Source organism: Rissa tridactyla, chromosome Z, assembly GCF_028500815.1.
Source record: "Rissa tridactyla isolate bRisTri1 chromosome Z, bRisTri1.patW.cur.20221130, whole genome shotgun sequence".
Classification (NCBI taxonomy): Eukaryota; Metazoa; Chordata; class Aves; order Charadriiformes; family Laridae; genus Rissa; species Rissa tridactyla.
In genome coordinates this window covers 22,589,368-22,661,456 of record NC_071497.1, presented here as the reverse complement: position 1 = coordinate 22,661,456, position 72,089 = coordinate 22,589,368, and the positions used below count along the sequence as shown (strand labels likewise).

At 40.6% G+C, this 72,089-nt stretch overlaps 2 protein-coding genes across 4 annotated transcripts in view; one reads left to right on the top strand and one right to left on the bottom strand.

Annotated features, from left to right (window-relative positions):
- ALDH7A1 (aldehyde dehydrogenase 7 family member A1) overlaps positions 1–8,320 on the top strand; it is a 16,100-nt gene extending 7,780 nt beyond the window's left edge. The window contains exons 8-18 of the mRNA XM_054186302.1: positions 24–101; positions 983–1,080; positions 2,104–2,145; positions 3,479–3,573; positions 4,415–4,499; positions 4,790–4,896; positions 5,639–5,755; positions 6,191–6,288; positions 6,444–6,517; positions 6,926–7,001; positions 7,807–8,320. Coding sequence (XP_054042277.1) covers positions 24–101; positions 983–1,080; positions 2,104–2,145; positions 3,479–3,573; positions 4,415–4,499; positions 4,790–4,896; positions 5,639–5,755; positions 6,191–6,288; positions 6,444–6,517; positions 6,926–7,001; positions 7,807–7,861 — 925 coding nt within the window. The 3' untranslated portion in view covers positions 7,862–8,320. The remainder of the gene's footprint in view (positions 1–23; positions 102–982; positions 1,081–2,103; positions 2,146–3,478; positions 3,574–4,414; positions 4,500–4,789; positions 4,897–5,638; positions 5,756–6,190; positions 6,289–6,443; positions 6,518–6,925; positions 7,002–7,806) is intronic.
- A 16,635-nt stretch (positions 8,321–24,955) lies between these two features.
- Positions 24,956–67,871, bottom strand: GRAMD2B (GRAM domain containing 2B). Of its 3 annotated transcripts, none has more exons than XM_054185190.1 (14): positions 67,713–67,871; positions 44,684–44,806; positions 42,551–42,638; positions 42,173–42,239; positions 40,244–40,347; positions 36,269–36,364; positions 35,153–35,224; positions 34,951–35,031; positions 34,203–34,317; positions 32,374–32,496; positions 32,101–32,188; positions 31,556–31,657; positions 29,689–29,782; positions 24,956–26,240 (listed from the first exon to the last, which is right to left on the bottom strand). In XM_054185190.1, exons 1-14 carry the CDS (start codon positions 67,835–67,837, stop codon positions 26,199–26,201), a joined length of 1,320 nt encoding a protein of 439 aa, XP_054041165.1. In that variant the 5' UTR covers positions 67,838–67,871; the 3' UTR covers positions 24,956–26,198. The 3 variants fall into 3 exon arrangements, with proteins under 3 accessions (XP_054041165.1, XP_054041166.1, XP_054041167.1); XM_054185191.1 differs by having other exon boundaries at positions 34,203–34,314; positions 67,713–67,870; XM_054185192.1 differs by lacking the exon at positions 67,713–67,871 and adding an exon at positions 58,180–58,350.
- Positions 67,872–72,089: the final 4,218 nt, after the last annotated feature.

The window sequence follows — 72,089 nt, the reverse complement described above, 5'->3', positions numbered from 1 at the left end:
AATTTTTACATCTTTGATTCTAGGATAATTGCCAAAGTCTTGGAGGATAACAAAGTGCCTGGAGCAATCTGTTCTCTGGTTTGTGGTGGAGCAGACATTGGGTAGGTAACATTTCTTGTGTTTTGTGAAGATGTATAGAGGATAAAGAATATTCTTTGAGGTGGTACTTGTAAAGTTATTCTGATCTTCAGGAGTTCCCAATACAGGCATGTACCTGTTGCCATCATTTTTATCAACCAATCTGAAACTCTGGCCCTGCTGTAAGCTTAATACCTATTTCTACTTGCTGTTGTGAGATCAGCTACTAACAAATAACTTATCAGATATTTAATGAAGAAGCTTGACTAAGTTTATATTCTACTTCTGCATATGCTTACACCCAAAGAATGCAGCTAATATTAAATTCCACTCATCATGTTCTTAAGAATTTTCAATTTCTAGCCCATTGGCCTTTTGGACCACTTGTGGAGGAGAATACTTCCCCATTTTCCATGCTTACATAGAAATCTGCACTTGCTCATACATGTGTACTATAGATGCTTGGAAAATGTGGAGATCAAATTGTTTTGTTTGATTATTACAACGTGGAAATTCCCAGTACAAATGTATATTCAGATGTATCTTTTGAGCATTTCAAGAGAAGACAAAACAGAAGGCAGGCATAAAGAAAAGTGATAGGTATGCATATTTTCTAAGGGAACATAATAATTGGAGCTGATCTCACTACATACTTAAGATTAAATTTCAAAATTGGTATAGTTGATGCTCTTATGGTCTGAAAAGGGGGAGGCAAACAGCCTGGTTCCTCATTTCTGGCTAAGAAGAAGCTTTCCTGCTCAGTCACTTACCAGATGTTTTCAAAGAAGTGGCTCTGACTTTCAAAGATCTCCCTGTTTGAAGTTGATTTGTGTGAAAAGTGCAAGCAGCTTTTCCAGCTGTCTACTCTTCCGTTGAACATGGTGGTATGTCTCCCGTTGTGCAGGACAGCAATGGCAAGAGATGAGAGAATGGACCTGTTGTCCTTCACTGGCAGCACAAAAGTGGGCAAGCAGGTAGCGCTTATGGTTCAGGAGAGATTTGGTGAGTGTGTGGGGTCTCCTCCACTTCATTCCTTTCCATGGTTGTGAAAGGCAGGGGAGCTCTGTAGGATTGTAAAATAACAGCTTGTTTCACTTACCTCTTGTGCTAGCTTTTTTTTTTTTTTTTTCAACTTAGTTGAAATAGGATGTTGAAACTGCTCAGAGCTAGATACTGCATTTTTCAGTTAGTTCTGCTGCTACACAGCAATTTTTTTTAGGGTATCCACAAATCCATGTCCCTAGAGTTAATTCAGGGAGCTGGGGGAGGGCCGTCCATTAGTATAATTGTGTGGAGATTGTCGAGATGAACAGCCAGGGGCTATGGTCTCTTGGCAATGTATTCCATGGAGAAATGCCCCTTTGTGTTTTACTCCTTATAAATAAAGAAAAAAGTTACAATTTTTGAGGTGCTGTTTTTGTTGCAAATACTGAAAAGTGTACAGGCATGAGTCCATGCACAGCTGCTGGGTTTTAACTCTTCAGTTTTAAACAGAAAACCTTTTGAACAGGTCATTTAATACATTTGAAGTTCATAGGAGCATAAAAAAGAAAAAATCAGAACAGATTGCAAATGTTCACCCAGAAGTAGATAGCAATTTATTTTTTTCTCTCAGATTTGAGATAAAACAGTTGCCAGAGAAATAAATAAGCCTGGTTAAATTTTTTGTGTGCATTTTGATCTCTGTAGCACCTCCTTCTCTTCTTAGTCTGCATCATACTATTTATGCTGCAACTTTTTCTGTTTTCATCTTTTCCTTTCCAGTGCTAGTTTTGCCTATTTTTTTTCAACTTCCTTCTGCTGTAACTGCTCTCCAGGTATCTTCACAATATGTGGTAGATGTCGTATTCAGTGTAATTTTCTGCTTTGACTGGAGTGATTAGCTGACTGTGATGCCTAAAACTTTTTGTATATCCAGAAGAATATGTTTAATGAAACTTAGCTTTAGTTAGAGGTAACCTCACTGAATGAGGTGCAGTGAATTCGTGTGCGTGTAACATAACTTGTTTTGTGTGTTTTCATTAGGTCGAAGTCTGCTGGAACTGGGAGGAAACAATGCCATTATTGGTAATATGCACTGTAGAAATTTAATCTCATAGATAATATTTGGAAGTTGGTATACAAGTGTTTGTTGCAAATTGTCTGTTTTTTTCTTTTTTTTCCATGGTGGGGGTTTAAAAAGTACGTAGTGAATGTTGATTTTTTTTTCTGTCTTCAGTATTGTGGAAAGGTTAGTGTTTTAAGGTTAAAAAATGAAAGTTCAAGTTCTTACATGTATTCACCATTGAAGTGAAGAAGGGAATGAGAGAAGCAGTAAGCTTCGGTAGTGTGATGTGAAAAATGCTAAATGAATTTGATTTTAGGATAGTTCTAATCTCGTGAACACCACATTTTTAGCATTTTAGAATAAAAGTACCTATATATAAAGTCTAAGACACTTATGATACTTGAAAGCAAAGCATGCAGGTATGTATTTCAGCAGTGCATTTTACAGGTTTAAGTAGCTTCAGGTATGACCTAGTTCCCAGGTAGACATAAATACTGTGAAGCTGAGCAATATGGCAGAAAGAAAATATAAGCTAGATAAATACCTAAATTGCCGTCCCATTGTGTTATAGCCTTCTGTTGCACCTTTCTTATGTTATGAACAAATGTAATTGGCTATCTAGAATATTAAGCTCTTCTGAAAGTCACATTTGAGCAGGTCATTCTTTTTTCCTGGGCTACTTTGCAACCAGTAGCATAAACTTTCTTTATACTTAAAAAATGGTTTCTTTTTTCATATGAAAGTCCTGCTTTTTCTGGAGTTGGCTTTGGGTGATAGCATAAACATTTTTTGGTTAAACTTTGTCCCAGATTTAATAATAATTTTGGATACTTAGAGAATTCTGTGGGACTGGTTAAGCTGAGTGATATTTTGGGGATCCTTCAAGGCTTATACAGACTAGCATTGATTTAAACATCCCAGTATCTTCGAGCCAGATGAATTTGTTCAGCTTATTTATATTTTATGTTATTGAGTACCTGTGTGTTTTCGCTATGTTTTTGCATGCCATCTGGATACACTTTACTATTGTTTCTTTATGCTGCTAGATGTCTCAGTGAGACAAGGAGAAGGTGACAAAATGTCAAGAAATTGCATGTAGTTTCTTGAATTGAAATGAAGCTGAAGTTCTTTGCAAGCTGTATTGCAAAAGGCTCTCTTCAGTTGTTCAGACCTACATGTATGTCCAATTGTGTGTGTCTAATTCCAGGTGTAAAAGTAATAGGAGTTTTGAGGTGTTTCTGTGTATCTTAGTGCACTATGCTAGTGCGACTGTTCCTAGTGCTTCTTAACCAACTTGTCTTGCAAACTGCCTGTTTACTTCAGTAACATGCTGATGTTTTAATTTTTATTAAGTATTTGAAGATGCAGATCTGAACCTAGTCATCCCATCTGCTCTATTTGCTGCTGTGGGAACAGCGGGTCAGAGGTGCACGACTGCCAGGAGACTGGTGAGTAAATGTGTGTTGTTTGCTTTGGGTAGCTCTGAATTTAAACTTACTCCAAATTAGCTCAGAAAATGCCTGACAATTCCAAATATTATGCAAATAATCTTTGAAACACATTTTTCTTTGTCAAAAATCAGTATGATGGGAAAATAAGACGATAGTTTGTCATTTCACTGTAATTTCAGTTCTAAGGAGTTTCTTTGTATGTGTTTCTGAATGTACCTGCTGCTAAAACTCAGGAAAATAAAACATTAACCATAGTTTTATTTTTCTCTGTTTTCATTGCCAGACCTTCTTTGCTTGTGCCTACTGCAAATTGTGATGCAGGGTTTAGATTTCAGCAAAGCAAGGCGGTGTGTGTTGCTTTTTAACCAATCATTTTCAACAAGTTTAAAGGTGTTATAATGTCAGCCTGTGTCTGTGTAGTCTATTCAGAGTTGGGTTGATTGGGTAAATATTTGTCAAAGTTGATGCGGGTTAACTTTGGGTGTTTAGGAAGGGTGTATAGCAATGAAAATCACTTGGGTATTTGTCCTAAAACACTTAACTGAAGAGTTTACAGAACACACCGATACCATTGATCTGAGATGGGGTAAAATTAAAACAGGCTTTTGTTTCTTTGCTTCTTTTAAGTCTTCATGGTGAAGATTTTAAATCTTGATTTCATGGTGTTGGTGCTGTTTTGAGGCCTTGCCTCATGTGTTTATTTTTAACTATGGGATTTGCTGAATATGGGCAATGCTATCTTCACACTTTATTCATCCCCCTTCGAAGTGCAGTAGTACTTCAGGTATGGGTACATAGGCTGAGCTCTCATACAACCTTCTTACCACATTTTATTTAGTTCCTCCATGAAAGCATCCACGATGAGGTGGTGACAAAGCTTGCTAAGGCCTATGCCCAGGTCCGCATCGGTGATCCGTGGGATTGTAAGTAGCTATTTCCAACTCATGGGTTTAGGAGACAAGTTTCTGTTTGTTTCTTTCTGTTTAAATTCCAAAAAGATTATAGATCAAACCTATCTAGCTGTAGCAGTTTACCAGGGAATGACAGCTGGTGACAGCTGGTTTCGTTTAGAATACAAAGGGGGGATGAAGAACCCAGCTAATACTGCTCATCTTGGACAGATTAAATAATTACTCCCAAAATGTCATTATAAGAATATTTGCAAACACATACAGTTTTGCTGAAAGTATGTCTTTGGATCTTTTATTTTCAGCTGACACTCTGTATGGGCCTCTTCATACCAAAGAAGCAGTGAAAATGTTCCTTGATGCAGTAGAACAAGCAAAACAACAGGGTGGCTCTGTGGTCTATGGTGGAAAGGTAACTTACTTTTATTCTCCCTGCTACATTTAGTGCTCTAGCAAAAAAAATACAGTAATGTGGTGGCGTAGGCCAAGATTGTACCTCAGTTTGTTCTGTCAGCCATTACAGTATGTTAAGTTAGTCAGTCTGAGAATGTTTGAATTGCAACCCAAGATGGGTCTACTTGGAAGCTACCTTCTCTAAGAAACGGCTAAGAGCTTTTGGCTGTTCCTTGTACTACTCTCTAGTTGCAAGTGATGGTGAAAATACAAGCAGCCATGTAAATGGTGAATATCAAACACATAACAAAGAAAAATTGCTGCTCTTTCCCTGGATTCACACTATCAAACATCATAAAGATTCAAGAGAGCCACTTGGACATCTTCATCATATGGGATGTTTAATTCTTATGACGTTCTGGGAATTCTTGTCTTTCACTGGCACTTTCTTTATTCCTGATACCTTTAAAGTTGTAATCAGTTTACTAATCAGCTTACAGGTACAAGAAAGGAAGTGGGTTTTGTTAGCTGCTAAACTTTGAGATTTCGTTACCTGTTAGAAGACTAAGTTATGCTTCTGTATTTTAAATACTTAAATAAATGAAATTTAAGTTACCTACTCAGATGACCTGACCTTCTGTTTCTGGTTGCTGGGCACAACTATAGTAATCAGACTATGAAGGGTTCCCTTCCTACACTAGTACTAAGCATGATACAGGTTTGAAATTACTCAGTTGTTTCTTCTTTTATGTGTTCTGAAGGTTATAAATCGCCCTGGAAACTATGTTGAACCAACCATTGTGACTGGCCTTCCTCATAATGCACCCATTGTCCACACTGAGACATTTGCCCCCATACTGTATGTGCTGAAATTTAAGGTAAAATAACAGTGGGGAATTAGTCAGGTGTCAAGGATGATAACAAAAGAGTCAGGAGAGAGATTTGAGATGTATGTCATGTTCATGTAATAGTCCCGGCACTTCAAGAAGTGGTAACTGTTGTTCTGCACTGTGGGATATCCAATGTAATAGCTTACCGCACTGCGTAGCTACATTTATGCATTTTCTGTGAAGAGCACTGGAGTTAAGATGAGAGTCTGTACAGGAATAGATTTTTATTGTTCACATCAACCTGCTCAAAAGCAGGTTGTGTGTTTTGTGCAGTGGTGGAAGGTATCCTATTCCTAACTTGGTGCAGATGTATTTGACAAGTGGCATTCGTTTAGATTCACATTATGGCTGTGGTACGTTGTTTTTTTTTCTCACAGTGCTTCTTTGTAACTGCTTTGCTTTGAATGTTCATGCTCCTTTTAGGAGGAAGAGGAGGTTTTTGCATGGAATAATGAAGTAAAACAAGGTCTTTCCAGCAGTATCTTTACCAAGGATTTGGGAAGGATTTTCCGCTGGCTTGGGTATGATTTAAATTGTTTTTGTACCTTCCTGAAGCATAGGTTCATGTCTTTTGTAAACCTATGCACAATGCTAGTTGAGCATTTTATAGCCCTCATATTAGGGAAGGAGCCTTTCCTGATCCTGAGTAGCAATTGCGTCTTATCTTTGTTTGTAGGCCAAAGGGATCTGACTGTGGCATTGTGAATGTCAACATCCCAACCAGTGGGGCTGAGATTGGAGGTGCTTTTGGTATGTTACTTATGCTTTTCTCTTTATCCTTTAAATGATTAAATCCTCTAGCATCGTATATTATTGATATTATGACTTGATATTATTCCTCAGGCTTCATTTCTTTTAAAGCACATTTTTGTACTCTTGTCTCAACAAAACAAAATAGTTTTAAAACAAAGTCCTCTGGTGCCAGCATGATGAAACTTTAAACTCCAGGCAGATGGTTTTTGGATCAAGCATGAGGAGAGAGCTAGCTGTGTGAGATGTATGTGGTGGTGTTCTAGTAATTTATTTCAGATACAGAACAAGGGCAAAGCAACAGTTTTTCCTATGAATTTTCATAACATGTCTCTTGTCCTGGAGTTAGTCCAGATTCCTGTGCTCAAAAAAAATTTCAAGTTTTCATTTATAAACTTTTTCCTACAGGTGGTGAAAAGCACACTGGTGGGGGAAGAGAATCTGGAAGTGATTCATGGAAACTTTATATGAGACGGTCTACTTGGTGAGACAGACTTTTTAAATTCCAAATAAATGTAAATTACAGATAAACTTGTAAAAGTTCAAAACGTATAAATCCTTGACTACAGGAGGTTATCTTTGCTAAATGTGAGATAACCATGTATGAGTGTAACTGCCTTTTCTTCATGCAAGAATTTACATCTGTGTTACTAGTAGAAGATGATTTGAAGGGTCTAGATAAAGACCTTTCTTTACTCGCTGTTCCTCAAAAGGAAAGAAAAAAATCTGGTTTTCCCCTCTTGCCTGATTTTAAACTTGTCTAAAAATTAAATTACTGAAACTTGTCAGGAAAAACATGAAGTGGCAACCACAGTGAGGGGTTTTGCCACCTCTATTGCCAGTGGTGGGTGATTTAGCTACACGTTGGGTATCCATCCATAAATCTCCTGACAGTCTGTAGTGGTTGACCATTCCCACTTTCTGCTGGCTTCCCTTAGACTTTACATGTGCTAACTTTGGTTTCCATGCAAAGGCTTATGAACACGAGAAACCCCACCTTGATTTTTCTGCATGGGCATTCTCCTAGTAAGAGATTAAATAGAGAATAGTACTTTACCTTCTCTTTGATCTATCAAGGAAGAGATAACGGTGAATGTGGCCTTTCCCCATACATAGTTATTATATTGAAAACTGGAGTAAAGGCAGTTCATAACTATGAATAGGCAAACTGCTTACAGAAGTCTTTTATATACATGTGACAGAAATCAGAAGTGTTGTATATAGGAAGTGGACCGCATAATCTGTCTCAGAGATCAAGTCCGATCTCTAAATACTTGTTTCTCTTCCAGCACAATCAATTACAGCAAGGATTTACCTTTGGCTCAAGGAATCAAGTTTCAGTAACAGCCTTATGAACGGCCGTGCCATGAACTCTCCTAGCATTTCAGAATGAAGCACCTTCTAAGCCTCATGGGGAAGAAAATTAATTAGCTGAAATTTATCTGCAGCAAGGATACTAATTCTGTCAAAAAATCAGCTACTCTAACATTGCTTCACTTTCAATGTATGAAATTACTGCTTCAGTCTTCAAATGAGAAGTATGTGGTCTTTGACAAGAAGGGAGGATGTCGGAAACTAACAAACTCGGATTCAGGCAGCCTGGACAATCTTCTGTTGCCTTATCACTATATTTCAGTATCAACACTGTCCGTATCTCCTGCCTCCTCACCATTTGCTGATATTACCAGCTAATGGTCTATGCTTCAAACTACACGCTGAATTTCCTACAGATACCTGGTGCTGGGGAGGGGGGACAGTACAGGGCTATTTTTCAATGCATAAATAAAGGTACATTTTGTGAGATATCTTGGCTTTCTAGGGTGTTTTGTTCATTGTTTTGGAGCAGGAACATTCAGTTGACTGTCCATTTTCACACATTGGGATTCTAGCTGGGAGAACTATCACTGGGCTAAACCAGCTCCTTTAGTTTTTCTGCCTCTCCTTCAGAAACGAGACTTTCACCCCAATCGTTGGAAGACAAGAGGTAAGACCAAGGGATACTGCAGTCTCTTGAAACCTCCTTTAAACACTAAAAGGAGTCACAGCTAATTCAGGTTGTCACAGCCCTTGTGACACCCTACAACCAAGCCAGCTGAAGAACTGGAGATGCAGCCAGGAGGGAATTTCCCTCTCCCAGAGGGAATTTGCTGGGGAAAGGCAAATTGTTTACGTGTGTCTCACCTTAGGTGTGAGTTTCTCATGGCTGCTGAAGACTACAGCCGTCAGCACCTCATTTAGGAGCCTTGCTCAGAATCCAGTATGAGAAAAGGCACTAAGCTGATTTTACCTTTCTACAGAGCAATTCCTGAGGTTTTCAAAGCACCACTTTTCGGAAGAGATTTCTTCTCAATCTCATGTGCCAAATTTCCATGATCTCTGAATGTGGCACAGCTGTTCATTTTGGGCTCAGATTCTGGGACTCTGATTTGTCTTTTAATTTATTTTGATGCTAAGATGTTACAATAGCAGTATCATCCAAATTGTGTTAAACGTCCAACATACCACAATGCTAGCTGGTCTTCTTTCACCTTAGTATCTAGTTTTAAAATAGTGTTTTGAATTTTAGGTCTGTATTATAGAAGGTATTTTTGAGTGTCACTTTCTGTAGAGGGAACAGTAGGCAGCCAAAGCTTTTTCCTACTGAAATTCAAAGTTTTTTTCCTACTGAGTCTCTTACAGTGAGGTGAACTTTCTCCTGTAGTTCTTTGTGCTTGGACATTTAATTAGGAAACAGATGTAATGAAATAATGTTGTGTATTTGCACACAGAAAGAACTGAAATCCTCTAAGCAGATAAATCATTAACAGATAGAAGGCAAAGAAACCATCCAATTTCCAATTGTAATTATTTTGTGAATAGCACAAGTTCTCGAAGCTGTATTCTTTAACATTCTTCTGTGGCACTGACTGTTACTATGAAACTCTCAACAATGAAAAATAAGTTCAAGAGCTTCTCTCTTGTCTCTTCTTGCTGCTTATTAATAGTTTTTGGAGTAGCCTCATTATGTCACATCTGTTGTTCAAAAAAATAAAGACCTTTTTACTCTTCTTGGATAAAATAATTTCACAAGTTTAATTTACAGAGTTTAATTTACAGAGTTTAATTTACAGGAATAAGGTTAACTCTGCCATCTGGCTTTAGATACGTGAGCTCAGGCCACAGAAGGGAACAAAAATAGGATGATGAGTCTGATGTTTGACTGGTCTCCAAAGCGTTATCTGAAAATGAGTATGAATGGAAAAAATGTAGGAATGTAATCGAGAGGGTGATGGCACAGCAAACATGCTAAACTTTTATTAAAAAAGGCTAACTTGTTGTTTTGATACATAACAAGCTTTTCAACACAAACTTTTGAGTAGTCTTGCAGAGGACTCAGCTTGAAATACTTGTGTAACTACCTCTGCGTATTATGAGTAAGGGCATTAGATCCGCTTTATGTAGACAAATACAGGCGCTCTCTGTAAGTCGATTATAAATTCATCCTGACTTTTGCTGAGTATGTGAATTACTGCTCCAAAGATCATGTTATCTGCATTGTCACTGGAATGCTAGTACGGCATTACAGGAGGTAATCATAATGCTTCATCAGCTTTCCAGGCAGCTTTGAATTCCTTAGACAATTTTTGCAATTTTCTTCTCTCCACCCTTCTATTTATTTAGTTACCTGTTGTTGAAGAATCCTACCTGAACTGACTAACTGAATGGCTTCCAGGGAAGTGTCTCTGGGAAGAGTGCGTTTTAAAGACCACTGCGGATTGTAATAGGTTTTGGCAAGGATTTAAGGGCCTATAAGCAGTTAAGATTATGGTGAAGCATTAAACTAAGGAGGTTTAGAGATGCTGTAAACACCCTGTTTCTCAATTTCTGCTTTAATTTGGAAAGTCCGCTTAGGAGATTGTAAACTGCATTAGCTGCCATTGGGTTATCTCGCCCAAGGAAAGCAATTTGAGAATTCATAAAATGTGTCTTGGAGCTACTGGTATGTGCAATGTAACGCAACTTGCAGTTTTAATACAAATTCTATCAGCGGCTTCCACTGTTGCATAAACTTAATTACCACTGAGTGTGTAACACCAGTGAATAACAAGTGTTAAATGACACGTGATCAATAATTCATTTGTTAGCACAGTATTGCTTACCGTGAAATGACCTTGTTGGGAACAGTCTTGCAAGTAACTTCCTTTCTTTTTGCCATATTATTAACTGAAGAAAAATGCAAATTCCACTAATTGCACTGATAAACAAAGACAGCGATAGCTTTTTTCAATAAACAGAGAAAAATCAAACCTTCAGGCTGCAAGCTGCAGGCTGCTACTGTTCCATTTTATTGCACCCTATTCCAGTTTCTAATAGCAGAGTTGGTATGGGAATTGTTTTCAGGAACCAGGAATACTACTCGCCAGTAACAGGTCTCAACTTGGGTTTTTGCAAATAGCTGCCCTGCAGCGCTGCATTTGAAACATCTGGGGAAGTGCTCACTGTTATCTTTCACTTCCAACAGACCAACCCATTGGTATTATATTGTGCTGTTTTCTTGTGGCATTTCTGTCATTGAGCGCTATGCGGTGTTTCTGGATGGGGCCTCAAATCCGTGAGGCTGCCAGAACTCTTTAACTCATGGCAGCTGCCTATGTTTCTGTGTGAGATGATATTATATGTATCGCTGCTGCGTTCAAGACTCATAGCTAGCCTGTACTAATCCATTCAAGTCTCTGCATTAATCTCAACATTAATCTCAAAAATAATGTGTAAATTACAGAAGAGCTCTTTGCCCTGGGTTGTCTTCTGAATCATTTGCCACGTTGGTGCTGCACCAATGTGTTGGGCATATATTGCACAAGCGTATACTCTCGTTTCCCTCAGGGGAAGAGGCTTATATATCAGTGAAGTGTCTTAATCACATAGAATTAAGTTCTTGAGTAGAAACAATGGATTGGCAAGGACTTTTTTAATGTCGTGTGTTTGGTATTCTGAAATGTGTATTCCTTGATCACGCTGTCATTTGCTACATGCCTAGTGTTTGAAAACTAATGGATTAATTGCATTCAGTTGTTCGCAAACTTCTCCTGCCCTTGGAGTGCCTCTTGCAGCGCAAAGCATCTCCTCTAACCTTGCATCTTGAATGTGGTTACCTGCAGGTACCTGCTGCAAGGGGACACGCTTGTTCACAGCCTCTCTCCTGCTAAATTATGGGCTTTGATTTTCTACACAGCTCGTTGCTTTCCTGCAGGTAACAGGGAAGCGCTGCTGCATTTTGGGCCAGGGACTTGCACGGTAAGGCGTAGCAGAGCTTTTTTTTTTTCTTTAAATCATCCTGTTCCTCCCGGTGTCGCTGTTGGTCAGGCTGGAGCCTGCGAAGCGGCCATCCCTCCTGCACAGAGCAGCCTCCGCGCTCGCCAGCCCGCTGTGTAAAACACAAACCTCTTCCTCTGAGTATCTTTTATATTCCGGCACATCTGGGAAAGCTATTTCTGAGCTGGTAATTGAATACACCTCTGTTGATTAGCAAATTGTTATATAAAACATTAACTCCAAAAGCCAAAGGATGAAAATAACAGTGTTTCAGCCGAGTACTCATCTCCAGGGAAGAACAAATTGTTTAATTCAAACTTTACCCAGTATGTTACTGTTCTCCGGTCTTATGGCTCTGTTTTCCTGCAACCTGATTTCAAGGTGGGGTTAAAGGTAACAAACAGCGCAAGCTACATCTCTGAACTGTAAAGGAAGGCACATCCTTTCATTACATTGAAGTCCAGAAAGCTGGAAGTTAGTGGTAATTGTGTTTCACGCTTCCCTGGCACTGTCCTTACAGGTGTCCCAAACCTCCTTAGATGCGGTAGTGAAGGCGGCATCACCGTTCACTTGTTCAGGGGAGTGTTACAGAGGTAATGAAATGACAGCAGGCAAGTTTAAAAACGGGAGACTGAGGAACAACAGAGGATAAGTACCATCTCTCTTGCTCCTAAGGCTTTTATTTAATCACCAAACTATTACTAAGCACTTGTCGTCCCCTGTAGGTTTTAAGGGGCTACTAACTCATTGGCCTGTGACATAGACTGACCTATAATGACATAAACCTCTCAGTACAATGTGGCAGCCACATTTGAGAAGTATCTAGAAAGTGCAGCACATACCTCTTCTTTGAGTTGTATTTCTTTTAACTACATTTTTTAACCACAGTTGCTGGTATTTTTATAACACATTTATCACCTGAGGTATGCAGGATACTCATACAACGCCAGAATATAAACCTGCTTCTAGCTTATGTGGACTGCATTCACTTACAACTGTATGTACTTACGATTATGTGTTTGAGAAATGAGGGATATCTGTTTGTCTATAAAGAGTAAAGAGATTCCTTCTCCTCTCAATTTGACCCACATGGCACTTGATTTATGGTCTTGGTTTAAGGCAGAACAAATAGCAGACTGTGGTTATGGTGACGTTCCGTGATACAGTACAAGGTGAACTATCTTCCTAAGCTCTGCTATGGTATTAAACATTTGGAGGTTGAAAAAACAATGTGTGGCTCTTAGCTGAAGGAGAGGGTATGTAGGATCATGGAGCGACAGCGAAGGAGACAGAAACTTACAGCAATAAGAAAAATGTCTGGGATGGAGCACAAGGTAGGAAATCTAAAAACGGCGAATCAAGCATTGCTGTTCTAAAGCAGGCTTAACCAACACTGGCTGCTGGGACCCTGTCTTGCCCACTAATTTCCTTTCCATACTTTCTGGTTAGCTGTGTTACTGATTTGTGGTTTTTTTTCCCATGCCGATTTGATGCTGACGTGACTCCCTGCAAAGTCAGACAAGTGCCACAGCTGTGCAAGGGAAGCTGTAGGAAGGCAGCAGCTTGTCACTGGCTGCAGAAAAAGGAAGGGCCTTCAAAGTGAGGATGAGGAATACAAAACCACTGGCAAAGGAGGTGGTGAGGCCAGGGTGAAAGACACAGGCAGTGTTGCAGAGCAGAGAGAAGACCCAGTACCAGGCTTTTAGGTGCTGGGTATTACACTGGGAATGCTGGGAAAGATAAGACAGGACTATTGCAAATGGTACAAAATAGGATAGATTGAAAGAGCATGTTTTTGGGTATTGTATAAAGGAACAAAACAATAAGAGAATTACTGGATGAGGAGAACAGGGAAAGGAGCCAGACGTAGTTTAAGCTAACACATAAGGCTGCAATTAGGGCAGATAAATCACAGACAGGCATATTCAGTATGGAACTATATCGTCCTCAGCCTCCAAATCTGTTAGGAGTTCATTGATTGGAGCATGAATCTGGCAGTAGGACAGGCTGCAAAAACTGCCTATTGTGATTAAGGAAAAAAAAAAAACCTCAACAACACAAAGGAAAGCATCTGAGAAGAAACATTCTTGTTTTGATGGTTATGTTTCTTTTAATCTTTACCGTAACAATTGTCCCAATGTCATTCAGCATGTTTTGTGTAAAAAAAACAACAACCCAAAAACAAACAAAAAGAAAAACAACCCACCAGTCTCTTTGTTCTGTGTTTTTTAAAACCAGCTCCGATGTGTTAATCCATGCGTTTCAGATCTCTGTGTTTGTTAGATTTATGCCAGCAAAAATTTGTCCAAGTACTCTAGCTCGCATGCTGATCGTATCATGGACTCTTCTGGCTGGTCACTGCTGCCTTCTTTCTGAACAATAAATACTGACAGATCACCGAAAAGCTAGACCTTGCTGGTACTTAGCCTGTGTTATGCCACGTTGTGTTGTTCCTACAGGAACTAGTAAATATGAAGCATACTTTGCAAGACGTTTTTTATGAGTTCTTTTAATCACAAATTTCCTAATTACTGCGAGTGAGAAGTTTGTCATTCATCAGAGTACTAGCTTGTTTCTTTGGGGCTTTTTTGAAGCTGCTTAAGGCACTGGCATTTCAGAGTCTGCTGGGCTTGCAAAAAATAAGTAATTTGCTTGGCTTACAATGGCCCCCAGCTAACCAGAAAACATATTTTGAATTCTGTATTTAAGCTGCTAAGAAAACCTATTTTGCAATGAGTGTTAAAATACTGGGAAATTGTGGTCTTTCGTTATTTCCCTACCAGAGATCAAAATTCTCTGGTTCTGGCACCTGAGCAAATATGACCCAAGTCAAAAAATTCATTTTTCCCCTGAATACCTACAGACAAACATGTATTTTCTATAGCACCTCCATGACTTCACATTTGTTTTAATTGCTTCGTTCCTCATTCTGTAGCTTTTCGTTCCTCAGCACTGAGGTGAGATTAGCCAATCTTTGTTACGGTTCAGTGAATCAAGAGAGCAGAGCAGAAAATATTTGTGCTCTTTTCTCATTATTCTGATTTAGCACTGTTTCTCTTTGGACGTTCTGCGTGTAATTCTGTGTAATTACTCTGGAATGGTATTTTCTGGGGAGTGAGCAGGCAGGTGTCGCCTCCACCCGTGTCCTCCCCCTTTCCCAGGGGTCAGAGGTACCTGATGAAGTCCTCGCGCTTGTGGAGTGCAAACACGACAGCCTGACTGCGGTGTTTCCGAAGGTAAGAGCAACAGCCGTGCATGAGCGTCCCAGACTGAGGGAGAGATCTGCTCCCGTTCTACAAGATTTCCAGAGACATTATTACTGCCCTGCAGTTACCTGATGCAGCGACTGCAAGGTAAAAGCACAGAGATTTCAATATGAAGACGGCTCCTTTCACACAATTGTGGCCAGAGCGCTACGAAGCAGGATTTTGGCTTGTGCACTGAATTAGAGGCTGAACAAAACACTGGTTAAAGGGCTGCCTCATCCCTGTGGTTCCCACACGGGACCTGCGCTGCCCTCTGGGACACTGCTCTTCTCTCTGTGACCCGACGAACTGCCTGGCAGTGAATCAGACGCCGTCCCGCAGCCTTTGGCTGCCTGATTCAGTAGGTTTTCCCTGAGCCAGGCCAGAGAATCTCACAAAATCTGGTTTTAACTGTTTTCATTTATGACCAGGGGGTATATATGTGTGTGTATGATGGTCCTAGACAAGCTTGCTCTTAAATACAGGTAAGTGCTGCCAAAAGGGAATTAAACATCCAAAGCGGCATCTTCCACGCCTACCCATAGGAGATTAATGGGCCTTTAAGCCCATTTCCAGCTCCCCCTTCCTCTGCCAAACCGGTTACTCAGATGCTCTAGCCTGTTTAGCAGAGCTGATGCAACACACCTTTGCACTCTGGACTTTGCACAGAATAACCCCAGCTGATTTTCCTGGAAGCAAATTGGGGATACCGATGGCACTGCACCACAGGCGTGCTGGTGAGGATGGGAAGCAGCAGCAATGCCCGGGAAGGGGGGGTGGCGGTAGGGTGGCAGCAGAACTGGTCTTTAATGAAGGCGGCTGCTGGCAGGTTGGATAACTGTCACAACCTGCCTCGCTTCAGTGCTTAATGGTAGAAGAGATGGAAATGGGCATGTGTCTGAGGTGAGTAGGGCAGCCGTATGGCTAAACCCTTACGGGTCAGGCAACGCTCATTTCTTTACACTCATTTTTAATTTCAGGAAAGACACCAGCCGCTCCGCCTTATAAGTAGTGCAATAAATAATAATAATGTAGCTGGCCACAGGTGTTTCGTGAGGGATTGCTCACTGCGAGTGCTAGAGAGGTGGCAGAAAGACAGGTCATGTAGGTTATTCAAAAATCCCTGTGCTCCCATGGCCTAGCTCATGACGCATGCTATTGCCAATAAAATCACAGGCAAGAAACTCACTCATCAACTGGCCCCAGGAGAGGAACGGGCCCATTGCACGTGACTGACAGGAACAAGAAGAACCCCTAGGCCTACAATAAGAGGTGAGAATGGATATTTTCTTTCGTTTGGCTCATTTGCACTTCCTGAACTGTGCCTTCTCTAGGACAACTAGATTTTGGCACTAATATTATTGCCTTTTTCTTTTTTTTCCTCAAGACACCTATATTGAAAGAAGCAGCTTGGCAGTGCTGCTTCTTGGGAGTTGTCATTTACGCTGCTGCCAAAAGGCTGTCAGTGCCCTCAGCCAGATGCCACTGTTTGCTCAGACCTGTGAGCCAGTACACATTCACCCACTGCAGCAATTCGCACTTAAATTGCATTATCAAATGAGTTATACAGTGGTAAGCAAAGCAAAGCAGCCCAAATGAAGACCATAACAACACAGAGACCTTTTTCCTTTGGACAAGTTCTTGATCATAAATTGATTAGATAATCCAGGCTGCTAGTATTTGCTTTTTGATGGGGCAGATTTTCTACTGACTTTCTTAATAAGGTTGCCAAAATTTGTTCTAGACTGATGACAGATACAAGGACAAACATGTTGGAGGAAATGTCAAGACTTCATTTCAGCGCAGAAAAGATCTGCGTTTCACTTGCTCAAATTTCACATCTGAAACGATGGCAAACTTTTTCAGCACTTAACGTTACACTTTTCATCCCAGTGTGATTGATAAGAACACTGCATTCTCCTGTCATGAGGCTGTGGTTGTTAGCCTGCCTGCAAGCTTATTTGCTTATGAAAATTTGTGTGAAGTTCAACGTAGGAAGGAATAGTTCTCTCCTCCCAGGGCTTCCACAGTCCCTGATGGTACCAGTGTGGGATGAGCATCCACTAGAAGCGCATCCTCTCATCCAACAGCAGTGGCACATAGGTGTGAGCAGTGGTATCACCAGGAGAAGTACCAAGTAGCAAAAGTGGTGAAATAGCTGGAGATTTACAATTTTCCCAGTGAAGGTACCGTACAGAAGGACTTTGCCCCAGGGGCGATGGAAGCGTAACTGTTCTGCTGCATGGGGCACCTCCCCAGGCAGAGCCAGGAATGGGCAGTAAGGGAAATCCCACGCTGCTCCAAGCTTTCCAAGTCCAGGCTCCCAAGAACTCTTCTAGGATGGCCCAGGACACCACGCAATAATAACTTAGTGGCTAAAGCAGCATAGCTTTTACAACCTCACTTGTCCATGCTTGAAGTGTGGTGTAAAAAGTTTTTACTTGTTGGAAAAACTGTCAGGGTAAAAAAAGAAAAAAAAAGCATGTTCTATAATCTAGACATTAACGTCTCTGTTTTTCCAATACAATTTGAATACATCTGCTTTTGCAGTACATTCTTGCATTCTTTCTGTTTCCTTCTGTTAATCATTTGTGGGGTCTTTTGGAGAAGTTCTCTTTTATTTCTCTCAAATGTTTTTCTTCATAGCTGCTGTTAGTTTCTATCTTTGAGGTTTCTCATGTTTCCTCATTTACTAAAGGTTAGTTATCCTTATAAGTCAAATATTTATAGCCTTGTTATTATGGTGAAAGTCAACAATACCTTCACTATTTTTCACACATGGGAGCCTAAGTTAAGGCTGCTGATGCATTTGTTCCCTCTGACCCCTCTGTGCCCATGGCTCCTTGGGGAAGCACAGGGGTACAGGGCAGCTGTACAGAGAAACTGCCTCAGAATATTCTTGCAGTTTCCAATGTTGCTTCACTTTGCTTGGAATGAAATTACAGAAAACAATAGAGGGGAAAAAGTAGTTGTGTCAGCAAAACTAAAATATTATTTCAGGCATTGCTCGACAGGCCTGTCTGATACTGGGCTGTCTTAAAGACTCTTCTTCATATATCTGGTAGGAAATTAACTATTTTTGGATAAGTTACTATTTAGCAGACCACCTTTTGAATCCAGGTTACATCTGGTAGCACAAGAAGGGAAATGGAGGCAGAGGATGGGCCATAAGCAGAAAGAAGCAGTAACTAAATATGGGAGCTCTCAATAGCCAGGTCTGAGCACCCTCAAAATGAGGGTCCTAACTCTAATCCAACTCTTGTGCTCGCATTAGTTCAATTAGAACCCAAACCACAAATTCTTTTCATGGGGGGAGTTACTGCGATGGTCAAAGCGTGATTTCAGAACCAGAAATGTACGAAGGGACTTGGAAGAGAAGTGTGGAAGATTTGTCCCCACAATCAAGAAGTTTAAGTCTTTCAGTTCAACGGCCATCTTCCTTATAGCCATTACCTTTGATCAGAGTCTTTAGAAGGCTGACCATTTCCAAATCAGCTAATGTGGATTTTTATTTTTTTCATGCGTGCTGTTAGTGGCGTCACTTAGAACTGGTTTTGGGGAAAACGTAGTGCGAAGGACATCTCTTTGCACTAGTATCAGAAGCCAGTGTCATAAAGCATTTATTTGTCACATGATTCATCTGTGAGGGAAAGTCCATGGTTCAGTACATACGTCGTGGAAACAGCTGTTAGTATAAGCTGACTTTCTTCCCACCTTGCCCCTGCTCCAGAAAGCGGCCACGTGTGCGTATTGCGGCGATAGCGGGAAGGATTCAGACCTGTATTTTGTTCTGCGTGCCAGGTGCAGCATGGAGGGTTATAATTAAGTTACTCATTACCTTTTCTGTTTGGAAGGAGCTCTTATCTATCTATCTGTAGATAGCATGAAGAGCTGGTTTTTAATTTTGTACTTGACAGCACATTGGAATGATTTTCCTTTAATCTCCTGCTAAGCACTGCTAAAATGCCTAGTCAGTGGAAAATTACCTTATCAATACCATTAAGTGAGAACAGCAGTTGAAGAGGCCTTTATTGTACAGCCCGAATTACCAGCATTGCCAAAGGCTAATAAATCCTTGTTATGAAGCTTAATGTAGAATGTTATACCTCCAGAATACGATGCACTTACTGCATCATCATGCATCATAGCACGAGCTTGCTGTTTGTTATGCAAAGCCTGGGAAAAGATATCTTTTTGACTTTAAGAACACAATGAACTTTTAAGCAGTATCTAAATGAACTCAGTACAGAAATTGGCAAGGCAAGAAGGTCACATACACAATGAAATAGCTTGGCATGGGGCTCCACACACAATGGACAAAAGAAAAAAAAATGTGGAGGGAGGAAGAGCTATCTAGAGTGAACTCACAGAGGCTGGCAGCGAGCAAGCCTAGTCAGTATGAAACGTCTATGGAAAGCAGTAATTTTCTAGCACGCTCTCTGCAAGGACGTAATTTCCAAGTATTTTGGCACAGATGACTACTTAGTAAACAGACATCCAACTCAGGGTGGTTACTCCTTCCACCAACAGCTACACTTTTGGAGAGCTGTTTGGACCTTCCAGAAGATTTTTGGCACAAATACTGCCCATTGTGGGGAAAAAAGGTAAAGTGATTCAGGCAAAGCATTTATAAATTTAATAGGGGATGGCTGGAATATTCTTATACATCCTGTATTAGAAACACAGCCTTAGAATCATAGAATTGTAGAATCACAGAAATGCCTGGGTTGGAAGGGACCTTTCAGACCATCTAGTCCAACCATCAACCCAACTCTGACAAACCCCATCACTAAACCGTACCTCTATGCACTATGTCTACCCATCTTTTAAAAACCTCCAGGGATGGTGCCTCAACCACTTCTCTGGGCAGCCTGTCCCAGTGCTTGATAACCCTTTCAGTGTAAAATTTTTTCCTAATATTCAATCTAAACCTCCCCTGGTGCAACTTAAGGCTGTTTCCTCTTGTCCTATTGCCTGTTACTTGGGAAAAGAGAATGACCCCCACCTCTCTACAATCTCTTTTCAGGTTGTTGTAGAGAGCGATAAGGTCTCCCCTCAGCCTCCTTTTCTCCAGGCTGAACAACCCCAGCTCCCTCAGCCACTCCTCATAAGACTTGTTCTCCAGACCCTTCACAACTTCGTTGCCCTTCTCTGGTATTGCTCCAGCACCTCAATGTCTTTTTTGTGGTGAGGGGCCCAGAACTGGACGCAGCACTCGGGGTGGGGCCTCACCAGCGCCCAGTACAGGGGGACAATCACTGCCCTAGTCCTGCTCACCACGCTGTTCCTGATACAAGCCAGGATGGTGTTGGCCTTCTTGGCCACCTGGGCACACTGCTGGCTCATATTCAGTCATCTGTTGACCAGCACCCCCAGGTCGTTTTCTGCCAGGCAGCTCTCCAGCCGCTCTTCCCCAGCTTGGGGAAAGCTTCGCTAGCATACGATTGCCTGGAATTCCTGCTCGAATTCTGCTTGCTAAAATGCTGCAGCCTGTAAATCATAATAGAGACAATACCAGCTACGGGAGAAAGACAAAAGCTTCTGATTATTATACCAATCCTGCTGGTATCCTCTCAGAGGACTTTCCTAAGCAGTTGCTTCTTGGGATCACCCCCAACAGCAGGTGTAGACAAGGGCTCCTAACCACGGCCCTGTGAGGACGTAGGCCTGGTCACACAAATCCTTTTAGATTTAATCTAAACTGAGCAGGCACAGTCTCGCTGGCCAGCTTGGCTAAATGGGAACTGGAGGGTCAGTAGAAGCCACCAGGAGGAAACCCAGAAGGTCTAGAAAAACAACTATAAATGTATCAGTGAAATGCCTGTATTTTGGTATTCTGGACAGGTATAGTTAGAGGCATTGTAACATTGTGTGAAGCTCAGGGAATAAACTCTACCAAATGCTGCTGAGTTAGTGCATATAGTGTACATTCTTTTAATATATGCATTTTACTGTTTTGTTTTTTTTTTTGTTAAAATCCAGGAAGGCTGCTGATAAACAAGGAATAGCTGAAGAGACAGTTAAATGAAATTTATGCATATATTTTGTTGTGGCTGTTCACTGAACAACAGGCTACCATGAAGCTCTATAGTTATAAAATAGTATTACGCTGATTTTATAACCCAAGAAAGCGAAAAACACCCGTCCCTTTTGTAAATTCTCATTACGTGGAACCATGTTTAGCAGAAAGCTCCACTGGGTTCAAACCATAAACCTAGAAGTGTCAAAGGAGATCAGTCAATTTTCCCTCTTGAGCAAATCTGCATGTCAGACTGAGGCAGTCTCAGCAGGCAAACTGAAAGCAGATGTTGGCAAAATCCTTTCAAACGACACTATTCCTCTCCTGTTTATAGAAGCACACACAGAGGCACTGAGCACAAAAGGAACTGTTTGCTTAGTTTAACTGTTTGCTCAGTTTTCTGTCTAAATAGCCAGCTTTTTTACGATCTTTATTGCACGTCACACCTGGTCTGTAAATGCAGTCTCCCGTGTCCTTGGGAGTAACACCTCGCTAGCAGCTGCGGCTGAACCAGCTGAGCAATGGCCCGCGAAGGCCTGGATAACACCAACCCGGAGACTGATTTAGCGTTTGTCAGCTGACTATTAGGTGGAAACTTGGAAATGGAAGTGCAGGCATGGCACGAAGCGGAGAGCATTACTACACACCTGCATGAAGCTTCATTCTGGTGAAAGCAGGGATAGTATTAAATTCAAACACATGCACACACACACAAAACTCTTCATCTTTTCTGCAAAAGCTAATGGGAGTTCCTGCCTTCCATGTTCTGCTGAGTGGGGGCTTCCCCTTCTTAGAGCGCTAACTGCATCCTTCACACCAACAGTATCATAAACTTGATACTCGTCAGCCCAAGCCAGTTCAGGCAACTAATTTGGCACAAAATAGCGCCTTAACCCAACCAGCCTCTCCAAACCCACATTACTTTTCCCCTCTCTCCTTTCTGCTATTTGTGAAAATGCACAGAAAATAACAGCTAGGAATACAGAAGAGGGGAAACGTGGAAATTCGGACTCTTCCTCTTGACAGCAGCCTAAATGTAGGTGAGTTCCAAAACATCAGGAAATCATGCCTATAATATACTTCCATGTTGTCCCTCCCCCCAGCGACTATTAGCCATTTGGTACATGTTCATACCAGTGAGGTAGAGAAAACCCTTTAGTTTCGCCAGGCCAGGATGTAAGGAGTCCACTTGCTGGACTTTGGCAGAACGTATGTGGAAAAGCCAGGTCTCGCCTATGGCTCCTACCCACAACCACCACCGTGTCCTGGGGGTTTCCTCAAAATTCATTTTCTGAGAAAGAAAATCAAGCAGCCTTTTGTTTGTTTGTTTGTTTGTTTGTTTGTTTGTCTCCCTTAGAATAAGCACTCACATGAACTGAAGAAGGCTGGGCAAAGACTGCTGAGAAAAAATAATTGGGTCACCAACTGCAACTAGAGAAAACCTTAGTGATGTGCCCCTGTTGCCTACCACACAGTTCCAAAGCATCTTACCAGAACCTGATACTATTGCTAGGTCCTTCAAGGTGAGGGAAATCCAGCTTTTTTTTCCAGCCTCCATGCTGTGAGGGACAACAGACAAACAAAATTGGAAAAACAAAACCAAAAGAAATAAGAAAATTGGCCTTTAAAATCAGGTTTCCAGGCAGCCTATGCAGCGAATTATGTGATCATTATTAATACCGTGTGCTAAACATTTGGTGTAGATTTCTGACTTCCCTGAAGTCGCACATCTTTCCTACCTGTTCCTGCAATCACCTTGACAAGCAGAAAAAACCCTCCTCGTGGTCTTTGTTTGCTGAACCTACTACCAATGCTGGGAGGAGAAGCCCCCTTACTCTTTGCCTGACTCCCATCCCGCTGGAAGCATCTTTTCCTTGCTCATCACCACTGGTGTTACTTCCCTCCCGAACACGACTGGGGCAAACCCCTCCTCTGCAGTCACAAGGCTGAACCACAGGATCGAATACACTGCACTCACAGTTCTAAACTTTGCCCCCACAGGGTCTTGAGCATGCATCTTGTCTCCCAGTTTGGAAGTACCGCGGTACCACGCACCACCCAACGGTGCACCAATTTCCCAACACTATGACATCTTCCCTCTAGGAAAAGGGGGACTGAGGGCAGAGAGGAGGTGGCCACACCGAATCGGCATCAGTGAGCTGGTGTGACTACAGCGTCACTAGCACTAAGCACCACTTCTTTCTATGGACTGTAATTTGCTTGTCCTCTGTTTGAAAAGCGCTGTGGCGCCTTCGTGCAGACTCGCCTCCCCTGGCATGCTGCCACAACAGGCTAAAGGGCACGCATCCACCTCCGATTACTCATTCACTCGGTTATTATTTTGTTCCCTTATGGCTAATGATAAGGGGTGAGCCTGCCTGCTTTATACAAGGTGCATGCCAAATGTTCTCTCTTCCCGCCTTGTTTTAGAATCACAGAATGGTTTGGGTTGGAAAGGACCTTAAAGATCACCTAGTTCCAACCCCCTGCCCTGGGCAGGGACACCTCCCACTAGACCAGGCTGCTCAAAGCCCCATCCAGCCTGGCCTTGAACACTTCCAGGGATGGGGCATCCACAGCTTCCCTGGGCAACCTGTTCCACTGCCTCACCGCCGTCACAGTAAAGAATTTCTTCCTGATATCCAATCTAAATCTACCCTCCTTCAGTTTGAAACTGTTACCCCATGTCCTATCATTACACTCCCTGATAAAGAGTCCCTCCCCGTCTTTCCTGTAGGCCCCCTTCAGGTACTGGAAGACTACTATAAGGTCTCCCCGGAGCCTTCTCTTCTCCAGGCTGAACAACCCCAGCTCTCCCACGCTGTCCTCATAGCAGAGGTGCTCCAGCCCTCTGATCATCTTCATGGCCCTCCACTGGACCCTTTCCAACAGGTCCACGTCCTTCTTGTGCTGAGGACTCCAGAGCTGGACGCAGTACTCCAGCTAGGGTCTCACCAGAGTGGAATAGAGGGGTAGAATCACCTCCCTCAACCTGCTGGCCACCCTTCTTTTAATGCAGATCAAGTTGCGGTTTGCTTTCTGGCCTGCAAACATGTACTGACGGCTCATGTTGAGCTTCTCTTTCACCAACAACCCCAAGTCCTTCTCCCCAGGGCTGCTGTCAAGCCATTCTCTGCCCAACCTGTATCTGTGCCTGGGATTGCCGTGACCCAGGTGGAGGACCTTGCACTTGGCCCATAGCAAAGCACATCCTTGCTGATGTAATAGAGTAGTAGGCTAACTCAGTTCAGCTGCTGGATGTAATCAGGTTACCTTGAAGTTCCTTTGATAAAGGTGACGTGTAGCATCAATTTTTAAACCATAAACAGAATTACAGGCTTCTGTTATCGATATGGAATTAAAGGGAGGGAAGTAGAGAAGAAGGGAGAGGATGAGGTCAGCATTCAAAATATTGCATAAGCTGTGTAACTGGGGAAGAAGAGAGTAGGGAAAAGGATGGGGGAAAAAAAGAAAAAAATAACTTATTTCAATAGCTTTCTTGTGAAACTAAGTATTCCAATACTCTCATGATAGCTGAGGAAGGAAAAGCAGAGGGAGAACAGTCAAATCTGACAGATTTCTGACAGACCATGCTCAGACGGAATCTTGAGCCAGGCAGGCACATTAGAGAGCTATCATTCCTCGGAGCTCTGGGGGTCAAATTTGCTCCTACCTTTGTCACTGCAGCCTGGGAAGACCTTGAGTGAAGCTGAGTAAGAGGAAGCACATCAGCAGGATGCAGTTCCTAACTCTTCGTGTTGGGCACAGGGTATTGCACAAACTTTGTACTGTGAGGTATGAGCCTACTCAGATTGTGAGCATCACGTTTGACTAAAACTGATGGATGGAATTGGTTTCATCCAAATTACAGTAACAAGTCACTTGTTTCAAAAAAGTTTATTTAAACAAAGTAGGTACATTTCACAGAAATGGTTATAAAATGCATAGCATATTATAAACAATACTGTTACTTTACAGATACTACTTGTTATTATCCTAAATATTGCATTTTAAAAACTAACCAGCCTGCTTGGTGAATCAGAAAGCTAAAAATCCCCAGTTATCCTATCTTAGGCACTGTGAAAAAAAATAGTATGATATAACAAAGCAGGTGTCCATTTCTTCATTCACTCTACTGATTGTTTGTATTGCTGCATCGTTAATTCGCCGGTGCCTATTATGTGGAAAGATACGGTCCCTGGAGTCACGTACCAAGAACAGATTTCCATCAACTGGAGCACAAATTCCACTTGCTCAGCCAACCAAAACCCCACGCAATGCCAAGGAAAGCTGACTGAGGGTCTTCACACCAATTAACTTAATGGACAGAGACCGCATGAGTGGACCAAAAACGTAGCAGTTTTTCCTAAGTTTTGCAGATAAGTCACACCCATACTGCTATTCATAAGTAACTTGACTCTAAGTTGGCAAGTCCGTACATACTTCAAGCTTGACTTCAATGGAAACTGAATGCCCAGTGGAACAGACCTTACCCTCAGTGGTGACGCAATGCCACAGAAAGTGGAATTGAGCCCTTTTACAGCACCTGAGAACTGAGCACACCTCAAACATTCAGTACTTCACATAACCAAATCCAGAGGTGTCTGTTTTCTGATCTTTGGGATGCCAGGGCACAAAGAAGTAAAAATGAAGAGCACAGCACTGATTCATAACCATAGCTGAGACAGATACCAGCTCGTTCACATAACACTTCAGTGCATGAGTCATGACTGAAATTCTTCCTATTTGCACTTCTATGACAATAGGCAGAAAGTAAATGCTGAGGTAAAAGGAGTTGCACTAAGTTTGCACTGGTGTAAGCAAGTCTAGAATCAAGCAAGCTATAAAATCCATTAATTCACACACAACAGAGAAAGAAAAATCCCCTTATTTTCAAAACATATAGATACATGTAGATCAAAACATGTATGTTTTCAAAACATATAGATACATGCTCAAGAATAAACTGACTTTCTGCATTATGACATGAGCTTTACAGTAGTTTAAGCTTGGCTTGGACCGAAAACAAAGAAACCTGAACTCTGGCCAGCAGAGTTCCTTTGGAACTGTTCATCAAGAGAGAAGAATGAGGTCTGAAGCAGTCCAAGAACATTGCATCGATGTTTCACTCACCATCTTCAAGTAGTTTTTGTAAGTTGTTCTGTATCTTAGAAAAAGAGAGAAAAATAACTGGGAGGCAGGAAGTGTTACACCGCATTTAAAAAAATGAAAAAATAAACTCAAGACATACTCTTCAATATACTCTGTGTGTGCATGTTAATTCTGCCACAACTGTTCATACCAATGGTATTCATGTTAAACGCTTCCTGCACTAGAGTCAAAGGAAACATCTGGATACAATCAGCCAGCAGCACACCTAGCTTTCATATTATGAGTATCTCCTGCAATTTCCTCCTACAGATTCTCTCGTTCTTTAGGTATGAGAAAATAAGGTAGAAAAAAACTAGAGCTAGAAAGAAAAGGACAAGAAACCCAACTATTTTGAACTTGATCAAAACCCAACACAAGCCTCAAACTTCAAAGTCACAGCTCTTAGGTTTAAGTGGATAATCCAAATAGTTTTGTAACAGGTTCAGCTCCACAGCCAGCTATGACGTGTGCGCAGCAAAATAAGGTTTTTGAACCATTAGCAGACATGTCCCATTTGCCAGATTCAGTGTCCTGATTACGGGTTATCTTCCCCTTGTTACACTGAAGGCAATGCCAGCCAGTCGCATCAAGGATGATTTGCGCAGACCTATTTTACACAGCCTATTTATACACCTTTCATCTCCTTGTCCTTAAAAGCAGAGAGGGGGGAATATAGTGGGTCACATTGCCTGGCACACACGTTCTTGCTATCTTAATAACGAGCAGTCACTGGCTACAGAAGGTTTAGTAACAGCTACTTTCAGACTGTAATCTGAGGAGCCATTGTATTTCCGGTTCAAGGATACCATTTCTTAATCCTACCTCATGATTTCTAGCCCAGATGCACACCTTTTTCAAGAGGGGCATTTGGGGGAAAGGAAAACAGTAAGATGCACCTGATTTTATAAGAGTCAGCGCATACATAGGAATTTCCTTTTAACAAGCTACATTAGAGTAAGGGAATGAGTAACTTTAGGTGATGTTTTCCCTCCCCCAATTTAATGCTTTATCCTGTGATACACGTGGTGCATTTTAACTACCTGCTAAACACACTTAAATGCCAAAGCAAAATTCTGCTAAGCCAGATTCCTGGTAATTCCTTGGCTCCAAGTATGAAGCAGAGCTTGTAAAAATCACGAGGTTGCACTGAAAACGTCATTGTAACATACTCTTTGCACTGAACTTTTTTTATCTGGAGAATAGTTTTTAGTTTTTAACCTAGATAATTTCTGTGCTCTAGTTTACAATGCAGTGGTCTCACAGGAAATGAGGGGAGAGTCAAAAGTTATGCTGGAACCTTTATGCTACCTTTGCTGCTGCAGCCAACTGCAGACAACTACTAGCACTTTTCACTAAGGCACATGAAACAGTTAAGCAACTGCAGTAACTTTGCTCAGAGAATATAAAACTATTCGATTTATAGCAGTTTTGCAGTGCAAGAGTAGGGTCATACATCCTGTTATAACCACTGCTCATGTAGATTAGAAAGGACTGGGATGTGGCAATATTCAGCTACAGGCAATACTCATTTAGCTTGTATGCACAGCAAGTGGATTGTGTCTTGAGTACTTGGCAAATACAAGGTAAGACTTCAAGGGTCCAATCCTGCAGACACTATCTGAAAAAAGCACATGACTTAAGATTCTAATTCAGGACAGCAGGCCATTTCTCTGGGAATAGCTGAATGATCCAACCATCCAGCTGCTTCTTACTGTGTGTCCAAGCAGAGACTATATAAGGGAGTGGGAAAGTGCCCAGCCCCGCTGCAAAGGGCTGGCTGGCTGGCTTCCCACTGGAATGAAGCGAGGTCTCCCATGAACCATCTTGCCAGTTTGTCCCAGACAGCTGGAAAGCAGTAACCTCTTCAATGACCCAACCTGGCTAAAGACTGTATCTGGTAATCATCTGGTAAGCATTTTCCCCTTGTATTCATATTGTTATTATCCAGAGCATACGGAGAGGTTATGCTAGCAATATCACTCCAGACTTCTGCAGCAAAGAGGGTGGAGAGGTGAGGGGAAGAAACCTCTTTTTGACAGTCTTTGTAAAGCCTACACCACACAGGTAAACAGTGATATTATATAATCCTACCTTTATGCTAGTTGAGAAACTTGGTTTCAGAAAAAAAGGTGTTGAAAGACCTTGGCATACACTGAGTTTTAGAAACAGAGGTAAAAATAACCCATGTGACTTAAGCACATAGGAATTCAAGTAACTTCTGTTTTTGCTCCACTAATACTTTTTTCCATGCTTGGACAGTGTATGTGTTCCATTTCACACACCTATACCAGGTGCAGTTGTCAAGGTTTGGGGGCAGGGGCAGGGAGCGGCAGAGGCAGTTGCTGTGGGAAGAGGACACGTGTCCACACTACAGCCCGTGGAGAACCCATGGCAGAGCAGGCAGTTATTTCCTGAAAAGCTGGAGCCCTTGGAGGAGCCCATGCTGCAGCAGGGGGAAAATACGGGAAGAAAGGAGCAGCAGAGAGAAAACTGTTATGTACTGACTGTAACCCCCCACCAGCCCCCACTCTGGGCAGGGAATGGGGTGAGGAGTTGGGAGCGAAGGAGTCAAGTTGAGCCTGGGACAGGGGGGAGGAAAGGTGCTGTTCTATCATTTGTCTTTGTTTCTCACTACCCAAATCTGTTTTAACTGACGCTGTATGAAATTGATTTTCCCCAAATCAAGTCTGTTTCGCTTGCAGTGGTAACTGGTAAGCAATCTCCCTGCCTTTATCTTGATCCATGAGTTTTCTCCTCCTATCTTCTCCCCCTCCCCTGCTAGGAAGGGGGAATGAGAGAGCAGCTGGGTGAGTGCCTGACTGCTGGCCAAGGTTAGCCCACCACAGCACCTAAAGTGGAAATAAGGTCTGCACACCTACTTTTGTTTTGCATAGGCTTCCAATTTAAGTCGGCAAGTGCACTTACTTTTGCAATTAGAGAATGTTAAAGAAGTAAAGGTAAGGTCAGGTATAGGGAATTACACACCTGGTGCAGCAACATCTGTTTTACTGAAGTGAAACAGGCAAATTCCAGTCACTTCATATGAAGAGGCTGACTACATATGAAAGTGAGCATCGTTTTTCTTCATGAAAAAATTAAAACTCAAAAAAACCCATCCCAGACAGAAAAGTTCATCAAATAGTAATAAAGGTTAAATTCAGAATCCTTAGCCTTGATGGACAAAACCAATTTGAGATCATTACACGCAATAATTACCCTTGAAGCGTCTGGTGTATTAGTATTCCTGGTTGTAAGTCTCAGCTCAAGGCAAAACACTGACACATACCAATGCTTGTAGTTGGGATAATTTATAGTCAAAAAAAGAGTCCTTTGTCTAGGAAAACATGCCAGCTTCTGGTATCAAATCTAGGGGTAACTTATCACTTTTCAAAATAACAGACTATAGAAATTCAGCAAGAACCTGATTAGTGTATCAGCATTTGCTTTACATCATAGGAAGTTACCTTTTCCAGTTTTATAAGATTAGCAGTTAACTCATCACAAAGGGCATCAGCATTAATTTGCAGATGAGATCCCAAACCTTGGCGCACCGGATGTCTGTCAAACAAAATGAAGAAGTAACTGTGACAGACGTGAAAAAAATGAAAACAGAACTGAGAGACACATGTAGATGGGAATACAGTAGTGACATTGTGAACTGTACTCATTTCCAGAAACAAAGGCCTAAGTCAATTCTGCACTCTTGACTACATTCTTTATGAGGTCTTATTCTCCAGAAGTTTGTATGGAAAACTTTACAGCTATTTACACTGCAAATAAGTTGAAAAGTTGCATAAGTTCCACGTCCTGTGACTCGGAGAAAATCAAGAAGCCCAACCCCTTGACACCACAGAAGCGCACATTAGATCATCCTGTAACTTGTACTGTTTGTGAACAGAGCAACAGAAAACAGGACTTTCTCTTGTAAGAGTGCTTTAGAAGAGGGACACAGTGTCCTACTAATAAAAACATGCCAAACTTTTGGCTTTTGACATTGCTTACTACTAGAGGCAGATTTACCCCCCTCCTTGCATTACTGGCAAAATATAAATGCAAGCTTGTTTAAGATAAAGAACCGCTTCCTTCCTACTCCTTTTTTACCAATAACCTAGCTCTGTCTTCTGACAGACGCATACAAGTACTACTGCTTTCCACAGAAGACAGCTGAGAGCAGTTGGATGCTACGCAGCACAGTCATTGTTCAACACAACCACAAGTGCACTGTCAGAGCGACCTGTTTGTCAGGGATGGGTCATCAAAGAAAGCTGAATTAACAAGCAGACTTATTCAAGAGCTTGCTACAGGTTTGCAACACTTTGGAGACAGTTCCACCCAGCCTCGGTACGGCTCTGTCTTGAATTTTATTTCCCCCCTCTGTTTTTTGGGTGGTGCCTCTCCATCTCTCAGCATGCCCAATCATGCTACATGTGGCTGCAGGTTTTGCACTGAGATTTACAAATTACTTTCGAATCCATGTTTTTCAGAGCTGCTCAGGAAAAAATCAGTTATAATAAGGGGAGAAGAGTTAATGTAAAATTTAATGCTGAATAAACTGATTGGTATTCTCAGCAGTATCCAGTTAATTGCCTTCTGTCCGAAAAGAGGAACAGGAAGCTGATACAACTTACAGTGGCTTACTGCTGTGGTGTGTGCCCCTGCACTGCCTCTCCATTTGATGTTTGTGTATTTCCTATCCATGCAACATGGAGAATAAAAAAAAAAAAAAAAAAAAAAAGATATGCAGGGGCAGATGACATCCATGACTTTAGCTACAGAATGGCATTATCTATGGAACTATGGCCCCTTTCCCTATTTCCTCTTCAAATAAGCAAAAAAACTTTCCCTTAGTGTGTCTGGATTTTTTTTATGTGTTTTGTTTTGGTTTTGTGGTGCAGTTTGTTTATTTATTGATTTTATTTTATTTTAGCAAGACAGGATATCAGTTTCTAAAGAGAATATAGGAAGCCCAAAGCAAGTCAGATGTATCAGCCCAAAGACTACGAAGTACCTTCTGTCATCTTAGGCTAATCAAATGGCATTAAGACTGAAGATGGAAGTTATACCTTTTCCACAGCGTCATTGCTTTTGATAGGAACTGCTCACTTCAGCAGTTTACACTGAAGTTACAGCTATCCAAAATATTCTCGAGGCAGTAATACACCATGATATATCACATTTGTACTTAAAGTCTTAAACAGAAAGCTGTGAGATGAGGCTGGCACTGACACAAGAACTACAGGACACTAAAGTCCCACAAGGGCATCACAGTGGTTTCTGAAGAAAACAGATAAGCGTGACAGATACTGGAAAAAATTACAGAGTTTGTCTTACTCCTTAATGTGTGACTCAAAGGATGTGATGGAAATAAGGCGTTCCTCCAGGACATTGATTTTATATCTCATGTAGAAGGTAGAAAATATTAATACACAAACACTGTAAGAGAGCAAATAAGGCACATCAGTTAATGGAAACTTTAGAGGTGCTTGACAAATTTAATGTTAAAAGCCATTTAAATTATTACTTGTAGATGTTGAATAATAAAAGTATCATTCTTAGAAACACCTCAGGAATACCCATCAGTGGCATTCAGACAGTTGCAGTTATCTCAGCCTTGAGTATGGCTTTGCTAAGTGGCATGTAAAATGAACTTGCAAGTAGTTAAACTCTTAATATTTCCTAAACCAAGACACCCCTTGCTTTTAAAAGTAAAAGGCCTATTAAGTAAGCTTGACTTGGCATTTCTTCTTCTGAAAAGTCTGAAGGCCACAATTCCCAATAATTTCTGTTTTTCCAAGTGAAGCTTAGATTATATTAATTTATGTAAATGTAAGAAAATCCTAGTATTTTGACAATCTTGGTATTAACTGCTAACTTACAGAAATGCATAAAACACAAGTACATGGTTCAGAGATAAAAGCTTCTGGGACTTCACTTTGTGGAAGAACCTGAAGGCTTCAGAATGGCCTGCGAAAAAAAGAACAGATGTAACTTTGATCAAAGCAGACCACAGCACACAAACGGTTTTTTGAAGCATGCAACAGATAATATAAATAGAGGGATAAACAAGAAAGAGATCTTCCAAATTATGTGAACTGACAACTCTGCAAACTTAACTTACTCCAGCTGAAGATCTGCCCTTGATTACTTACCATTTCGAGGGTTGTTTCGTGCTTTTCCATCAGGTCCACGTTTAATGTGTGCATCTGAACGGACAGACTTCACCTCAGCCTTGGAAACTTTCAAGTGAGTCTGTGTCTCAACAACATGATAATCTGTTAAAAGCAAGATTTGTAATTTAAACTGATATATGAAGTCAAAGGAAGCTGTTGGTAGCTTAAGTCAGTCAAGGAACAGGGGAAGAGGAGGATTTTAAAAGGTGCATTTCTGGACCAGTTGGTTTCGTAGCCTTAAAACAGTTTGCATAGTAACTCCATATCATCACAAAACATAAAGAAGCACCTGGACTGAAAGAGGATGATGTATGCTGCACTTACATTTCCAGATCCTTTGAAAGATGGCAACCTACGCAAACTTCGAAGGTTATCACTCAATTTCCAGTCAGAATAATATACAGACACAAAAGTCATCTCTCAAAAGGACTGAATATGCTAGCGTAATGATTCCAAATAACTTTGGTAGCAACATCAAGTGGAGATATTGCATTGTTACTTTGAAAATGAGATTATAGCTCCCTTTCATGACTTTTTTAAATGCAGATGATGTCTTGAAAGAAATGGGACAGAAAAACTCAGTCACACTCAGTTTTGTTCATGCCTTACTTGCAAACCCTTGACTACTCTAATGATGCACAAGAAACAGAATCACAGGTGACAGACGTGTTCCCCTCCACCCCTCAATTCCCTTTCCTAGGGTGATTCTTTGACTGGATATTGGTTTTTCACTTGGACTGGATATTGGTTTTTCACTTGTGGAAAAGGAAAATGGAAATGTTTGAAGTAGCTATTACCTATAAGGAAGTAAGGCAGGCAGTAAAATCATTATTCAGAAGTATTCACGTGGGAAGTGATGACACCACAATTTAGTTATTGCTTCACAGACACCACCAAACAATTAAAAATACACACACAATAAATACCAAAGACCAATGAAAGCAAATAGCCCCAAATCGTACAACTGAACAAAAGACATAGGAAAAAAGAAGAGTTAATTAAAACTAATACGATAGAAAACTGCCATAAAAAAAAATGACACTATTTCATTTAAAAGTAATGATAAAAGTTTCTTATTATATAAATTCTTTTATAGTCAAGACAGAACCTGGAGTAATAACAGCATAACAACGCATTTTTCTAAGAACATTCAGCATGTGCTATATAAAACAAGTTCTATTGTACTTATGAACTTATATGCAGTGAGTTTCTACACAGCATTCCTGCTAATAAGGTGAAGAACTTGAGGCATATAAAAATACAAACAGTAGTGATAAGAAAGAACAACTTTGGACAGTATCGTCAAGTGTCTTAATAACTGCCAAGAATAAAATAAGATTTAAAAAACCACAAAAACGTATGTCAAAAATAACTTTTTTGATGACCAAAAGCCACCATGGTAAAGTACACTATTTGTATAGACTAGAAGAACTTACACTGTGACTTGAACAACTTTAAAATAGGGGGGGTGTGTGTGTTTGTTTTTCTTTTTTTAAAGGAGGAACATGTCCTACATTGTATCTCTGCAGCATAACTGATGGGGGATGTGGGGAGCAGTACATGGGTAAGCAATTAGAGGCAGTAGTGACAAATCAGATCCACTGCTGACCAAGTCGTTGTCTGAGTCTGGATTGCAAAGGGATATAATAACGGAAATGCAGCTATTTTGGCTTTGAGGAAGACCTTAAAGAACATGTAATTCTCCAGGATTGTGGAGAACATAGATTCCACATCAGAACGGGATTACAGAAGCAAAACTGACAGCCGAAACCATTCTCATTTTCTTGGGGCCCCACGATCCTACTCACCTTGGAAGCATTCCAGCTCTGGGGTCTGTGAGCCTGTGCTGCTGGACTCTTCCATCTCTTGTCTCCGCTGCTGCACTATTCCATCCAGATCAGAATAGTCTTCATTGAAATCCTGTTGGGGAGATAGGTCACAAGAAAACTCAGCCCTGTTCTAAATCTAAACAACCTTATTTCCTCTGATCTCCCTCTAGAAACTGAACCAACAATTAAAGATTTAAAATTGTTTAACCAGGAACAATCTCTGATATCAAGATGTTGAGATCAAGTTAAAAAAAATAAGCCCTGTATGATCACCAGAATTCAAACCTCATCCCCCGCCTTCCTTCACGCGAAGTGATTAAGTCTGTGTGCAAAAGAAAAGACTGTTAGTAGACTACACAGCTCTTTCAAATGTCTGAACAGAAGAAGGATTGTAACTAGAAACACTTCAAGAACCGCTCATGGCAGAGGATGAAGCAATTTTAAGTCAGTAGAGAGAGCTGTGAAACCTGACTGCACATAGAGCATACAGACTTTGGAATACATCCAAAACACATCCAAAACACACACGTGTTTATATACTGCATGTGATCAGTTCAAGTTACACTCATGCTGATCATTCCAGCTGCTTTGAATTGTTAAAAAACTCATGGAAGTTTTAGAAACAGACGTCATGATTTCCTTCAGTTTCTTTTCTTCAGACACTTTAAGTAGTACTTGCAATGAAAGGTGCCATGCAACACAAGAATGGAATATCTAAGCCATTTACCAAAGGCAGAGCTGTAGGACGATCAGCCCTGAAGCTGTTTTCTGCAGAGGAGGGATTTGGACTGTTGCCCATGCTTGTATCCTGAAAAAAGTGGAAGTGTTAACAAGGAACACTCTCAGAAACCACCTAGCATTTAAAAGCAGAAAAAACAGTAATAATGAACACAAAACTACACACCATCTTCACTCCCATTAGTACTTACCTCAAGATGTCTACAGATAGATTTTAATAGCTTGTAAGTGGTATCTCTGGAGAGTAAGGAGACAAACATGTACTGAAAAACAGAAGTGCCAAAACTGTTTGAGAAAAGGCATACAGTACAACTTTCCTTTTACCAAAATAGAACGGATAGGTGGTTTTGTTGATTAAGTAATTATTTTCAAGAACTTTTGTATAGGAGGAAAAACCTTCACTCCATCTAAGACTATGATCTGAGGTTAATCACAAAGAACACAGAACAGGCACACAAAAGTTACCACGTTCCGCTGCAGAATCAGAGCATAGTCCAGATCTGCTCTTTTTTTTCTTTTAAAAGACTTTGTATACTACATTTTAGCTGCCCCTTAGGAAAGAAAAAAAAAAAAAAAGAACAACAACAGAAAACCAACCCAAACAAAACCCAAACAACGACTCATTTTTTGTACACTCTCCTGCATCCACAAAGTATTTGTGCAATGAAAACAGGCTGTTTCTAAAGCTGCTTTTAGGACAATCTCATTTTCTACTGATTCATACAATTACTATTCCTGAGTATGCTAAGTATACAGTATGCAACTACATTTTGTGCATCTAAGGTATTGCTGGTCAGGTAAGAGACCCATGTAAATGAAAGAATAATATCAGAGCTGCCAATAAGGCAGGTAACCCTCAGAGCATGCACTTCCTGACCCAGCTGTTTCAGTTCCCCCAGTGCTACGACACAGAAGTCTTGGAGAATGGGGAACGATAGATTACAGAGAGCAGGTGGCAACCAGAGATACCGTTTCTTATTTTCTCACCAAGTTCTACATAGCTTTGATTACTGTAGATCCAAAGAAAAAAGACAGGGAGTTAGTAAGAGGAAAAAAATGGTCATTGCCTATTACAAGAGAGAAGGTAGAAGAAGCTAGGATTGTCCTCAAACCAGATCCTCCAGGGCCTTAAGTCTAAATGCCCACATGCGACCAATTTCTATAGCTGTTTAAGTGTCTACTCGGCACCTTCAAGAATGCCTCATATTACTGCCAATAAGGAGGGAGGAAAAAAAGAAAAGTAGAAAAAAATGGAAAAAAAAAAAAGGAGGCAGAGTGCATTAGCTTTGCCTTTTACTAGTACTTACCCTATCTGTGACTGTTGCTATGATCAGAGCATTTGGCACAAGAAGGGCAGTTTTGGTTTTCTTCAAAAGTGTCACTGAGAGCACAGGTATACTAATCTGAAACAAGATCAATGTAGTGTTAGAGACCCAATACACACATACAAATCTGTGCATTCTTTCACAAAAAGCCAGCCTACCAACTGTGATAAGGCAGACTTTCAACACCCTTAATTCAAAGATTTCTCTTCTATGTCCATGATTACTAATAGTTCATATGAAACAGGTATGGTTTCAGATTATTACTATTTCTTAACTATTTTTACATCTTATTTTATCAGATGCCAATCCAGGCTTTTGTCTTCCTCTCCTGAACCCTTCCGTCTCTTAAAAGACTACAGGTTTAGTTCACTGTAGATCTGCAGAACAAACCAGTCTTACAGCTGGGCTTCTTTGTTTAGAAACAAAACTTTTCAGAACGCATCAGACTAGAGAGGCTTGTTGAAGAATGAACATAAAAGTCTTCTCACCACTTACAAATCCTTTAGTCTGCAACAGTTCCTTCCTGCTTCGGGGTTTATATTCAACCCCATTAGCTTAATATCTGCTAAATTTCAGAGTATTTAACTTCAGATATTCTGTATGAGCTCTTCGTATAAATCCAATAGCACAAAGGACCAAATACCTGGTTTGACTTTCAGTTGAAAAGCCTAAGGCTTAGCGAGTTAGGCAAAGATAATAATCCTGCATACACATGATCAAGATACAGCTCCTGTTAAAAATTCCTCTGGCACGCACTGTCATAACTACCTGAGAAATTTGGAAGCAAGATTAACAGCGTCCAAAGACTGTTCAACAAGCAATCACAGACCTGAATTAAAAACACATGGCAGTACTGAAAGAGAATGAATTTACTTTCTGCACGCTTTCATAAAACCTTGCTAACTTTTGTTCCGAACAGCAACACGAAGTCATGAAATGAAAGATTGTTTCAGGTAACAAAAAACACATTTGTGTACATTGGTCTGGATACAAGATTGCAACCACTGTTGAAGCATGGCTAATCAAGTATCTGCTTGTCATCTATGGGCTAGAACCTCGCTCTTTACTAGGTACTTAGTTTTGTTGAAAAAGTGCACTATCAGAAACACACCAAACCAACCCAAAGCATATAATTTTAATTATTCTTAGTCCCAGGCCTGGGTATAAGAATCTGTAAATCTGGTCATAATTTGTTCTATTGATTTTTTAACATGTCAACTCCATTTGTCCTGCTTCAGAAGCCATGTCTTTTGACAACGGGTAATTAAACACTACACCTTTTCTTCTTAAACTGCACCTTGTATCACAAAGTCTTTGCAACACTTTTCGAAACAGCTTTTTCTGGGAGCGGGGAGAAGGGAGCAGTTATGATGTGTGTTTATAGGAAAAACCCATAATCCTCAGGTAGCCAGAAGAGAATCTTCAAAAAAACCAGAACAAAACAACAAACCAAACCAAAACCAAACTGGAAGATTTTTTTCAGCAGAAATTCTGCTAATACTAATGATTAAAAAAGCAGCTTAGAAATTTTCTAATTGGTTCAGTTCACCTCAAAGAACTTTAAATCAGAGATGTTAATGGCATTCTACTGCATGCTATTTTGATGGATAACATTACTGTAATCAAGACTGAAGCATACTTAAATGGGATTAAGTACTTGCTTACTGCACTGTTACCCCAGCATTAGACTAAAATGGTAAAATCACTGCAAAGTACTTTACGTCCACCTGGAGTAATAATTATTTCAGGAAACAAGGTTCACTGGCATGCAAGTTGGAAAGTAACCAAAATGTGTAAGATAATGCTTAGCTCCAGGAGAGACTCAAGGCCAATATTTATAGCCAAAACAGAACTACCTGGAAAGATAAGGCTGTCTTTCAAAGCCTATTCAATCCTGCAGAAGCAATTTCTTATTTCTGATCATGCACAGTGTTTACATGGCAGACTCAGATCTCCTAACTTGCATGCCTATCCCCTCCACCAAAGCTTTCTTTCTGCAGGTAGAAAAATTCATGTTGAAAAATTTGTTAGACTGTGTAGACCTGCTATTTCTCAAAATAAAACACTTTATCACTGAGCTTAAACTATTTAATAAATCCCATGCAATAGAGATTTTGTGTCCTGGAAACTTTGTCTGTGTATCTGACTGCTAAGAATGTTCCTCTTAATCTCATTCTTGATTCTCTCCTCCCCCTCTCATTACATTATTTTTCATTATATCCCTGATTTTCCTGCTTTTTTGTTGATGGTATTCCTAAAAACTTGTGCCTGCTGTATGTGACTGAAGAAATATTTAAATACGGGTTGCAGGGGTAGGGGAAGACAGCTGGAAGTAAATGATCAGGCCTATCCCCTTCACTCTTCATTTTCCCCACAATGTTTTCTGAAAACAATGATCCAGAACTGAATAATCTGGAATATCACTATAGCTACATTTACAAATATTGTCTACACTACCCTGTCTTGTAATAGGTTTTCCTTTTTCATTTTATACATAAATATGTATATACTCCTGCATTTAAAACCCTGTTGAAAAAGATAATTTCCTAGGACTATATCATTATCATTCTGCATCTTTTTTCCCAGGTTTTTCTAGTAGAACTCTACCAAGTAGACTACATTTTTGCATACATTTAGCATAGTTTGAATCTAGAAAGCTGTCCCACAGTTTGAAGTAGCCACACTTGTTTGTGGTGAACAGAAGATTGCTCGTACAGTCACTTCAATTTTAATGAAACTAATTGCCAAGATAACTAATTATGAAGGACAGTACCCAATCATTTGTTAATTTTGATTTCCTTTCCATCTGCATTAATGACTAATAGAATCCATTAACTACGAATCAACAATAACTCAGTTTATTGGGCCAAGCAGTAAAACATAATAACCTGTAAGGTCACTATGAACGATGTGTCGTTAATGATTTTAAGCGTTCTTTAAACCTATTCCACCATCTTAAAATCCCTTCCAAAGATAGATGGTGTTCTGTCAAAATGGCTGACAGTAGAGAAATGAGATACTGCCAACTCCTAAACTGGTTTCAGCCCCCAATTAACTTACAAAGGGTCTGGATCTAACCAGGAACTTCATTCAAGGAAGTACCCAAGAAAGAAGACAAAGAAAGTCTTGCAGGAAATTGAGCTGTTTCCCAATAAAAGCCCAAAACCAAGCAGAGTTCATGTAAACAAAGAAAACCACTCCAAAAGCTCCAGATCAACAGAACTAAAACACAAATTTTTTTTTTTCTATATGTATTTTTGTGTGTATTTCTATGTGTAGAAAATTTATGTCTATGTGTATGCCTACCATTCACCACAGGGGCCCAAGCCTTAGGTGAATTGTATCTGTACCAAGAAAGAGTAAATGTTGTAAATTAGGATCTTCCTGACTGCTCATGTCCCATTTCTGCTCTTCATACTAGGCCAACAAGCAAAAATCTACCAAACTGTTTTTTCTTTCCCCGTCCTCTGTTTACGCAGAACAGAGGGGAGTGCTAGAAGAATCCCTCAAAGACCTTTGCCACGCAGCTCAGAAGGCAGTTTTAGTTCTTCCTCTTTAATTGTCTTAATACGTTTGATCCTCCCCTCCAGTTCCCCAACTACATTCCTGTAGTGCTTAAACTTTTCAGCCTTCCTTCCTCCTCCTCCTCTCTGAAGAGAGACATTTTTGTACAGTTTGTGGTACGTGGGCTTGGCAATGCCCTCACCACTGCATGTCAGATCCTTTCCTTTCATCTATTTTTTTCAGACAGGAAGTCCCTAAGAGAAAAACTCGATCTTTAATAATAATGCTGCAGTTCTAGTGTGACTTTCAGGCATCACTTCTGAACAGTGACTGCACTCATTAATACTTAGAAGTATAGTAGTATTCTAGCTTTGCATAATAACGTGAACTTCTGATGATGAACAAATTGTTAAGGAATAGCATTACTGTTCTGTACATAAAGATTTTACTAACCTTAGTGTCTTTACCAAAAACCTTGGAATGGAAGCAAATCCAGTTTTCAGAAAGGAATAACTTTCCTTGGTAGAGAATTTCCTTCTGCAGAGCACAGGTAAAGCCTGAAACAAATAGATACTCTATAATCTTCAAGGTAACCACAACTCAAGCCAACTGTTATCAATTTGGCTTTTGTTTTGCTCTATTTAAAAAGCTATAATATGTTTAGGTTTATACCTTTTGACAAACATCGTCAAACCTTGAAATACTTAGTAAGGTTAACTAATACTGACAAGCTCAGTAGATTTCACAGGCCTAAATTTAAACTCAAAATAGCTGAAGAACAAAGACTGAAATGCATAGTAACATGCAACTGGCTCCCCGGAACCAAGAATCCTTTCTGAAAGAGTACCACCTAGCTTCCTATAAACTTTTTGACTAGCTTTCAGGTAACCATATTACGTCAACGTAAAGAGCTTAATTAAAGGTTTTTGCTTTAAACTTTTAGATCGATAGCAGTTGTCTGGACTAGATGATCAACAGAGGTACAACCCGTGTAAGGTAATACAGCTTTTACTTCACAGCCACTGAGCAAAACCATTTCTCACTCATGACCTGCTTCCCTTCTATTCCTTTAAAGAAACGTTTGTTATACATATCTATGTACAATACACTTGTTATAACTACCACAGAGTACAGTAGAATCTTTAAGTCCTTCTGCTATGTTGAGAAATATCAGTTGTTTAGATTAAATAAGTAAGTTTTAATTAGAATAAATTACTTAGGGTTATAATACGGTGTGATTTATGCTGTTTGCCTAGCTTTACTTAGCGTGAATGGCCAGCTTTGCTGAAGCCTTTGCGCCACAATAGAGTTAATTTTCTTAGTAATTTTCCTCACAGATGGTACAGGGCTGCGCTTAGTCTTTTAGTATAAGAAAAATGTCGATAACACACTGATGTTTTGGTAGTGTTTTCCCTAAGTCTGAGGCTTTTCCATTCCCCACGTTCTGCCAGGGAGCTCAGGTGTACAAGAAGCATAAACCAGGAGATATAAGGACGTGACAACCCTGAGCAGAGACTGCACATCAACAGGGTAAGAGCAGTCAGTGACCTGCCTGGACACAGAAAAAGAATCCCAGGCAGTGTTAGAAGATTCCAACTCAAAAATCACTACTGGACTAAAAGACACATGAAAAACGCACGAGGGGCAGCTGTAGAGATCGCAAGGCTGTCATTGCCCAGGGATTTCTTTGTTCGAGGTCCCTCTCTGGAGGCACCCAGCCCAGGCTGACCCTGCTGCTGGACCTCCCATTTAAATTACTTATTTTATAAAATCTGATGACTGAGGCTCTGCTGTGGGAAACCCAGAGTGGAGCCCTGAAGAAGGAGGGATCTTGCCCGAGAGTGAGCGTATGTGTGTGTGAGGAGTGGGAAGGGGCACCTGTCGGCTCCTGGGGGTTGCCAGCTGCAAAGGGACCCTGGTCCGAGCAGAGAAAGACTAAGGTGGTGTGTGTGCCCTTCCTCGAGTAGGGTGGGAGTGCTCGGGCAGCAGCTTCTCCTTTAAAATCCTACCAGTGTTTTTAAATATTAAAGTATCGTCATCAAAAATTCAAGCTAGTCACTTGACCAGTGCTGTCTCAATTAATGAGTGACTTTAGTAAGAAAGCTTCAATACCAAAACAATGTTGCACCAGGTTACTCTGCTAGGAAGCACAAAGCAGGCTACAATTCCCAAGGATGACCTGCCCCAACATATGACGATTTACGTTTTGCAACATTACAACAAAAACACCCACTGCATGCAGATGAGGGCCTTGTAGCTCCAGGAAGCTGGAGTTTAAGGTTCTTAAAGTTTAGGTAGTCCCTCTTGTACATCACCACAGTTGGCAGGTAACAACATTATCTTAGATCCACAGCCAGCAATGACAAGGGGGTTAATACTTACTTTGTTTCAGTGGCTCATCAATGGGAACATCTAGAAACAGCTTATGAAAGTGTGCATTTGCCTTCAGCTAAAAAACAGAAAGCCCCACACCCAGAGACACATGCCTTATTAGATATTCTTACAATCAAGTGACCCATTCCGCTTCCTGTCCTCCCAATACCTTCTCATTTTGCCCACTTGTTTTATAACAAATTCTCATTTTTGCTATGTGGCTATTAAGTATGTATCCTGCTTTGCCCAGACCCTAACACAATGATGAAAAAGGAACCTATGTCCTTATACAACCACAAACTATAATATTGCTAAGCAAGGGGGCTCTCCTGAGAGTTATGTATTTACTCTTACTATATAAACAAACAAGTCCATCCTCTGCCCTACCTGATTTGAGGCACGTTTTTTCCTTTCAATCTTGGAGTCACTCTTGATATCCATTGTCAGGAGTGGACTATCTGTGCTGCTCTTTGTCCTGCAGATTAAAAAAGTCATCTCATATAAGCTTGGACTCGGTTCATTAGTCTTGTAAGTTATAAACAGGATGTTCTTTTCCATGAAACATATTAATCCTTTAATAACTATTACCCGATTCATCAAGGATTATGCAACAATAAAGAGGAGTATATCTTATTCTCAAACCATGCCAGCCCTCACTGAAAGTCTTCTTTTAATTTAGAAGAAATATTCTAAATTACTAGTTGTAAGAAAGTAAAAAAAAAGTTTAAGACATTTTTACAACTTAATGAATTATCACAATGCTTAGCTTCATGTTGGTTTGTTTCTGGGCAGCATGTGAAACACTAACAGTAAGCACGTTACTTATTAATGCAAGACAAAAGCTAGTAGCTGAGAGGGCAACTTGTACTATAAAGCGTGAGATCACTTGGCAAGTGCAACAGAGAAGAAACAACAGGTGCACAAGTCAAGAGGATGGCTGCAAACGGCTTAATGTAGTATAATGAAATCATTAGGATAGTCAGCAATCCTAGAGGAGAAGAGAGGGAATTGTGTCAGCTGCATAGGAAGTTGTACCTGTACAGCTCTAGCCATTCATACTGGAAAATGTAAACAAACTGAAAACCCAACAAATCTAGAGTAGAACAAGCACAGAGGAAAGTCTCTGTTGGTGGCTGAGAAAACAACTTTTGTTTGTTTATACAACAGGAGAAATTAATGGCATGGACTGTTCAGAAAAACAAAAACAGAGGTGGGACAACAGTGTTTCATGAACTAGGAAGAGAAGAACATTATCCCCAAGAGCTATTTAGCACAGAACAAAGCATATCAACAGGCTATAAAAATAAGGTAGTTCTTTTTTAGAAGCCTTCAGATACAGACTGAAGAACAGAAGGAAAAATGCAACACGGGACTCCTATACTGAATGACCTGTAGAACACGTTGTGCTGAAGATTCAACGGGGAAAGAAAGGTGTTACAGAAGTTTCCATTATGGCACCTTATCCTGCACAATAAGTCTTCTTTACTTTCCTAAACTTGAGAGGTTCAGGATTTCCAGTAAAAACTGTAAGGATGAGAGGAAGAGAACCCCCAAGTGTAGTGGGGATAAAGCTGGATTTAGGAAAGAGGTTGTACAGCAGGACTGATTTAGATAGCAGGGGGATTTGCTGCATATCTCAGGTGGTCCCTCACAGAAGAAAACTATAAAAAACATCTGTACGTGTATTTGTGTGCCTGTGTCAAGTACAGGTCAAACTGAAAGGAACAGTGAGCCTTACAAAAACCTATGCCAACCCCTCACCTGCACACAGTCAATTACATTCTACGTGAGAGGTAAAACCGGGCAGAGTTTGCAAAAAAACCCAAACTAATCACGTATTTCTTCAAATAGCTTCTCCTCAAAGATGCTTCAGGAAATTAAGTGATGTTTTTTCAGTATCTGCCTTGTGATTGAAACCACAGTGTCAAGTAGACTGATGACTTCTGCATTGGCTGTTCAGTTGACAAAGTGAGAAGGATGCAAAATTTGTATTCAACCCCTCCAAGCAGGATTTTAGTATGATTTAATTTTCTTTTTAAATGCATTCCATTTCTCCAACAAAGGAAGAACAGCTGTTTTTACACAGACATTACAATAATCTGATGCAATATACAGCACAGAGTCCAAAATTAAAACTTTTGTCATTGCTTTACCATGGACAATCAATATTCCAGCATGAAAGTGTTCTGGGAACAGCCCAGGACCTGAACTGCAGCTCAGTTTGACTGCCTGTCAAATTAACTGTGAAAGGGATGTAACTAGCAGTGGCACCAAACAGTGCAATGTATTTTTCTCCTAGAACCGGGAAGCTAAGCCAGTCCAAAGTGTGAATTCCCACTATTCTCACTGACAGAGCAGACCCTGGAAGGTGGCTCACATTCCTATTTACTTGCATAGTGTGCAAGCTAACTCAAAACTGGGATATCTGATAAAACTTGCCACTCAGTGTAGCTTCTTGAATGGGTTGTAACCATTCTAATTATCTGACTAGAAGAAAAATTACAGCATTTCTGACATTACCTAGCAACATCAACTTTTTTCCGGTCATCGAAATACTCCATTTCACTGCTAGCAGTGTGCAGCAACACAGTAGGCGACTTTCCTGCCTTTCTTTTTTCGTCTGTTCCATTTTCTCCGTCTGAACTGCAGAGGAAAAAAAAAAAGAGAGAGATAGAAATGTGTATGGCAGGATTCATACCGATGTCAAGTGCCACTGCAACACGTTGACAATACAGCACATATTGAAGAACAAAATTATGACACATCTTTAATATTAAGGTCCTGAAAAGTCTTCATCTAGTGACTTGACAGCATTATACACTGAACAGTATTCTGAGCTCCAGTACTGGAATTTCAGCAATGAAGAGAGGAAAATTGAAATAGTGCCATGGATATCTCAACGTTCATAAAATTTGTAGCTGTAGCTTCCGTTCCAAAGGGAATGCCTTGTTTAGGAAAAATGCATTCCATGTTCAGTACTCAGATCCAATGACTAATGGAAATTAATTTGATTGGCAAGTTGGGAGAAAAACATCCTGCATGACAGTACCTAGTGCTTAGCAGATTATTTGCGGCTCAAGGTTGCAAGAAGAAGCTGGGTCTTCTTTTGCCTCTCACTTCTTCTGTGAGAGTCCATCTGCAGGTTTTTCGCAATAAAAGGTCGTCTCAAAGTATCAAAAGTGCTGGTTTTATTTTTCAAAAGCAGCACTGCCACCACAGCGCACTGCCCTTTCACAGCACATGCCACTGCCTCAGAAATAGATGTTAAGGAACTAGAGTCTGAAGGCTAAGAGATTAAGAAAGACAAAATATCTTACCTGTTAATTTAATGTCTGGACTGAATGACCCCATTTACAGAAGCTTTCTATTATGATGTTTAATTTCTGCAACTTTACAGCAACACAGCCACCGCCATCATGCATCGGTGTCTTTACAGTTTCTTTTCCTACTAAGACAAAAGCTTTGCTGATAGAGATTCCCAGACTAACAATCTATTTTCTTTTAGGAAGGGCAAAAAAAAGCTCCATTGCTTTTTTTACACTATGGTGAATAAGATCAGAAGATACACCTCACAACATCTTAACTGAGATCTAATGAGAAGGTATCCTACCTCGCAGCTAAAGTAGAGCTTATGTCACAGGACAGAAGCCATGGAGTTTTGCCTTACTGGTGCTGGGACTTTTTCTCAAGGGGTCTTACGTTTACAAACAGCAACTATTCCGCTATCTAATCTTTCCTCAACCTTAGCACTCCCCACCACAGGTGCACTGAATCGACACTTTCTAATTCGCACTTTGTGTATACTTGAAAGGGTTACAGCATTAATAAAGTCAATGAGGAAAAATAACAATTGTTTCCCCATTGCTTCACTTTTAGATTGGCCCTGCCTGACCAGAAGGCATCAGCTTTTATTTTCAGCCAACATAAACTAGAATTAAATGGTCAATTCGACAAATTAAAGTGGAAAGCAATCTTTTGCCTGAAAAATCCAAATAAGCAGTTTTATGCTGTTTGAGATTTTAAGCAGAGAGAACAGCCAACCCAGGATGCACCCCACAAGCATAGAGAAGCTTGTATTCCAAAAGTTTGCAAATCCTGCAAATGTCTTAGTCACAGTCTTGCAGGTTTTTTTTGTTCCCCAAATTCTTGGGCCTCAAGGGAGGCCAGAGAATACCAGACACGAGTGGAGTGAGGAACAGCGTGAGGCAAAATTGTCAGGTTCAGTCACACCTGCATTTCAAAAGAGCAGCGCAACACGGAAACTCTCAAGTGAATAAGGCTACATGACACAGCAGTATTTTTAAGATGTAGTTTGAGCCTGGAGCCTGACCGGTTGTCCATCAGTGCCTTGGGCAGCCTGCTATTCTTACACAGCAATGCTATCGACTGATCAAAGCAGCCTGTGTCACACCACACCTCTGTACTACCTAGAACACAAGTTTTAGTGTTCACTTACACCAGCATGGTTAGGTGTTTTGTTGCTCTTAAATACTTTCTTTACTTGCCACTCATATTCCTTTTTCCCTCACCCATAAATTAATCCCTAATTCAACAGTTAAACCTATGAGCCTGTTCTATCCTGTCTGTCTTCCCTGTTAACCACTACTATTCTGGAACTTCTATTGTCTGAACTCCTTCCCTCTAGCTGCTTTCAGATGGTGGAGAGCTAGGGTATCTCAACACACTAATCTTGCTGAGTTCTTTGTGTGGAAATGCTGAGCTACCTCATGCCAGCCTGGTCACCTCTCCAGGATCATCTTCTGCAGCTAAGAACAGGAAGAACGTACCCATACATAGGAAGAGTTTCCTCAAAACATCTCAGGCGTGAGGAGACTCACCTGTGTAAAACATGCCATTGACAGTAGCAACTGGGTGTATTCCTACTAGATAATACGGTTTTGCTATGTCTGTCTTTCACCCTACCTCCTATATGCCCCCTTAACATAATGAAAAACTATACAAGAATCTTTCCTTATACTTCTGATAACTATAGCTGCACACAGCTTCTGAGTTCCTAGTAGGTGTCTTTATAGTATCAGAAGAATCTTAGATGACCGTCCGGAGAAGAAAAGATCACATGTATGACCTAAAAACAGTACAATATTGTTCATCAAATTACAAGCAAATTAAAGCACTCCTTACATTTTCATATGTGAGTGAGGATTCATAAATGCTTTTCAAAAGCGCAGAAAAGTCAGCAATCCATGAAAAGAATTAGATCAAGTGCATTTAAGAAACAAAGTGATGCTTAATACAACCGTTAGCGATAGTTGCACATAAGTGAACTGTACTTGCAAATATCAGGGCAAAGCAAGTAAACTTTGTGACATCAGGATTTCGTTGATGTGAAAAAACCACTTTTTTCAAATTGAACATATATTGTGTACTTTGTACTACTACCAAGGCTATTAAAAAAAAAAAAAAAAAAAACAGCTAAAAGAAAAAAAAAGCAAAAAGTTGTCTCTAGTTTCCAAATACAGAATGGTTGTCATAGGGAGTATTTTCAAAGCCAAGGTTTGCACTTACTGTAGGATCATATCTTGTATCTAAGCAAGTTAAAATAAACATGAGTTGCAAGCACTCTAACTTTTTGCAAGAAATGTTTCTTTTCCTTTTTTAAATACACATCAATAACTGAATTAAGTAATTTAAAATTAAATTACAGAAAAGGGAAAGTGCTATGAAATACATTCATCAAGGCAGTAGAGTAAGCTTCAGTCTAATGAAGTGTTCCGAAATACATTATTTGTCAATGTATTTTAAAAGTCAGAGGAACTTCATCACTTATGATTTGAATGGTTTCTGTGAAACAAAAACTTTCTGACAGACAGGTTTGTCAAGTTCCTTGTACCGAAGAAAGTTTTCAGAACTTCAAAAGGTTTTCTTGTTTGGCGCTAATCTGCTTTAGGACCTGAAAAATTCACACTTCCTGAGAAGATTATGCTGTGTCAGATTAATGGGGATTTTTCAAGGGGAAAAAAAATTAAAGACAATAATGTAAATATAAACTTTTTCCCTATTCCCTTCAAAATTAGTTTGAATAAGAAGCACTGAACAGAAATAATGTGAGAGATGTGCCAAAAGGCCACAGTTTAAAAGAGAGCCTTAACAACAACAGTTGTCTGACAACCCCAATATAGTCCTACCAGACATCACTTTTCAGGCACGTGTAAAAGATATCAAAAACTCCAGAACTGTACAGTGGTTACAGCCTTTAATTTCCCACAACCACACAGACCTTTCTACAAAGCTTCCTCAGATCTGCCCCAAAGGACATCTACGTTACTTGGTCTGTATGATAACAGGTCTGAAAAGTTCAAAAGCCACAATAAGTTGTGACAAACCAGTCCACCGGTGCACAAACTGCAGATCAGTTATGTAGGAGGAAAAAGGCATCTTGAATAACCAGAGATGTTAGCTACAACTTCAATTGTTTGCAAAACTGCAGCCAAATCAGTATTTCCCGAGGGTTTAATGTGAGTCAGCTGCAATAGTCTCTCTGTGGAAGGAGCTTACATATTGGGTCATCATGTTACCTTAGAAGCCCTGTTATCCTGCTTTGTCTCTTTTATACAAAAAAGATTAATTTTGCAACATCAGTTAAGACTGCTGCATTATTGCAAATGATCAACCAAAAGAGTGTGGAGTAATTTCTCCCCTGCTGTCCACAACCATGTTTGGTACACTGTATGTAGAATTACCCGTCACAAATACAAAGACATTCTGTATCATTTGGTTCTGTTGGGTAGCTATTAGCAGACCAAAAGGATTTGGCAAAGGAACCAATGCAGTGTGAAAGGCCCAAATACTAAGACATAGTGTTATGTAAGCTATTCTTACTCTCAGACTTGAGTCTATTCAGATAACGGAATTGGTTATTCTTTCAGAAACTAAAAGCCAAAGGGAGAGGCTCAAAACATTTCAGGATCCCAAATTAAGACTTTGGCAGGCTTAAAAGCAGAGGAGAGGGCGCAGGATGAAGAGATTTATCTAGGCAGCATCCAGGAGACATACTGGCAACGTACTTCAAGCACAAATGACTGCAAGGTGGTAAGATAAAGTGTGCTAATGCTTGAAATGACACCCTGCTAAGCAAGCTGCAGGCCAGAGGCCTCCTTCTCAGCACAGACCTTCCTTGACCTATCAAGCCCTGAAGGAGCAATCATCTCAACTTTCCCTTTGCTAGGCCTAAAGTCTTAAATCTTCTTCCAGAAGGCACGTCCCATCATTCCACTAAACATCTTTTCTATGCTACAGCAGTCTGAACAAACCTTTTTTGGATGTGTAATCAGAATCCAGAGTGCTTTATCTGATCAGATTGCTTTCATACCTTACACAGTTGAATTACTTCACCCCTGGACTGATGAAAAGACTTTTTCCACTGTAAACTCTCCCGCTGTCCTCTTCATAGCAGATTCAAGTGTTCTCTGTACTGGATAAACTAACAACAGTGTTCAAGTTGAGGATTTAGATGTTGTCTGTTTCTACAAAGCCTGGTCACTCAGAGGCAAAATGCCTCCAGTAGCTCCATGGCTATGTTCCAGTGTTACATGGCACAAGGCACTGTTTATGGGAGAAAATCTCCTGAAAAAACATGCCTCAGAATAATGCTATGATTTAAGCTACTTCTAAGACAAAGTATCAATTGACTATCAAGACTCCAAAAGTATCAAAACAGGGAGAAAATAAGCTACAGCTACGCTAACCACAAAGAAGCAGAGAGCTGCTTAACAGACACTATAATAGATGGTAAGGATAGCCATAATGTACTCATTTGGCATTTGTGTAATTCCATATACTTAGTCCACAACCTGTACTTAAGGATAAAAAGTGAAGGAAGTAAAGCAGTTGATTCTGATATACGGCGTTTGTTACATATTTTGTAGGACAGATATAAAGCCAGCAGATGTATTTATACTGAATACGGAGAGCAGCAAAGCATTAATGAAGGAGCAGCGATGTGAAACCCTGCATAAGGCAAAGGGTCAGTTTGTGAATATGAATAGGCATGAACCAGACTGAGATTTAACTACCTCAGGTTGTTCAAGGGGCAGGCTCATTCTCTTCTCATGAGATCACAGTTAAAGATGGCATAATGGAGACAAAGTTATACAGCTGCACATTAATTGAATATCATATGCATAAGGATAGGCACACATGCATATACACCATGTGTTTCTCTATGCATTTCTAGGATGAAACAGGTTGGCAGCCACAGGTGGAATCTCAATGTCAGCTAGCACCGAAAGAGGAACTAACTCAACTGTTAAAGATGGTTTTTAATTGTGAATATTATTTAATTATTAAGGTAATTAATTTCAGAAATATTCACTGTGTTGTATTTCACAGCTATCTCTTGGAACACAATTAGTCACCTGTGAGTAGTTTTGTATGTCTGTGTTGCTACATCCTTTATTCTGCTATATCCTACTACATCCTTGTTCATCCTTTATTAAAAGGATGAATGAAATTCTTGAGTTAATACTGACCAGAAACCCCTCCAATACTGTTAGAGAAAGTGAATTTTTTTCTTCAACTGAATAGACGTTTCACATAATAACCAGATCAAGTTTCACATTACCTTACCACTTGGACATCAGCAAGATCACTGTGACACTGCAGACATCATTAGCAAGTATGTAAATTCTCTGCTCTAAATACCATCTATTATTAACTGGCTGTATTCCCTGTCTAATCAAAACCAGACTGCTATCAAGTTCCATAGAAAAAAAAAAACCACAGAAGAATTCCCTGTGCTCTGAAACATGAGACACTATAACAAGATATTTTATTAAGTTAACAGTAGAACAGGAACATAAGCCATTTAGTTCTCTTGTCTTTTCAAGAGTTTCCATTTCAGGTATCTACTTCAAAAAGCAAAAGCCCTCTCATATGTATCTTCACTCAACTCCACAAAAGTCCCATGACACAGTTTTCATGGGAGTCTCAGCAGGGTGACCAACAACTATTTATCTGAACATAGACATGGCCAAAACCAGCAAACAGCACAAACCTTCTCGACAGATGCATTTCTGGGAAAAAAAAAAAAATTGAAGGAAAAGATCTGAGGGAAGACCCTCATTCACATCTACTTGGGATTGGAGCATGTATTTTTTTCATTCTCCAGTTCACTGGCAGCCTTTAGGTGGAAAAGTTTTCCTGTCTCCTAGTTCTAGCCTACCTTATCTTCTAATCCAGAACAAGGCAAAAACCATGATCGCAATTCCTGCTGAAGAGGAAGCATGCAGCCTTAGATCACATTTTCATCTCTAGTTTCCAGAGGCATCAGGAACAAGGGAAAAGAATGAAGGATTCCCTATCTACGACTTATTCAGGTGCAGCAAAGAGGGCAAAGGCACTTAAGTGTCAGGTGTACCAATTGTTCTACACCGAACGCAATAAAAAAGATAAATACTGCATCTATACACAATCGTTGCGTTCAGTATGACCTCACAGGCATCTATCAATTAAATCTGCTCCATAATTCGGGTAGAAACACCACAAATCTCCCTCTGGAACACCACAAGCATCTTCACAAATGAGACCTGATCACCACAGCATAAGCGTAAAGCTTTGGCCTCGTTACCTGAAGCTACATCTCTGTTTTTCGGAGGAACAACTCCAGAGCAACATGCCTCCACAGGATACAAGACTTGGTTGGCAGTTTTCCAGCATTAATTGTGCTTTTGAAAAAAAATGAGGAGTTGTATGAGACTGAATTAGAATTAAAAAAAAAAAAAGCAGACACCAGCAATTATATTAACAACTACTGTTAAGAATGCAGAACAGTTAGAGATGATAGCAGAGGTTTGGGAGCAATCCTACCGACACCTTTATTCCTTTCTCTGCTGCTTAGGATAACAAAGTTAAAAAATAAAGCTGCCATGAATCACTTATCAGAAGCTTCTATTTTATGGCATAAAGACTCAATATGCTGCATAGAAATAATGGCTCAACACACTGCACACAAAGTGCTTTAATCAATGTACGGGGGAAATATAATGTTGGTTCTTCGCACAGGATATACACAAAGAGAAGGATGGTTGGGGTTTGATCATCCAGCAGTTTCTTTGAGAACTGGCACTGACAAAGATAATCCACATTCATCCATGAGATTTCTCTGTTTCAAAGCAACACTAATTGAGCAGAGAAAATTTAAATTAGATATTCAAAAGATGCCCGAGTACAATGTTTTTTTTGTAGGTTTCCCAGCAAGAATAGTGTACAACAAGGTCTAATGCAAAACACTAACTTAGACGAAAATGAGCATCTAACTGTGTCCATCTACCCTGTTTCATCGCACCTTCCATCAAGGATGGAAGCAGATCAAAGCAAAATCACTGTTGGAGGCTTACTGTTCACCAAGGGTCTGGCAATGCTGAATTTCCCACAATTATCTTTACAACCTTGTAAGATTTTTCTTTCAGACCTACCTATGCGTTCACAGAAAAGCCCAATGTAGATAGTCTAATGCAAAAGCTATTATTTCACAGTAGGAAATACTAGCTTCCAACAAAGGGTCTAAACAACAGTAATCACAACAGCGCCTTTGACTGTGACACTGCATATAAGGAACGATTTTCCTTCCAAAGTCCTAAAAAAAGATATTCTTATTAGAATCAGATGTGACACGCAGTGGCCAGATCCCTGCTAGGGTCAGCTTGACTTTCTATTTTCTGTGTCACCAGGACACAGATGAGTCCAAATGCTGTCTAAGCCTCCTTCTTCAGTATGAGCCTTTCTACTGGCCACATGCTGTACGCCACAGCAACACCCACTCTCTCCTATGCTGGCCATAGCATATTTACATGTATTGTAAAACTTCACAAAACCAAATGGGCATATATATAATTTTGTTATTTACTGGACTTTTGTACTATAACATTCCATCTTGTCCAGAAAAAGGCTGAACAAACCTAAATGGCTCTTCTTGAGCTAACGTGGCATAAATGGTAGCTACAAAATTGCCATTGAGTCTTTTGCCTACATGGTCTACCTTTCACAAACAACATAAACTAAGATTCCTTGAGGGCTAAATGACTGAAGAGCCTAAAGGAATGGATCTTTGTAAAGGACATGCCTAGGTATGGTTGGTTTTTTGGCGTATGTCAGGAACTGTTGTTTCATAGTAAGGTAACTACAAGGCTCCCCACATCCATCCACAGAGGAGGAAGGCTTCAGTCTGCCTCTACATCCTCTACCCTGCTGAGTTTCTCTGCAGCCTATCTGCAACCTGCACATTATTTCCTGCCACTCTTTCTGGAAGCTTATTAACCTCCCTCACCTTAGTGTGCTATTTATTTTTCAAGGACGGAGGCACAAGCCAGACAGTGCCAGCTAGAAGTTTAGTTAAAGGAAGCGAATACTTCGGTACAGCACTTAAGCTCAGTTACCAGAGAATGAAGAAGAGGTAACTGCATTCTCCTTGTACCTACCCCTACAGTCCCTGCTTCTCCCTTTTATTCAGGTGTTCCACCTCCCAGTACTTAATTCCATTACTCTAACAACCACCCCAGCATGAGACAGCACACTATGCCATTTTACAAAGAAGAGACAAGGGCCCTACACAGTGGACTGGCAAGGAGCAGTTGCTCACAACCTCCCAGAATCTCCCACTGACCCTTGCATTATCCAGAAGAAAAAATGGATGTTTTAAATATTCATTTACCACTTTCTGGCAAAAGAGCATAATCTTGCTGTAATTTTGCTCAGAGATCTTCCAGATAAAGCAGGATGTTTCTTTTCAAGGAAAAGTGGAGAAACAGGGAAAGACAACTTGTCCTGATGTATCCCTATTATCTGTAGGGAAATTATTTGCTCCATGATGACAATATTTGAAGAGACTTTCGCTGATCCGCCCAGCTGGATCCAGACAGCTACCCATGAATTTTGCTTAAAGTAAGTACTACAAAAGAGGTCTGTAAGTATTGCTAGACCAAACACAAGATTTCTCTGGCATAACAGTAACACAACTATAAAAAGGTAATCTGGAAAGGATATACATGGAGTTGGCAACAGCTATGTACAGAGCATGAAGATCATTAGTCCCAGCAGTGGTATCATTAGATAAGCACATAATTTCTAACCATGTGACTGCAACACTTGTGTAGACGGTGGTAAGAAGACAATACTCTGATACTATGTTTATGCATCACCTGTCAAACACCAGCACTAAATCCCGCTGCCCAAAGCTTATCTGCAGTATTATGTTGCCTAACAAGCATTTCTCACAGACTGCATGGAACCAGTAAAGGCAGCACAGTTGGGAGTGTTTTGGATTAGCCAATGAGGCACTTTGGTGCAAAGAAAAGGCTTGTTCAGATTCATAGTGTGCATTTACGTATGGCACAATCATTTTTTAATAGCTGCTTTTATAACTTAAGCATGTATATACAGTGAACAAAGTAAGAATGACAGGAAAAAAGGAAAAATAAGAGCAACTAAAAAACACCACCATGAAAAAATGGAGGTCATCCAGATTGGAAACCTCTTCCCTGCCACAAAGCTCATTTAAATGTTTCACTTTGCAAGCCTATCCTCCTTTTGAGATCACCTATTACAACTTTTGCTATAAAATAGGGAAGAATTAAAAAACATGATACTTAAATATGTGTTAATATCTTCATCCACTGAAAGTACAGAACATGAGTAACATAGGCACACATATGCACCTTTTTTCCCCCTCACAAATAAACGGTAGAAGTTTGGCTGTTGGAAAGGAGTTAACCTGGATCAAAGCTGAAATAAAACTTTGAATCAGTAATAAAAAACCACCCCTTTCTTCTCTGCATTTTGTATTTCTGCTAAGTAAGAGATTTTATGAAAAAACAGTTAGCGAGCTATGATTATGCACAGGTCAGTCAATTAATTTTCTTTTAACTTACCAACTGATAAATAGTTATTAGGAAACATCTGCTATGGTAGCATAACATGTCAGACAAACAAACCGTAAAAATCACATTCTCTCTTTTCCCAGAAGTACATAATTTGCTGTAAGCATTTTCCACTGCTTTCAGTGGCATATTTTCCCCAGTAACTGGAGTGTGTCTTTGCTCAAAAAAAAAAAAAAAAATCTAAAACTTTCCATACCTTAGTCTTAAGTCCCAGCCTCCTCATTTCTTTAAGTTACACTCCATAACTGGACATTACCTTGTGCTGTAACTTAAGGGAGCAGAATGTGCCACTTAATGTTAGCAGCATCTCACCATACAGTAATTCAGCACAGATTTAATGGTACTAGGCCAAATACTATCTGTGGAAACCAGAAAATGCTATATTCACTTCCACAGAAGCAAGTGTGTGTGAAAGCAGAAGGATGCTGACACGGAATATGAACTGCTCGTTATTACACCTCTGCCGTTTCTCCTTAACACACCACACTGTTTTCAATGATACAGCATCTGTTCCACCAACTGTCCCTGCACTGGGTCTGACAGCTGCTGAGGCAGGTCCAGCGCCACAACAAACGTAACACATGCCACTTCCAAGTCAGAAAAATAAATACCCACTAAACGCAATGCAAGGGTTAATTCCTTTCTGGTCTGAGGCCACATCAGGACGTAATGGTGAGGGTGACAGAACATCACTTGGAAGGTGTTTTCTGTGCAGGAACTTTTGATTTACTTGGGAGGTAATCCACATAATGACATCACTATTTTGGGTCCGCATAATAACAGTGCCCATCTTCCACACAGTGTTTTCTCTGCAGTTCTACAATGCACAGAGATGTAGTACAAACTTTGCAAAGATTTAACTATTGCTAAACATGTCAGAGAAGCCCATTTTCTAAATCAGTATGAACGTGCTTACTCTTTCTGCACGAAGTTTCCTGAATCACTGGCAGATAATATTCTCAGATCTAATCTTGAAATAATTAAAAAAAACCCAATCCAACACCCCCCCCCCAAAAAAAAAACCCAAACAAACCCAAAACTTCTACAGCTTCAATCCTTCAGAAGCACCTATTCACCAGAGACACCTTTATGGTAGCAGCAGAAACATATTGAACTATAAAGTCCATCTCTAAACCGAGCAACATTTTAAGCATACCTCCAGGAAGTACAGATTACAGTACACACATAAATCTTTCCCCTGAGCTTTGGAAAACACAAAACGATCCCCTTAGCCTCTATAACTCTGATAGGCTTTTTTTTTTAAAGAGAGGTCAGTGTGAGCTCTGTTGGTTGCATGTTGTTCTCTGGAAGTACATGAAGGGAATAAAATTCCACGGCAATCACACACACTATTTTACAAAATTTTCTAAAAACAAATCTTCAGTGATACAACTTTTGCAAGTTCACTTCTAACTGAATCAAAACCAAGATTCTGTTATAGTTCTTCAGCTGAACAACACCCCTTGACATCAAGCTTTCTATACGCTGTCTTAGACTCCTTAGAGAAAAATCAGATACAGATCTTGCATACCTGAAGAACTTCACTAAGTTCAGTGGCATAATTCTGCGTGGAGGATCAGGAACCAAGGCTTGAAGTCAGAAGGCTCTACAGAAGGTCAGGGAATTATGTCTCACTTGTAATGTGAAGTCAGTGATGTGACTACACTATACAGGATAAAGGACACTTAGAAGACACTTTGATTCCCAGTGCTCTCTAACAAACAAGTTATTTGTGGCAACAGATTGCACCGCGATACATACTTTGAGAATACACCTGCCTAGACACCAGGGATACAACAGTTTAGAAAAAAAAAAAAACACCTCACAGCCCTTCTCAGAGTTTTTTTCTAAAGAAAGAGCTAGTTGCTGGTAACTTGTTCTTCTCTCTCCTGAAGGCTGGTTAAGATTAAATCTTTGTGAAGAAAAATTCTTTGGGAGGCGAATCATCCCAGATTAGAAGAAAGTAACTTTTTTTTTTTTTCTTCAGAAGAGAAAGACACAGTTTTTTACTTTCTTCATTTGCAGCTGCTTCACTTCTCAAACAGCATCCTTGGGACTGTCAAGTCCAACATTAATGAGGAGCCTGGTATGGAACCAGACAGCTGCTTGATTCCGGCAAGGTTTTCACGTGATGGCCATTACCATGGCATACAGGCACCTGAACAACTTGAGACCTCCACAGGAAGCCAAAGACCAATGCAGAAGATGCTGCCTTTAACCCCTGACGTCCCCAGCCCATCAGGGGCTGTGAAGGTTCTTGGGGGAATGCAGAGAGTCCTGACACCCATAGAAGGGGAAGACTTCCCTACCTTCCATCAGTTAGCCTGAGCAGCTTTTACCAGCCAGCAAGGCCTCCTCTTCCTCCCAAAGAAAACATAGTAAGTATTTTTGATCTCTTTATCTGCTCAATTTCTACAGTACTGCTCAGATTTAAAGCAGAAGGGGGCCAGGTATGTGTATGGCTGTGGTGGGAAACTGGGCCAAGGCACGCGGATGCCCACTGCCCCGCCAGAGCAGTCCAGCCGGTCTCAGTCTGTGACAGAAGTCAGGCTGAACTCCCATTTTAATGCATCTTGCCTGTATCAAAGTTTGTGAACTTTTGATGAAGTTATGGGTTTTCTTGGTATGCCGAGGAGAGGACCACGGCGTCCCACCGCAGCCTGTGCACATTCCTGTAAGTGATAAAGCACAGCTGCTGGATTTCCGTGCCACGGCAGAGAAAGATTTCTATGCCGCTGCATGAAATTACTTGAAGTGACATTTACACGCTTTCCTCCCAAAAGTACGACTCCGGAGTTTGCCGCCGTGCTCGGGGCCACCTCCTGAAGGGGGCAGAGCTCGGCTGAGACGAAATGTTGGCACTTCACGGAAGCCGCGACGCGGAGCGTCCTCGGCCACTCTCCCCCGGCAACTTCAAGGGGGCACTCCAAAGCCAACGCCCAGAAGAACGAAGCCCCCGCCGAGCCCAACGCCCGCCACCCCCGCCCGCCTCACAGGGCCTGGCCGCTAGTCCCTGCCGCCGCCTCTCCGCCGCAGGGCGGCCCGGGCCGCGTCCCCCGCAGGGCAGCGGGGGTCCCCGCAGCAGGCGGGCGGCCGCCCCTCCCGGGCCCGGGCAGTACTCACACCCGCAGGGCGCCCCTGTTTTCTCTCCTGACGGCGGCCCGCGCAGCCTTCGGCTCCTCCGCATCGCACCGCTGCTCGGTCATGAGCACCATGGGCACAGCACAACTCCTCACAGCCCCCTGCCGCCGCCGCACGAAGCACAACCGGCGGGCCGGGCCGCGCCGCACCGCCCCCACCGCTCCGCCCCGGGGCGGGCCCCACCGCCGCCGCTGCCGTTCTGGGCCGGCTGGAGCCGGAGCGGGAGCCCGCGGCGGGAAGCCGCTAAAAACCGGTTCCGCCCGTCCGGAGGAAGACTGATTACCGCCCCGGGGGGAGGTCGGCACCCCCTGCGGCCGCGAAATGACGGGATGGCGGCGGGAGCCCGCGCTGCCGATCCGTTACGCTCCTTAAATTATTCAGTCGGGGCGCTGTGGCGTGAGGAGCTGCCTCACGCTGACTCGAACAAAAGGTGTCCTAAATGTTTTATAGGGGGGACAGGAGATGCGGTTTCACACACGCACACAGACGCGCACGGGGCCTGAGGAGGGAAGGGGCCGGCGGCCGCGACCCTGAGGTGAGGGCAGCCGGGCCGGGGAGCGTGCGGCCCACAGGGCGGCCCAGCCCGGCCCGGGAGGGAGTTTTGCAAGGCCGGCGGTAACTCGCAGAAAACGGCTTTCCACAGGTTTCCGTCAGCGCGTTTGCACCGTGTCTGTGTGAAGCAGGCAGTAGCCCACGTACCGGCGCTGGCCTCCAAACGGCTGCATTAGAGCAGACTTCTGTGGTTATTAGCTGTTACTTCCATCTCTGGCTGCCTCAGGAGTTGGTTTTTTTTTTGTTTCTTTTCCCTTCAGCAGCCCCCCAGGCTGGTTTGCCTGCCCAGGAAATGACCTGATGTTGCACAAAAAGCAAAGCGAGTGTAGCCTTCCCCCAGCTTGCGCTGGTGGGGCTGTTGGGGAAGTTGCCTGCACTCAGGAAGGTTAAATGTCAGCATATCATAGAATCCTCTGGGTTGGAAGGGACCTTAAAAGAGCATCAAGTCCAGCAATCAACCTAATGCTGCGAAAGCCACCACTAAACCATGTACCTAAGCACCATGTCTACCTGTCTTTTAGATACCTCCAGGGATGGTGATTCCGCCGCTTTCCTGGGCAGCCAGGTCATCTCTCATGGCAGGCACACATGGTCAATGCGCGTATGAAAAATGTTTCGTGGAGTCTGTGGCTGTAATGATACAGCCTAAGGAAGGTCAGCTTTGGGATGAGAGTTCACAGTAACATCTCTAGAAAAAGGTCTGTTTTCATGGCTTAATGTGTTAGAATATACAAATAGAATTAAAAATAGAATATATTAAGTTTTCTTCCTAACTGCCGTACTGTTCACAGGCAATAAGGGGAGAATCTGTAGAGGAGGGTGGTCTCTGTTAGTGGACATCGGGGTAGAAGATAGATTCCAATGTACATTTCAGATTAAAAGATGTATAAAGCAGATCACCCAGCCTTCCAGTGGCACTGTGAGGATTGCTTCATACTCAGTATTTTGAAGGTGCAAGAACTAAGTATTAGGTATTGTTGCAATATATTCAGGAAATCAGTAAAAGGAAAGAGATGTTGATGGTGAAAAGGCTCAGGACTGGCGTAACTGCTTGGGCACATGCATCCTGCAAAAGATGTGAGATTAGTGCATGCTTTTAGCTAGACCAGGTGGGTTTAATTAGCTCTAGTCCAAGAAAATTTAAAAACTGTGTGCTAAGGAAGACATTTAAAATCGTTGTATATAAAGGAAGACATTTAAAATTGTTGTATTTCTGGGAGACACCATTAACTAATGTTTATGTATTATTTAACATGAAAAACAAGGCATATGTGGAAAATAAATGAAATGTAATTTACAAGAAAGATTATTCAGACCTGTTAGGTCCTGCACCTGTGAAACTTTGATTGCTGCCTTATGATCCCCTGTGGAGCACCTGAGCAGGTTTGGCACTGCATTGAAGAGCCTCTCCCACCCGCTAATTCCGGATGCAACTTGTGGCTATGTAGTGGCATCCCATTTATCCAAGGGATAATAGAATACACTCCATTTCAGCTGTCTGGGCTACAAGCAGAGCTGGAACTGAAAGAGCTGGGAAGGCAGGGTTGGCATCCTGTGTGTGTTTCGACTCAGGACCCTTTGCTGGGGTATAGCAACCGGTGTGGTGTTTTGGGTTCCCTGGGAGTTGCTCTCCTATCAGTGTGCACTACTGAGGCATGCACAGTATGTCTGGAATCAGCAGGAAAAGTTGCTGCATACCCTTCATTTCGTTTTGGCCTTTTATTGTACTAGGAAGTTATCACTTGCTATTTTAGTCCTAATTTTGAGGCTGAAGGCAGACTTCTGGTTCAATAACTCTTGTGTAGCTCTACCCACTCCAACAGAACAATGCTGGTTTACAGTATGTGAGAGTCTGACTTTTAAATATTTGAACAAATAAAATCAGATGCCTTTTGAGTGCTTAGATTTTCAGTCTCTGGCAGATTTAGCTACAGGAGATAAATGTTACTGCTGACTGTTCTGCTTACTCATCTCTAGAGGTTCCTGCCTCTACCACACTGGTGCAAGAGCTGAAAAGGAGCTGCTTGTTCCCTGGAGCTCAGTCTGTTTGGTTTTGTCTGGCTCCATTCTCAAGGTATTCAAAACTCTCGGTTTTAATTAGTCCAGGTATTTACTGTAGAAGAAACTTACATTCAAATAAATTGATGCCTGCAGCCTAGACACTAAAAATGAATCCTTACTGAACACTTTGTTCCATATCATGATATTGTAACTCTTGTCAGAGACTTGGTTCTATCAAATTTTCAATACATGCCTCCTTAAGGCATTTTGTTATTACCTGTCAATGACAGTGGAAGTAATAAGCAATTACTATAGCCTGTGTTTTTTGGAGGCTTTGAAAAAGAAACTCTGTGGCCAAGCTTTGTCAAACTGTGCATGGTGCAGCAACCCCAGAGCAAGAGGATACGCTTTTGAGTGATAGAAGTCCTGAATGCCAGGATTCTCAGTAATATGTAGTGAGGAGTGCCTTATATTAAACAATCAAATGTGCAGCTGCTCATGTAGGTGGAATATGCTTGAAAACCTTATACTTTTATTTTGATATGCTGTGGCAAGTCTTATGCAAAAAAAGCACAAAGGACCTTTTTACAGTACAGTTATAATTGCTCATGTATACAGATACAGTAAAGCAAGTATGTGAAGACCAAGCTGTTACCAACAGAGACCCATTGTTTTGTGAAAATCTGGACTGTGTGTTTCTCTAATTGCTGAAGTACAGATTGGGGAGGCAAAGAGAAATTAGTGTGCTATAAAATTACTTACTACTGTTTAATGCCTGCAGTACTGGTGATGCCATGTAGGCAAAAGTTGATGTATTCTTGCTATGAGAGGTAGTCTCGGGGCCTCAGAGAGTTTGAGGGTTTTCTATGATCAGGACCTTCAACATTATGTATAGCACAGCAAAGGATTTAAAACTAGAAATGAAATAATAGGAAAAGCTTTCATTGTAAGATATATATGAAATCACAGCAAAGCAGAATGGTGAGAGACTCACTGAGTCATGAAATTCATTCCCTATCCCAAGGCAAGGCCTGCTATTCCTCTGTCATTCCTGGCAAGACACTTGTCTAAGTTGTTCTTAAATCAGCAATGTATTCAGGCAATCAATTCCAGTGTTTGCTAACATCCGGGGGAAGTCCTCTTTAATCTCTAAAATGATCCTGAATCCTTCTTGCTGAAATTTAAAGCCATTCCTTCTTAATTTATTCAATATGAAGAACGTTTAAAAAATGTCTCACGTTTTCCCCCCATTTTCTTCATCTCTTTAGCCTCAAATAAAAGGTATAAACTGTGATTTCTGGACTGCTTTTTTTCCTATTAACTGTCTCTAATAGGTTCAGATTTTTTTCTGAAGTACAGTGCTGCAAGCTGGACACCAGAAGCCTTACAAAGGCTGAATAGAGACAACGTTACAAGATGACATTTTCTGTCCTATACACACTGCCATTGTTTATATTTCGTAGTAAAGTGTTTACGTGTTTCACAGCAATGTGAGGCTGGGTTAGGTTTAATTGTTGAACCACTGCCACTTGGCAAAGCTTTTATAAAGGACAACTGAGATGTTGTTCTCTTCTAGTATATTAGCAGCTGATTGTTGGGTTGGATTAAGTAGGACCTTCTACATATCCTTTTTGTATTTCACTCTAGTTTTTTTCAGACTGTTTCTTCAATTTATCAGAATAATTCTGAATCCTGTCTTGAATGACATGAGGAAAGGAAGAGTAAAGGAATCCAATGAGACACATTGGAAAGGTCACTATAAAAAGCAATAGGACTACTACCCATGCCTAGAGGTTCTTGGATAGGATATTGCTGATGAATGATAAAAAAGACAATCTAGCTGGAAATAAACAGAGTTAGAGACTGTCTTAATCAACAGTATTTATTTATCTTGGGGTTTTATTTCAGTACAGTCATCAAAGCTGTTCATAAAGTATTTCTCAGCTTATATGGTGAGTATCAGCATGCCTAAATGTGAGGAAAGTTCTTGGGAAGGAACAAAGCAGAAAATGAGTACAGTGATTTCTGTCATTCTGTGTACTCTGAGCATGTTTCTTCTCAGTAGAGAATTATTCTGTACTTCTTTGCAGATGTGAGATGGCACAAAGAGATACAGCCTTAACAGTACCTGAATACAGGTACTTTTGGATTATAGGTCATTAATGTCTTGTCTTCAGTTTTCTTTATGATATTGTGCATTGGTAGGATTCTGTGAAAGCTACTCAAATGCCTCGGAAGCCATTAATGGGTCAAAGACCTGCTAAATAAGTCCTTATATTACTCTGTTGAAATGCAGTAGGAAAGCAGACTTGTGTTGATAATAACGATAAAAATAGGAGCTGTGATAGTATAAGACAGAAACTAATAGACATTTGGAAAGATGTTGAAACAGTGAAAAACTTAGATTTCTAGAATTTATGTAAGTCACCCACAAGCCAGAGTGACAAATGGTGAGGCATGCAGAGGCTGTTCATTGTGGCTGAATACTGAAGCAATTGGAAGAAGTACACTACACTACAATTGTGTATTGTAGCGCCCAGCAGGAAAAAGGACAGAAATTCTCACACAAAACTACTGGGCTATTAGTAATGTGGTGTCAGCTTCCCTCATAGTGAATGTGTTACACATTGTGTGTGTGCTCTATCAGCACATTTACTGCTGTTTTGATACCAGTGACCTTCACACAACTTACTGTGTAGAGCCACAGAAGACACACTGCATACTGTGCATTTTACCAATGTGTTTTACTCTGTGTCATACTGATCAAAAGAACAGTATGGGAAGGAGGGTTAATGGCAAAACACAGAGGAACTGGTGAAGTAAAGGAACATTCATGTCTCCAAATTATTCATGGCAACTTTCTTCTATTCTGAAAAAAGCAGCCTTGTGACATGTAGTAGTTCAGTTCTGCCACCTGTGAGACGGCACTCAGCCAGTTGGCACTTTGGTGAAAAACACAGGTCAGTGTCTCCTTTTAGTTCATGAGGTGAAAAAAAGCAGTCATGGTGTATTTCCTAAGGAATATATTGCCCTGGATGCCTCATGGATGGCATTGTTAGAATGCTGTGATGCTTAGATCTTGTCATTTGTAATGAAAGTACCAAATCCCATGGCAGTGAAGTCCATTTTTTTCTGCATTTATAGCCATCATTTAATATATTGCTCAGCTAGGCAGGAAAAGATAAATACAAATATTGCTTGTTCTGCCCTGGTGGATCAGCTTAGCTTGATTTGTCATCCTCTGCTTATGAATGTTCAAAGGAGATCCTGGGTGACATCCAAGTGTGACATCTCTGTGTACAGATTACATGGGCAAAAATTTCATATGTTTAAGATATCAAACAGATTGCATGTGTCTAATGAATAATGTGCATACATATATGTAGTTATTGAATCTGTGTCTCATAAAGGAATACACACGGATGCCTCTTTGAACCAGGTGTGCATGCGTGCGTCTAAACATGGTACGTCTAAATACGGTGATAATTTTGTTGAGAGAATCCTTTAGTCATCTGGCAGTCTCTGAAGGGCAGCAGTACAGTATGTTAAATATGTAAGAAAGTGAAAGTTAGCACAGCTTATCTGAGGATAAATGGAATCTTCCACAAGAAAAAATAGTGCCCAGACTTTCCAGGAGCTTAGGAAAGGATTGTTCCTACTCTGAGGCCAGGAAGGTTAAAATGAAGGACACAAGATACTGTGAAAGAATGAATCATGCTATCAGTTCTTTCACAGTCTTTATATCAGATGAGGTTGTGAATAATCTGTTCTACTGAGCTGGATAGACTTACTGGTTTGTCTCATTTAGAACTATGAGCTATATTACTCTGTGGGAAAAAAAATAGATATGTCTTGCACAGGAAGGCCACATAGGGTGAATACCAAATCCCAGGTGTAAGCCATTGAGCAGTAGAGTGGTTGCCAGTGTTTCAGGTGCTCATAACTGAGCTATAAAGACAACACACCTTTTAGAAGATGGCAGGTATCTCTTTAACATGACTGCTTGGATTAGTCTGAACTAAACCTCAGCCTTGCAGTGCACTGGATGTTTCTGAGGGGTATAATTTCAATGCAGAAGGAAATTTCCTTAAAAAAAGTTCACATTCCCATCCGAAAATGTTCATAGAGAAAACCTGAATGTATGGATGCTTTCTTGTGTCCAAACAAAAACCCAACTGCAACAAAAGTCTTTACAGTTTATTGCAAGTTGTGACACAGTTTTTCTGTTATTCTGCTGTATGCAAAAGATAGGTAAGTATTAATGCCAGATCACAGATGGGAAGCACAAGTATTATATTTAGTTGATTTATGCCTTGCAGTGCACCAAATAAGCTGCCAAGCCAGGACTGGAGTCAAGGACCCTTTTGACTCCCATTTCCATGACTTTGCATGTAGAAAATATACCTCTCCATACTGTATTTTTTCCTGGTTGGGGTTTTTTTTTTTTTTAATTTGTAATTTTTACCTAGTATTAATGTTTCTGGCAAAAGCTGACTCTTCCGTTTTTGTTTTTTTAACAAGCATTTGATATACAAACTGCATTTGATTATTGCTAGGGTTTATGTTAACATATGTAGCAGTATGATATTCACAGAGCTGGTGATCAGTAGTCCTCGTCTAAATTGCTTAAAAATCTCATTTTCTTGTATTCAATATATTTTTTTCAGGGTCATTCTGAAGATTGGTCAAACCCACAAGGCTTGAGATTTTTCTAAAGTTTAGGAGATCTGGATGCAGGGTATTGACTAACATTATAGGGATGGGCTCCACAGGGGACACTGTGATCCCTATTGGTTTTGCCAGTATTTTGATCTGGACTACTGGAAAATGTTTTGTTCTAATGTCAGAACAACTCTATACATTCATGCTGATAAAATTCTGCATACACACGTGGCCAATACGTTTATCAATACAAATCTCTGATCTGTTATGCATGGCTGACAGCTTGGGTATAGCTCCAGAGTTTTAATTTGCTTCTGAAATCAGTTCCGCTCTGTGTCAGGAATAACATGCTGCCACGGCGATAAACTGTGAGCTCTCCTGCCTGAAATGTTAATAAGCCCCTGGATTCTGGCAAATTTGTGCTCATCCACAGGGTGCCAATTACAGTGACGTGAAAGCAGAGGTATATAAAAACTTAGGCAGTTTTTGTCCTCAGGCATGAATAATTAGGATGAGCAAGAGCAGTCATTAATATAGTAAATTTTCTCTCTGGATGCATCTTCATAAATAATGGGAAATGTGCTCTAAGTAAATAGGACTGTATTGAAAATAGTACCTAAAAATGCAGAGCCTGCATTTCTTTTTCCCCGCAGCATTTTCCATGATTTTTCGTGTGGCTCAATTTGTGTTAAGTGCATCAAGACTCTGACAAACACATGAAAAGCAAGTTCGGTGAGAGCTCAGCCCAGCTACTAGCTCATTGTGTGCGGTCATGCATTCTTCTTATTAGATTGTCTGGTATTTGCAGCCTGCTATTCCATCTTTGCTATTGATAAAGGTATAGATCCACAGCAGGGCTTTACGATCTTATTATCCTTCTTACTGAAACAGCAATTGAGTAAACTGGATTTCTAGAAGGTCTGCCCCTGCCGGTCGCTGCTTGGCAGGCAGGTTGATTATTGCGAAATCGGAGGCAAAGGACTCTGTTCTTTGTGAGGGCTGATCACATTGCTCTCAGAGCATATATGGTAGCTTTTTGTGTACTGGTTATCTTGTGGTAAATAAAAAAGTAGTTAAATCTGTCTGCCCAGTGTTCCGGGCTGGTCAGACAGATTGCCCAAATTAGAAGTGGTTAAACATCACCTACTTGTGTTGAACCCTCCAGACGCCACTGGATGTACTCATGTCCCTTGCCTAATTGGAAAATGAGACCAAGAGAGGCACAGAAAAATGCATGTGCATGTTGTTTTAAAAAACAGGCTTTAAGTGATTAGTTAAGGTAAGGATTAGATTAGGTAAGACTTTGGGAGCTCTAATTTAAACTTAAAATTTCTGATTCCTTATTCCCTATTCAAACTGTTGGACATCATTATCTCTGTGACATTTGAGTTGAAAGAAAGGACATTATACAGATATAATATTAAAAAGCCCTAATAACATTTCAAAAGAGGAAAAAGGAGGCCAGCAGACTTATTTATACTTTTGACCCAGTTAGTGATATGAGCTGTCACCCCATATAAAGAATTTGTGTGCATCTCCTGCAGTAGATAGAGAAGGATAAGTGGTAAGTGCCAGTAACCCTCCCACACTGCCTTCCCTCATTTAACAATACTGTCTAAAATGTGCATGATTTATCCAGAAGTCTTCATTGCAATGAATTCCACCACAATGTGAATCTGCAATCCACATATCTGCTCTTCCAAAGTAAGAAAACAGATTTCCCCTTAAAATTGTTTCAGTTGTTCTACTAGCAAACCCTTTAGCAGGATTCATTCATGTAAGCATTCAACTTCCATGAACCCTCCTTATGATTCTGGTAGCATTTCTCTTGAAACATAATTTAATAAGCATTATAAATTTTCATATAGGCCAAAATGCACATGAAAATATTTTGTTAAATTCCCTGTTCTAACAAAGCTCACATTTGTTTTGTACAGAAATTCACTCAGATATCATAGATAGTATTGGATGACCTCGCAGAGGTCGTTTTAAGACGAGTTTATTAGTGTACAGTGCTGTACACATTCAAAGCTCTACTTCAGCATAATAGGTACGGAGAGAGAGACCAACACCCTCCTGCCCTCCCTTACGAATTTGTTCTTTATGGTAGTGCTCCCCTTCCCAGTGCAATCAGTAACATGAGTGAAATTACCATCTCTACATGCATTGCCTTCTCATATTAAGCTTCCTCATCAGGGTATTTTCACTGGTGCATTTGTTCCAGTGCCCTCCCGTGTTGCTGCCCTGTGTCCCCCCCGGCACCAAGTACATACAGAACACTCAAATACATCAGGATTTACCTTATAAATACTGATCCAGAACTCTCTGTGGGGCTGACTGGGGTGTCGTTACTTGACTTTCGGAAGCTGTTCTGCCTTTCAGAATGAAAAACGGAGTCCTCCAAGGAATTCCCTTTTCTCATCATATTACTGGAGTTAACTGCAGAGTTAGGTAAGTTCAGTTCTAGAGCGATCCTTCAAACACACAGCCTTTTACTGCTATAGGAAGTGCAGTCTTGGTGTGACTCCAGCTCAGGCTAGTTTTTAAAATCAGTTAATGAGTAACATATTGATGTGACATCATAAGGTGGTTTTCCTTTTTATGTGCAGCACTTCACGGATTTACGTGGAAACAAAACTCATCAAATCTAGGTGCACCGTTCTTGGGAATGTCATTATTAGTAGCAATAACTTGGTTTTGATGAATTAAGAAAAAGACGGAATGCAAACCAACAACTGTAATTCAAATGTTTCAATGACAGGTTTGTACCAAAAGCTGTAACATGGTCTGTCAGAAATTCTACTTTGAATTATCTACCTGTCTCTAATTACCTAAGTTTGAGTAACATAATTGTATATCTTTCAGAAGTAACTATATCCACCCATTCTGACATGTCAAAATTATTATATTGCACTTCACCAGTGACAAATTGGTGCACATTGCATATAGCTGCTATAAAGTCAAGTCACTGCAGTTCAGTTTAAATACAGATAATCTTTTAATTCTCGATGCACCAAACCCCAACTGAAAAAAAACAGTTTCCCTAACCATTTTTTCCATAGGAATTGGCAAACATTAACTACAAATTTAGAGTTTTCTGTTTGTTGAAGATGTCTATAACGATTAGGTTAGTCAAGGAAATGATAAATGCTGTTTCTTCAGGTTGCAAGTCCTTTTATAATACCAGATTAGCACCCGAAGGCCTCCAGAAATTCCGTTAAACTTCATTTAGGACCTGCATGGTAATAAGGGCTTTTTTATGAGACTGGCAAACGTGGAGTGTAGCACTCTATTTTCAGCATCTATAAAGAGATTGTGAGACAATACAAATGCATTTGGACAATTCCTAGGTTTTACTTGTAAGATCAAAGACATCTAGTCAAACTATGATGTCTTTGATGTCTTTTTCCATATTTTGGCATTGTTTTTTTTTTTTTCCCCTCTGGTTTCTTTGCATGACTAAATACTTGGTCTTTGCTTTTTAAAATACAAAATTTATTTTGTGATCAGTATTAAGCAAACTATCATTAAATCTATAAATGTCAGAAACAACAGGAGAAACTGTAACTATTAAAATACAGGATTAGCATAATAGCTAAGAAGCAACGGTAGAGATGAAACAGCAATTTTCTTCAAAGTGAAAATTCCAAATAAATGTGAAAAATCTTGAAAGGAAAAAGGCAGAAAAGTAATGAAATAACACACTTTTCATCATCTTAGGTATTCCCTGTGAAACAGAACAAATCAAACACTTTTATTTAGGAGCAGTATTTAAGCTGCTTAGAAGTTCAGTTGGACTTCTTGTTTTTCCCCGAGTTAAATGTTCTGAATGAATGCCTCCTTTAACGTATAGCTATGCTGTACATTTTTGGTTTCTGAGGCCTTTTTGTCACTCTGATTCTGCTTGAGCTTGCACGATCACAGACTACAAACACAGGGCTGGCTAGCTATGCAAAGTCTCTGTACTTTATTCCTCCTCCATAAAACAAGCGATATAACCTTCAACAAATACAGTAAAAAAACCTATTTTCCTCCTCTAGTCGCAAGGAGAATTGTCCTTGGCTCTGTTCTGTTGTTCACATCTATCTATTTATGATAGGAAGTCTTTAAAGAAACAAACATCCTTAAAACTGATTAGAAAACTTAAGTGGCATAGCGAGCTTGTAAATCATTAATAAGAAATATTTATCTTTGAAAACAATCTATTTTTATAGTAAAATGTAATGAAACCCCTTCATTAAAAGTTAGAGTGGCAACCGTGTTCCTTCTGTATGTTAGAGAGAGGGCAATTGAATTTTTCCCTCAGTGAGTAACTGGAGGAACGTTTTTAGCAAGAAGCAATCATGATGCAATTTTCTTCCCTCAAGTTCACGCATCTTTGCTGTTGTCACGTTCTCTTACAGAGGCCTGTGGCCCCCTCTAAACTACTGTATTCTGGTTTATGCTACCACAGGGTAAATCTATGCTTTCCAGCCTGCAATTATATGACTACATCACGTATGCCTGTTCTGAAGGGCTTCTAGGTTTGTCCATGCTACTGCTGTACTAACCAGGTCAGGTACTTGGCTGGTGAGTTAAATGCTGAGGTGGCTATACAGCTGGTATTACTGAGCTAGTTTAGGACTAGCTCAGGCCTAACTACATAGAATCATAGAATCATTTTGGTTGGAATAAAGACCGTTAAGATCATTTGGTCCAAACATAAATCTCATGCTGTTAAGTTCACCGCGTGAACTTTGTTGCAGTGACAGTGGTGTTATGTATGGCCACGCAAAGAAAAACAGGCTGTGATAGTGTCCTCAGACTTACAGCTGCTGCTTATTAAGAGGGCTCACTTTTCTTGAGTGTTTCAGCAGTAACTACCTGGATTGATGGCAAGAAGGGGAGCAGGCCTACAAGATGCATTTCTGGTGGGAGCAGAAGAGGTACAGAGGGAGCAGAGGAGGCAGTGATGTCATTTTAGGCCCAAGGGATGGAGCTTTCCTCTCCTTATTGCCAGGCTCAGATAAACCGAGTTTACTATTGATTTCTAGGGCTCTGTGCAACTGTGATCTTGACATGTTTTGGAGATTGTTTCAGGGCTAGAAAAGAAGGAGATGGTAGTTTGTGGTTAGGAGCTTAAAGGGGCTGCCCTGACAGTGCCTGTATAAAAGGTAAGACTTGAAATCATGCCATTTTTATTGGAAGGGCATCTACACTGTATGATTAACCTTGGGATTGCCCTATTTTGCTGCAAGTGTATGCAAACCTTGTAGCTTACAAGCACTATACAGATTTTCAAGCAGTCAATCACTCGCTGTCTTCCTGATTCCTGGTATCCATAAAATTTTCTAGGGGAGGTTTAGATACCTAAAGAAATTTCACCTGTAGAGGCGTGTGGCAGATACAGTATTTACTTTTCTTAGTGGCTTGTTTCAGATCTCTTAGCAGTAGTTAACAGACACCAATATCTTTTCTCTTTCTGATGCAGTGGATCAGGTGTGGGGAGAAGCTGATACTCCTGATGGTGTGGCTATCTGCTGTACATGGACTTCTCCCCAGAGAATTGTTCTTCATGTTCTGAAGAAATTGGTAGCTCAGTGCCTTGTAAGCTTGAATATATTTTTTTGACTCTGTCTCTTGCCGTCCCATATAACGAAAACAGCTTTTCCCCTTTATTTCTTGTTTATCTTCCTGTAATCTATATGCATATTTGTCCAAGTGTATCCTTATTTTTCTCAATTATCAAACCATGCCCTTTAATTCTGACCTTTGTCACTGACACTCTGCTATCGCTTACCTGCTAGACTCTATCTGGTGGAGTCTAGCACTGTTGCAATTGTTTCTGATAGACAGAGGGGAAAAAAAGTGGTTGGTGTCCTTGAACCTCATGCAATTTTATTCTTAGTCTGCAGCGGCCATCACTGAAAGGTTAGAATTTGTCCTGAAAAATTTACAACTCTCTTCTGTTCTTTTGTCCCATGGCTGTGAACTTTTTTTTCAAAGTGGCTTACTTCAGCAAAAGAAATGGTAGGTTTTTTTTGCTTTCTCAGTTCTTGAAGTATTTCTTTTGAGGAAAGAGATACCAGTAAATATATCAGCAATACCAATTGGGTTGCACCTATTTTAAGTCCCTATGTCTTTACTAAAATGATCTCACGTTATTGGATAGGAAGAAAAAAAGTAATGAATTCTGAGTATTCAGAGTGAGAGCTTTCATTTATGGTAGGAAAGCCTTTGTGCTTTGTGATAGGGAACTGGTAAGAAACGGCATAAAGATTGCAAGTTGAAGTGATGATAAAGGGAGACATTATTAAACAAAAAAGGTAAAGAGATGTCTGGAAATACATTCTCAACAAAACATTCAATTTTATTTCCATCCAAGGATGAATCAAATCAACAATAAACCAGCCATTGTACTTGGGGCAGAATGTCATATTAATGAGTTAAGATGGTAGTGAATGTTTTTATGTACAATCGTAAGAGTTTACATCTTGGCTGGAGTGCAGCTACAAAACCTTATGGGTTTTATAATAAAGAGCAGAGGAATGGATGAGTGGGTGTTTCATCAGTTTGTTTTGAGCCTTAGAAATTACAGGCCTGTAAGATTAAGGAACAAGACTGTGCATAATTAGTCTGTTATGATCCCTAGAGTAATTGGGGGCGGGGGGAGGGCGACATTTCACCAGTGGCCTAAA

What these genes read in the sequence shown, in the direction of transcription:
- GRAMD2B (XM_054185190.1), bottom strand. Translation starts at nt 67,837, where the DNA reads ATGATGAGAAAAGGGAATTCCTTGGAGGACTCCGTTTTTCATTCTGAA. An exon ending in TGATGAGCCACTGAAACAAA is followed by an intron (nt 40,348 to 42,172) that starts GTAAGTATTAAC and finishes TATTTGTTTCAG; the next exon opens with GCTTTACCTGTGCTCTGCAG. An exon ending in TTTGAGTCACACATTAAGGA is followed by an intron (nt 29,783 to 31,555) that starts GTAAGACAAACT and finishes TTTGTTTGACAG; the next exon opens with ACATCCGGTGCGCCAAGGTT.